Consider the following 72,089-nt stretch of genomic DNA (forward strand, 5'->3'; position numbering starts at 1 on the left):
CTGAATTGGCTAATCAGCCAGAGGCATGTGGTTATATATTTGTATCTTCTTTATTCCTTGATTTCTAATAATTCTTAATAAACTTTATAAAATATAATATTTTTATTAGTAGAGATACTAATTTAATTTTTTACAGATGTGAAGGACCTACAAAAATATTTATAGCAATACTTTTTGTAGTGGCAATGTACTGGAAATTGAAGGGATGCACTAAAAAGTTGTTGTATAAGATTGTAATGGAATGTTATTTTGCCTAAAGAAAATATAAAGATGATTACACACATGCACACACACACACACAAACTGGAAAGACATATAAAGTGAAGCAAAGTGAAGTGAGGAGAACCAGAAGAACATTATACAACAGAACAACAATAGTGTATATCAAATTAATAATGTACCATGATCAACCATGTGAATGACAATTGTTATCAACAATGAAAAGATTGAAGACAACTCGAAAGAAGTCATGATGAAGAAAGGGGGAAAAATGAACTTCAGAGTCAGCAAATTGAAACATGCCATTCTTATTTTCTCCATTAATTTTACTCTAGTTCATATAATATGTCTCCTTTCACTATTTGATGAATAAGGAAATAAATATTTCTGATAACATACATACAACTCTGTCATATCACTTGCCTTCATAAGGGGCAGGGAGAGTTAAAAGGGAATGTGAGAACATGGATTGTAAAATGTTAGAAAACAATAATTAAAATATTATCAACATGTAATCTGGGAAAAAATTAAAAATAAAGTGAAAATATGACCAGTCCAGTCTGTTTATTGAGCTTTAGTGTCTCTTTATTAAATATAGAATCAAATATAATGTCATGTTTGTCATTTAAATTGGTAAAGGTTTTAGTTGAAGAAAGCTGATAAGATTTGAAGCAAGACAAAAGTTTCAACAGGCATTCATGTTTAAAGAATACCCTTGAGTCCTAGGAGATATTCTTTTTTTAAACTATTTATTTGATTAATTAATTTAGAATATTTTCCATAGTTATATTATTCTTGTTCTTCCCCTTCCATTTTCCCTCCTCAATGCTGTGACCAATGAGCAATTCCAATGGGTTTTAAATGTATCATTGATCAAGACATATTTCCATATTTTAATATTTTCAATAGAGTGATCATTTAGGGTCTACATCCCCAATTATATCCCATCAAACCATGTGATGAAACAGATGTTTTTTTTTCTGTGTTTCTACTGTCACAATTCTTTTTCTAGATGCTGATAATGTTCTTTCTCATAAGTCCCACAGAATTGTCTTGTATCATTTCATTGCTGCTGGTTGTGTTCCTTTTACTCTGTATCATTTCTTGGAGGTTGTTCCAGTTCACATGGAATTCCTCCAATTCGTTATTCCTTTTAGCACAATAATATTCCATAACCAACAGACACCACACTTTGTCCAGCCATTCCCTAATCAAAGGGCATCCCCTCATTTTCCATTTTTTTTGCCACCTCAAAGAGTTCACCTATGAATATTTTTGTACACTTATTTTTCCCTGTTATCCCTTTGGGGGTACAAACCCAGCAGTGGTATGGCTAGATCAAAGGGCAGGCAGTCTTTTAAAGACCTTTGGGTATAATTCCAAATTGTCTTCCAGAATAGTTGGATCCATTCTCAACTTTACAAGCAATGCATTAGAGCCCCAATTTTGCCGCATCCTCTCCAACATTTTTTACTTTACTTTCCCATCATATTAACCAATCTGCTACATATGAGGTGGTACTTCAGAGTTGTTTTGATTTGCATTTCTCTAATTATAAGAGATTTAGAGTACTTTTTCATGTGCTTACTGATAGTTTTGATTTCCTTATCTGAAAATTGCCTATTCATGTCCCTTGCTCTTTATCAGTTGGGGAAATGGCTTGATTGTTTTTGTAGAATTGATTTAGCTCCTTATAAATTTGAGTGATTAAACCTTTGTCAGAGGTTTTTGTTATAAATATTTTTCCTGGACTTCCGGTTAAGATGGCGGCTTAGAGAAAGCTAAAGCTCAGATCTCCGGAAAACCCTTCCCGACCGATCTCAAACGATAAGCTCCTAAGGCGCCGAAACTCAAAACGATCAACAGCACAGACCCTGGGAACCCTCCTCCTGGACCTGGACCCGGTTCAAAAGGTACGGCTCCCCTTAAAAGCCAGAACCCGAGATCCCTCGGACCTCAGGGGTAGGAGCGCAGAGTCCAAGGCTCCCGGAAGCCGCAGCCCGGCTGGGCTCAGAGAGCAGAACCCTCAGGGCCTTCTACAGTCCCGGTGAAAGTTACTGCCTGGGGCTTCCGCTGCAGAGAGCTGGTCGAAACAACAGCAACCCTCAGGGCGGGCAAGACAGCCTCACAGGCTGGATCCTGCTATCCAAGTCTCAGTGAAAGTCCTCGCCCTCGGAGCTTGGGCTAGCTGCAGCCCATCCCCCCGCAGGCCGATGAAACAGCCTCACGGCCAGCGATTCTGAAGGCAACTTCCGGAAAGCGAGCCGGGGGAGAGTGTGGCCTCGTGGTCCGACCCTTCCATTCCAGTTCCAGTGAGGCATATTCAGTTTAACCCAGGGAAAGCTCATAGAACTATCTGCCCAGGACTGCCTCTGAACAACAGACAGAGGCAAGAAAAACTAATCCTCCACATTCAGAAATGGCAAACTCCACAGAACCACAGAAGCCCCAAAATACCAAGAAAAATAAGAAGAAAGGGGCAACTTTGGACACATTCTATGGAGCCAAAATACAAAATACAGAGCAGACAGAAGATAATATAAAAGAAAATGCTCCAAAACCTTCCAAAGGAAATGGAAACTCTCCACAAACCTATGAAGAATTTGAATCAGAAATGACCAAAAAGATGGAAGCCTTCTGGGAGGAAAAGTTGGAAATAATGCAAAAGAAATTCACGCATCTACAAAACCAGTTTGACCAAACTGTAAAAGAAAACCAGGCTTTAAAGGCCAGAATCAGGCAGCTGGAAGACAACGATCGTGTAAAAGAGCAAGAATCAATAAAGCAAAGCCAAAATACCAAGAAATTAGAAGAGAACATAAAATATCTCACCGACAAGGTGATAGATCTGGAAAATAGGGGGAGAAGGGATAATTTAAGAATAATTGGACTCCCAGAAAAGCCAGAAATAAACACCAAACTGGACATGGTGATACAAGATATAATCAAAGAAAATTGCCCAGAGATTCTAGAACAAGGGGGCAATACAGCCACTGACAGAGCTCACAGAACACCTTCTACACTAAACCCCCAAAAGACAACTCCCAGGAATGTAATTACCAAATTCCAAAGCTCTCAAACAAAAGAAAAAATCCTACAGGAAGCCAGAAAAAGACAATTTAGATATAAAGGAATGCCAATCAGGGTCACACAAGACCTTGCAAGTTCTACTCTGAATGATCGTAAGGCATGGAACATGATCTTCAGAAAGGCAAGAGAGCTGGGTCTCCAACCAAGAATCAGCTACCCAGCAAAACTGACTATATACTTCCAAGGGAAAGTATGGGCATTCAACAAAATAGAAGACTTCCAACTTTTTGCAAAGAAAAGACCAGAGCTCTGTGGAAAGTTTGATACCGAAAATCAAAGAGCAAGGAATACCTGAAAAGGTAAATATTAAGGAAAGGGGAAAATGTTATCTTCTTCTTTAACTCAAACTCTCTTCTATAAGGACTACATTTATATCAACCTATGTATACTAACATGTGGGGAAAATGTAATGTATAAATAGGGGCTAAAGAAAGACCAAATAGAATAATCATTCTCACACAAAGATTCACATGGGAAGGGGAGGGGAAGAAAACTCCTATAAGAAGGAGAGGAAGAGAGGGGGGGGGTTACTTAAACCTCAATCTCAGGGAAATCAGCTCTGAGAGGGAAAAACATCCAGATCCATTGGGATCTTGAATTCTATCTTACCCAACAAGGGTAAGGAGAAGGGGAAACCAAGGGGGGGAGGGGGAGAGGGAGAACAAAAAGGGAGGGAAAGAGAGGGGGGAGGGGGAGGGAACAAAAAGGGAGGGACTAAAAAGGGAAACATCAAGGGAGGGGACAAGGGGGACTGTTTCAAAGTAAATCACTGGACTAAAAGGTAGAGCCGAAGAAGAAAAGGTTAGAATTAGGGAAGGCAATCAAAATGCCAGGGAGTCCACAAATGACAATCATAACTTTGAACGTGAATGGGATGAACTCACCCATAAAACGTAGACGAATAGCAGAATGGATTAGAATCCAAAACCCTACCATATGTTGTCTTCAAGAAACACACATGAGGCGGGTTGACACCCACAAGGTCAGAATTAAAGGATGGAGTAAGACCTTCTGGGCTTCAACTGATAGAAAGAAGGCAGGAGTGGTAATCATGATATCTGATAAAGCCAATGCAAAAATAGACCTGATCAAAAGGGATAGGGAAGGTAATTATATTTTGTTAAAAGGGACTATAGACAATGAGGAAATATCATTAATCAATATGTATGCACCAAATAATATAGCACTCAAATTTCTAATGGAGAAACTAGGAGAATTGAAGGAAGAAATAGACAATAAAACCATACTAGTGGGAGACTTAAACCAACCATTATCAAATTTAGATAAATCAAATCAAAAAATAAATAAGAAAGAGGTAAAAGAAGTGAATGAAATCTTAGAAAAATTAGAATTAATAGACATATGGAGAAAAATAAATAGGGATAAAAAGGAATACACCTTCTTCTCAGCACCACATGGCACATTCACAAAAATTGACCATACATTAGGTCACAGAAACATAGCACACAAATGCAGAAAAGCAGAAATAATGAATGCAGCCTTCTCAGATCACAAGGCAATAAAAATAATGATCAGTAATGGTACATGGAAAACCAAATCTAAAACCAATTGGAAATTAAACAATATGATACTCCAAAACCGTTTAGTTAAAGAAGAAATCATAGAAACAATTAATAATTTCATCAAGGAAAATGACAATGGCGAAACATCCTTCCAAACCTTTTGGGATGCAGCCAAAGAGGTAATCAGAGGTAAATTCATATCCCTGAATGCTTATATTAACAAACAAGGGAGAGCAGAGATCAATCAATTGGAAATGCAAATGAAAAAACTGGAAAGCGATCAAATTAAAAACCCCCAGCAGAAAACCAAATTAGAAATCCTAAAAATTAAGGGAGAAATTAATAAAATCGAAAGTGATAGAACTATTGATTTAATAAATGAGACAAGAAGCTGGTACTTTGAAAAAAACAAACAAAATAGACAATCTAGTTAAAAAAAGGAAGGAAGAAAAGCAAATTCACAGCATTAAAGATGAAAAGGGGGACAGCACCTCCAATGAGGAGGAAATTAAGGCAATCATTAGAAATTACTTTGCCCAATTATATGGCAATAAATACACCAATTTAGGAGAAATGGATGAATATATACAAAAATACAAATTGCCTAGACTAACAGAAGAGGAAATAGAATTCCTAAATAATCCCATATCAGAAATTGAAATCCAACAAGCCATCAAAGAACTTCCTAAGAAAAAGTCCCCAGGGCCTGATGGATTCACCTGTGAATTCTATCAAACATTCAGAGAACAGTTAATCCCAATACTATACAAACTATTTGACATAATAAGCAAAGAGGGAGTTCTACCAAACTCCTTTTACGACACAAACATGGTACTGATTCCAAAACCAGGCAGGTCAAAAACAGAGAAAGAAAACTATAGGCCAATCTCCCTAATGAATATAGATGCAAAAATCTTAAATAGGATACTAGCAAAAAGACTCCAGCAAGTGATCAGAAGGATCATTCACCATGATCAAGTAGGATTCATACCAGGGATGCAGGGCTGGTTCAACATTAGGAAAACCATCCACATAATTGACCACATCAACAAGCAAACTAGCAAGAATCACATGATTATTTCAATAGATGCAGAAAAAGCCTTTGATAAAATATAACACCCATTTCTATTAAAAACACTAGAAAGCATAGGAATAGAAGGGTCATTCCTAAAAATAATAAACAGTATATATCTAAAACCAACAGCTAATATCATCTGCAATGGGGATAAACTAGATGCATTCCAAATAAGATCAGGAGTGAAACAAGGATGCCCATTATCACCTCTACTATTTGACATTGTACTAGAAACACTAGCAGTAGCAATTAGAGAAGATAAAGGAATTGAAGGCATCAAAATAGGCAAGGAGGAGACCAAGTTATCACTCTTTGCGGATGACATGATGGTCTACTTAAAGAATCCTAGAGATTCAACCAAAAAGCTAATTGAAATAATCAACAACTTTAGCAAAGTTGCAGGATACAAAATAAACCCACATAAATCATCAGCTTTTCTATATATCTCCAACACAGCTCAGCAGCAAGAACTAGAAAGAGAAATCCCATTCAAAATCACCTTAGACAAAATAAAATACCTAGGAATCTACCTCCCAAGACAAACACAGGAACTATATGAACACAACTACAAAACACTCGCCACACAACTAAAACTAGACTTGAACAAATGGAAAAACATTAACTGCTCATGGATAGGACGAGCCAATATAATAAAAATGACCATCCTACCCAAACTTATTTATCTATTTAGTGCCATACCCATTGAACTCCCAAAATACTTCTTCACTGATTTAGAAAAAAACATAACAAGGTTCATTTTGAAGAAAAAATGATCAAGGATATCCAGGGAAATAATGAAAAAGAAAAACACATATGATGGGGGCCTTGCAGTCCCTGACATTAAACTATATTACAAAGCAGCAGTCATCAAAACAATTTGGTACTGGCTAAGAAACAGAAAGGAAGATCAGTGGAATAGACTGGGGGAAAGCGACCTCAGCAAGACAGTATACAATAAACCCAAAGATCCCAGCTTTTGGGACAAAAATCCACTATTCGATAAAAACTGCTGGGAAAATTGGAAGACAGTGTGGGAGAGACTAGGAATAGATCAACACCTCACACCCTACACCAAGATAAATTCAAAATGGGTGAGTGACTTAAACATAAAGAAGGAAACCATAAGTAAATTGGGTAAACACAGAATAGTATACATGTCAGACCTTTGGGAGGGGAAAGGCTTTAAAACCAAGCAAGATATAGAAAGAATCACAAAATGTAAAATAAATAATTTTGACTACATCAAACTAAAAAGCTTTTGTACAAACAAAACCAATATAACTAAAATCAGAAGGGAAACAACAAATTGGGAAAAAATCTTCATAGAAACCTCTGACAAAGGTTTAATTACTCATATTTATAAAGAACTAAATCAATTGTACAAAAAATCAAGCCATTCTCCAATTGATAAATGGGCAAGGGAAATGGATAGGCAGTTCTCAGATAAAGAAATCAAAACTATTAACAAGCACATGAAGAAGTGTTCTACATCTCTTATAATCAGAGAGATGCAAATCAAAACAACTCTGAGGTATCACCTCACACCTAGCAGATTGGCTAACATAACAGCAAAGGAAAGTAATGAATGCTGGAGGGGATGTGGCAAAATAGGGACATTAATTCATTGCTGGTGGAGCTGTGAACTGATCCAACCATTCTGGAGGGCAATTTGGAACTATGCCCAAAGGGTGCTAAAAGAATATCTACCCTTTGACCCAGCCATAGCACTGCTGGGTCTGTACCCCAAAGAGATAATGGACACAAAGACTTGTACAAAAATATTCATAGCTGCGCTCTTTGTTGTGGCCCAAAACTGGAAAATGAGGGGATGCCCATCAATTGGGGAATGGCTGAACAAACTGTGGTATATGTTGGTGATGGAGTACTATTGTGCTAAAAGGAATAATAAAGTGGAGAAGTTCCATGGAGACTGGAACAACCTCCAGGAAGTGATGCAGAGCGAGAGGAGCAGAACCAGGAGAACATTGTACACAGAGACAAACACACTGTGGTATCATCGAACGTAATGGACTTCTCCATTGGTGGTGGTGTAATGTCCCTGAACAACTTGCAGGGACCCAGGAGAAAAAAACACCATTCATAAGCAAAGGATAAACTATGGGAGTGGAAACACCGAGAAAAAAGCAACTGCCTGAATACAGAGGTTGAGGGGACATGACAGAGGATAGACTCTAAATGAACACTCTAATGCAAATACTATCAACAAAGCAATGGGTTCAAATCAAGAAAACATCTAATGCCCAGTGGACTTACGCGTCGGCTATGGGGGGTGGGGGGGGGAGGAAAAGAAAATGATCTATGTCTTTAACGAATAATGCTTGGAAATGATCAAATAAAATATATTAAAAAAATAAATAAATATTTTTCCTAATTTGTTGATTCCATTCTAATTTTTTCTAATTTTCTAATCTAATCTAATAAAAAAATTCTAATTTTTGTTGCATTGGTTTTGTTTGTAAAAAATATTTTTAATTTAATGTAATTAAATTATTTATTTTAAATTTTGTTATATTCTCTATCTCTTTATTGGTCTTAATTTTTTTTCCTTTCCCTTAGATCTGATACTTTTACTATTCTATGTTCACTTAAGTTAATTATAGTTCCCTTCTTTATATTTAAGTCATTTACCCATTCTTAATTTATCTTGGTGTAGGGTGTGAGATGTTGATTTAAGCCTACTCTCTCCCATACTGTTTTCCAGTTTTCCCAGCAGTTTTTGTCAAATAATGTTTTTTTTTGTCCCAACATCTGTGATCTTTGGGTCTATCATATACTATCTTACTGAGGACATTTGCCCGAAGTCTATTCCACTTATCCTCCCTTCTGTCTCTTCTTTATAAGTGGAGGAGATAGCAAAATGCAGAATGAAATTGGGAATTAACTGTTACTCCATTTTAAAAAGAATGGTATGATATAAATAAAGGTCAAATATAATCTGAGATAGAAACTTTAGATAGCAGTTTGACTTTGTATTTTATTCAATAGGAAATAGGGGTTAACTGAATGTTTCAAACAGGCAAGTGACATACCCAAACATTTTGATATAGTTTCATTATAGGTAGGGCATTATGCTTCTATTGATATTAGAGTGACTCAAAGGTTTCTTTTTGACAAGCACTTAACCTAGGAATGAATTGACCTTGTTTTCCCTTCTTTAGTCAATTTTCAATCAAGTGCTGGGTTTTGTGGATAAATATTTCATTGCAGTCTCTGCATGTCTCTGAGTTTGTTTTTGTGTGTCTCTGTATGTCTGTTTATCTTTCTGTCTCTTCATATATGAAAATATGTGAAAATATATATGTATGTTTTCCATTTCTCCAGTTGGTGAGTTCTTCTCTGACACTTCATTTTTGGAAATTATATGGATCAGTCATATTTCATCCTTTGAAATTCACATTAATAACTGAGTTGTCTCCTCACTCTTCACCTGTGTTAGATTTAAAATAGTTTTAAGTGTTAAATAGTTGTAGATAAGAGAGTGGGAGCCATAAACGGTGATAATCAAAATGTTTTGGGAGCAAGGGAAATATATAACAATTATGACCGCTGAAATATGTTTTCTACTGTGTCTTGGTTTTATATAAATATAAGATGGTCGCCAGGGAATATATTCCCAATTCATGAATATGCCCAAGCCAACTGGGTTTTATAGAGAAATTTAATTTATAATACACTGATTAATCAATAGAAAAAGAGAGAAAGTAAGAAAGGAATAAGAATGAATAAATCAGTCAGTTGGTTTTATCACTCACCCAAGATCTCTCTAGGTAAGGCTTCTTATGCCTTCAAGAGAGCCTCCTTTCAAGAAATGTTTCCAGAGAATTCTCCTCCTTCAGAGCCAGCCTTCTCTTCTGGTCCTCCAACAGAGCAACCTCCTCAGTCCTCCTTCAGAGCCACCTCGCTCAGAGCAAAACCTCCTCTCCCTCTCCTCAGACTCCTCTATCTTTAAGGAAACCATCTAAGTTCCATCCCCTCAGTTCTCACATCTACCAATCACTGTTGATATCTCCCCTGTGCCAATGGTGGTTCTAGTTTAACCCAGGACTGCCCAGAGGTCTGTGGCTTTGCACATGTCTGTTGAAGGTCATATTCTCAAATAATTATATCTTGATCCTTTGCTGCAGCCCTTCCTAAATCCTGTTACTCTAAGTAGGGTGGAAAGTGTATTTTCCAAAACCTGGTTCTGTCATTCCAAGTATCTCTATTGTATCAATTCTAAAATCAATCATGACTCAAAGAACTTCCTGTTCTATGCTTAAGCATAGGTCAAAGCCCTTTCCATTGTTCAGCAAAAGGTTTCTGTCCTAAAGTAGTCTTATGTAGGGAGGAGAAGGATCCTCCCATGCCAAGGGGTTTCACATTCCAATAGAGTTTTTACTATCAGTAGGAAATTTTTTCCAGTATGAGATTTCCCAATGGGGAAATTTCCAACATTCATAAGTCTAAGAAATTTTAAGGTTTACACCTGCTAGGAATTTCTTCCATTGCTGAAAATTTCCCCAAATTCTATTTTAGGGAAGCATTTAAGTATCTTCCCTCCCTTTCAGAATATTACAACTATTCCTCACTTTCCTTCACACTGTGCCCTCATAAGCTCCACTTAACAATATTGAGTTTTTCATATAATCTTCATTTTGGGAGATGAACAAAGAAAATATTTGTCAAAACCAAGGCCTATAGTAAGTTGTAATGGGTTGATTGTCTGTTTTTTGTTTTTGTTTTTTTTGGGGGGATTATATCTTATTCAAGAAGGCTTACAAAAACACAGCTCCTTAAAGGATGACTTCATTGATTCTTAGAGTGACAGTATTGCTTCATGGTGTTGGAAAGTCAAGTTTTTCAAGAATCAATAATCTTGGACAAAGTTTATGATAAAATTATTTTATCTTTCGTTCAATTAAAATACTATGTTATTCATTTTTATAACATTGCTTTATTTTTCTTCACTGATATTCCTTCCTCTATCTCACTAAACCCTTTCCAAGCATCCAGTATCTCCACTTTCTAACATTATTTTTTATTGATATTTAGATTTTTTCAGTCATGTCTGACTCTTTGTGATCCCATTTGCATTTTTCTTGATAAAGATTCTGTAGTGGTTTGTCATTTCCTTCACTCATTTTATAGATGAAGAAACTCAGGTAAACAGGTTTAAGTGACTTGCCCAGTAACACCTAACTTGTTAAATATGTGGAGACCAGATTTGAACTCAAGTTTTTTCTGATTCAATACCCAGCATTCTGTCCATTGTTTTATTTAGCACCTCCCAACTGATATATTGTTTAAAACAATAGCAAATATTCTTTCTCTCTAAACATTGCATCTCTAAACATTGTTTAAAAACAGATCTAAGTGGAGTGTTATCCATCTTTAACACTCTACCAATTTCTTGTAGAATTGGAATCACACCTAGTTCAACACTCTACTTCTCTTCCCATTTTGATTCTAGATTTTCTTTTTCCTTGATAATTTCATGGAACATGAAGTCTAAGTTACTTTTATACAAACTTTCTGGGAGTCCAATTATTTTTATATTGTCTTTGTTCCATTTTTCAGCTCAATTGTTTTTTTGATAAGATGGTTCATATTCTCTTCTATTATTTCATTCTTTTGATTTTGCTTTATTATTTTTTATTGTTCTAAGAGCTCATTAACTTTCCTTTATCCAATTCTAATTTTTAATACATTATTTCTTTCCATAAGATTCTGGATCTCTTTTTCATATTAGGTGATCTTCCTTTCATAATTTTCTTAACTTTCTTGCATTACTTTTTTTTTCTTGTTTTTCCTCAATCTCTCTCATTTGGTTTCATTGTCCTTTGAGTTTGAACTGAGGTCTTCTTTGTTTCCAATCAATAGGTGTGCTCTTTCTCCTTTTGCTGCTTTCATTTTTTTTTCTGTTTGTCTCTATCTCTGACACTGCCTCTCTCTATATGGCTCTCTGTCTTTTCTTGCATCATATTACTCAACAACTCACCAACAAAAATAATATCATTTTAATGACATTTTATATTATACTTTGAAATCCAGTACTGATAGACCAAACCCTTCCTTTCCATATATTTACCCTTGGGATTCTTGATGATTATTTCCTTTATGTGAATTTCATTATAATAAATATTTAGGTTTATAAAAGTTTTACTGATATGACACAAACTATGTAATTTAATTTTGGAAGGATTATAGTTTTTTACTATATTGGCTCAAATTACCCACATACAATTTTTCATGAATTATTTTATTATTATTATTAAAGGTTTTGCATAGTCAAAATAATATAGTACCATGGGGGAATTTTGGCATACACATATCTCTATGTGAGTGTGTATATATATACAAATACAAATGTTCACATACATGCATAAACATGTATGATGAATAGTTTAGAGTTTATTTAGGTATTTTAATGGAATTTCTCTTTTTCACATTTTGGTAGTTAAATATATATTTTTTTTATTTTTGAGAATACTGTTTATATGGATTTATTTTATATCCTCAAATTTTGTAGTTGATATTATTCATATTAATTTCATAAACTCTTTAGTTATACCTTAAATCTCTAGCCCATATTCTGAAAAATATATTAATTTAATTTATTTTATTTTAATTTTTGGTGAAATAATTAATATTAATTTTATTTTTCTTAGCATATGCTTATTCTTTTGATTTCCCTTTCTTGCCTTATTATAGCTAGCAATTCAACCCTTTTTAATAATGGTGGCAGTAATCGATATTTTTACTTACTTTTGATCTGGAAAGGCTTCTATATTTTCTCCATTATATATATAATTCTTGCTTTTGTATTTATATAACCATTCTTTTTCTGTTAATTAAAGTTCCATTCATTACTATACATCTTGGAATTTTTCATATAAAATAATTTAAAATATCAAAACTTTATAATATCTTTTAGCAAAAATGTATTTGATAATTTTTAATTATTAAGCAGATTCATCATATTTATAGTCTTTCTTGTCCTGAAACAATCCTGAACTTAAGGTCTAAATTAAATCTGGTAATTACATTTAATCTATTGTATATCATTATATTTACTTACAAATACTTTATGCAATTTTATGTAAAAGTTCAATATGGATATGGGCATATATTTTCTTTCTATTTAGATGTCAATATAATATTCATATCATGGGAAGATATTGTAAAGTATTTATTTTCCCATTATTACAAACAGTTAATGTAATATTAGAATTAATCATTCTATGCATATTTGGCAAAATTCATCTTCTAATAAATATGGCTCTGAAGCATTTTTTTCTCCTTTGCTTGGGAGATAAAATAAGGCTTCATTCTTATAATAAGGATTTATTTTAACAATTTATTCTTTTGTTAAGATGGATATTTTATAAATTTAAGTATTAATTTAAATTTACTAAGTTATAGGTTTTTGAAATAATATACATGGGTGAAATAAATGGGAATCTGATTTAAATGAAATAATTTTTTTCTAAGTGTATCTAGTCTGAACTACTATATCTTATTTGGTGGTTGGGGAAGGACATACAGATATTATTAGGAAGCAAAGGAATGAAACACCTGTCTGTAACTAAATTAGCCCTGAGTTTCTGATTCTCTATATGACTTAAGATCAATACATTAAATTTCTAAAGAAATTAACATATTTGCACAATATTATAAAAGGATTAAGAAATGAAAATAAAACTGGACCCCATTACAGCTTTTCAGACATCTAAAGTCTCTCTAGGTTCTGCACAGTTAGCCTGGTCCTACCAAACCAAAATGCAATTGATGTGAGATGAGGGCCTTTCCAAGTGTTAATTACAATAACCACCTCATTGTTATTGTTTTTAATTTTCAAAACTTGTATGCCTGGTGGGCCCTTGTGTTGCCTGAATAATTATCAAAACAGGGTTTTTAAGTATCCTTATATGGAGCTATGTGAATTTCAACTGAGGAACCAATTATGCAAATATTATTATTATTTGTTTTCCTATTGTTTGCAATTTTAGAATAATTAAAAATTACTATTTGATAAGTCACATTGGAATTTAATAAAGTTCCTAAGTGACATGTAAACATATGTTAAAATATGGTCAACTTAATTGTTAAAAATTTTCAAATTGATTAAAGTTCTAAAATGAACTGACAATGAATAATACATTATACAACCTGGGATATTATGTGGGATGTGAGAGTCATCCTTCTATGAAAACTCCCAAAGAATATAGATATCCTATATGAATTTATAGTTAAATTAAGTCATGGGTTTTTTTATTTATGGTAATAAAAATGGAATTATAGAACCTTCTCAGTTAGGTAACAACAAATTTTTAAAAATGTGGCCTATATTCTGACCAATAACTTTTGTTCCCTGAAAAAAGACCTCACAAGATTCTTCAAAGGTAGAAGCTATTCTTAGTGCTAAGAATAACTTTTCTCCTTCATGAGAGAGTAAGTTATTTTTAAAAGTTCTGCCTCGTAGTTGTTTTTTTTTTTTACTACTTATATCTACTCTATAGCACAATGGCTAAGAATAATGTCTTAATAAAGCTTTTTAGATTTTCTGAAACCAAATTGTTATTTTTAGAAAATGAGTCTATCAGCACAAGCCTTCAAGGAAAATAGTCCCAAGTTTTCCTATTTTCAATTTTCTACTTGTATCATTTTCACTTATTCTCTTTAACAATAAAATCATTGATTAAAAATTGGTCTCACTTATGAAATTACAAATGTACAAAATTAAGTGTACTTTAGTGATATTATGTATTTGCACAAATAAATTAATTGAAAATTTTGCTAGAGGGAAGTTCTTTGTTTAGCATAGTATATGGCACTTATCAGAAGTTTAATAAATGCTTATTAATTTAGATTAAGTGGAAAAATAATTGAAGAATCAATTTCTTTAACCTGACATTGAGGATCTTCAATCTACTGATACAATATGAAATCTGTAATTAATATTAAAAATCATTTTGTATGAGTGGTAAGAGAAGAAAATGACAGGTAAAATTAATACAATGAGTCTAAACTATCCAGAAATGAAGATTGCCTTAATTTATGTGGCCACAATTAGAAGCTAACTTTCTTACTTAGAAAAAAATCAAAGCAAACCAAAATACAACAAAGAAAAGAAAAGATGAACAAATTTAGAAATCACAAAGTTAGATTGAATTTTAGCATATCATCCCATCTAACTCATATCTATAGTTTTAAATACTCCAAAATGTGAATTTAAGTTTTTATTCATATCCAAAATCATTCACCAATTATACTTGATCATTTTTCTCTTTTGTTCCATGCTATTGGTTATAGCATCCCCACTTTTGTCCTTAATTCACTAGGAACATGACCTTAGGCATTAGACATTAAACTCATTTAAACTCTGTCTCTCTCTATTTCCACAACTATAAAATGGAACTAATAATAGAACCTACTTATCAAGGTTTTTGTAAAGACCAAAAGAGATAATATTTGTGAAGTGCATAGCCTATTTCATAGACATATAAGAAATATTATTTCCCTTCCCTTCATCATATATTGTCAATTTGATGATGGATTCTGGAAATCAAGAAAAATAAAAATTGACTTTTGATACTATATGAATCTTTTCTTCTCCATTTAAGGATAATGAGAAAGTGAAGAATTCTGAGAATCACAATTTAGTCCATTATTAAACATTGGGTCAGTTGGTGTAATTTAAGATTTTTCTATAGTTGCCAATGTGGCAACATCTTACTGAAGGAACTTAATCACATAATTCTTTTCATTATCACAAGAGACAATATTTTTATTCAGCATTTTGCACTTTTTAGAATTTAAACAAATATTTCATATTTCCATAGCAAAATAATCTTTCTCAAGTATATAGCCAATAAATAGCAGCACTGTGATTGTAATGAGATATATATTTCAGATCTCCTACCATTTTTGTAATATAATATCCTCTCTTTGTCATTATCACATTTAAGATCTTCTGCATAGAGGCTCCAGGGTACCTTTACATTGTTCTGTTGTGGCTACATGTGACCAAGTTAGCCTATGTGTCTTTGTACACATAAGGCTCAATTTTCTACCTTGCAGACTTTTCAACACTATAGAGACACCATTAAAGATTTAAAGAAGTTAGAGTTCATTAAAAATGCAAAACAATTTATAAAATGTCATGCAGATCACTATTTCTCCTAAGCAATTTTGGTACAAATTATTTGCCTATCTATACTTCCATTCATATAGACAGAACTATGACAGTCTAATTCCTCTGTTCTTTGAATGATCTCTCATCTCACTTCTACCTGTAGAGATCTTTAGCTTTCTTTAAAGCTGAGATCAAGTAGTAGTTCCTTCTAGATATTTATTTTTTATCTTATTTATATATTATATATATTTATTTATATATTATATATATTATATATATAATATATACTATTATATATAGATCCCCACATCACTTTGAATTTATTTTTTTCTTCTGAATTTAGTAACCTATAGACATGTATTCTTCCAGGAATGGCTTCATGGTGAAGTTGATAGAGAGCTGGGTCGGAAGTCAGAAAAAATAAGTTCGTATCAGCCTTTTACATTAATAAGCTGTATATTCTTAGGTAAGTTATTTAACATCCTCTTACCTTTGTTTCCTTCAACAGTAAAAATGGTGATAACAGTAACATCATCATATTATTAATAATAATGATCCTAATATTTGGACCAAATAAGATAATATCTATAAATGCCTATTGCAAAATATTTAGTTCATAGTAAATTATTACCTTCCTTTTTGGGAAAATTTAATCTTTGAGGGAGAAAAGCTAGTTTTACTTATAACTTTGTGTTGCCTAGTGTAAGATTTAAAAGAGTGGGAGCCATAAACTGTAATAGTTAAAATGGTTGACTGCCATAAACCTTAGTGAGTTAAAATAGTGGAAGACTTAAATTGTAGTAATTAAAAGAGTGGATGAGTAAATTGTCACCGCAGAAAATATGTTTTCACTACAGTGTTTTATTTTAAATCAAATATAAGGTGGTCGCCAGGGAAATATTCCCAATTATGAATATACCCAAGTCAACTGGGTTTTATAGAAATTTTTAATTCATAATACAATGAGGAATTAAAGACACAGAGAGAGAAATTGAGACAGACAGAGAGAGAGAGAGAGAGAGAGAGAGAGAGAGAGAGAGAGAGAGAGAGAGAGAGAGAGAAAATGGAAATAAATGAGAAAAAAATAGGCTGGCCCAGGCAGCCCTGGCCAACCTAGGCCTAAGCCCTAAAAGAAAAGATCAGTCAGTCCTTAATCACTCACCATAAGATCTGATCAAGTGAGGATTCAGGGGGACAGAGCCTCCCCAGAGGGATCTCCAACCAGAGTCAGCCTCTCTTGAGAGACCTCCTTAGAGATTGTCCTTCTCTCAACAACCTCCTTAGAGACTGTTTTTGAGAGATCCAGAGATCCTGTTTTTCAGCTTTTCCTTTCCTTATAAAGGGAAATTTTTCTTTTGTCACCTCCCCTAAATTCTTACATCTACCAATCACAGTAGACATTTTTCAAAGGACAGACCATTCTTAGTCCACACCTAAGAAGGTGTGGATTTTTGAGTAATTCACACCAGGAAAGCTCTGAGTAAGTTTCCCAGTCCTTGTTCCTTGTAAATTCACAAGTTGCTTGACCTTTATGGGTACTTAGCAACCTTTTGTATTAGTTCTAAAAATAAGCATGGCTTAAGTATGGGTTTAAGTACTTTTCATTGTTCAGCAAGTTTTTTTCCCCTAAAGCAGGCTTAAGTATGGGTGGAGTAGAGGTCTTCACATTTTTCATCTAAGTAGAGTTCTCACTGTCCAAATGGAGAATGGTCCCAATATGGAATTGTCTCAATGGAGAATTCCCCAATGGTGAATTTTTTTTAACATTCACAAGTCTGAGAAATTTCAAGATTCACACTAGCACAGTAACAGAAGCATGGTGAATATTCAATAAATATTTAATTCATTTATTTATTTCAAGGGGTTGTACATACCAGTTGTACTTGAAAGCTTGGTGACCTCTTTTAATGGACAAATTTTTTCTGGTTCACTCTCAGACTTGGTGTCCTTGTCATGTTCATTTCCCTTACCATTGACCTTAGATTTCTTTGCCTTTTTCTCTTTTTCCTTGGGTGCACTATCTGCCTGGCCATTGTTCTTGTCTTTAACCTTATCTAGCTCTTTTTCCTTGATCAATTCCTCAAACACATTCTCAATAATGTTTTCCAGGTTATTATCTACCACCAATATCTGTTCTACCTTCTTGGGGATCAAAAATCTAAAGATATTTTTTCAAATAGGTTAGAGTTTGTAAAGTTGTCATCAAGATAATGTAAACTTGAGCCAAGATCTGCCAGAGTATGGTTTCAGTTTGAAATGGCAACTGCAATATAAACATGGTGGTGTTGCCAATATAATCCAGAGAATCAAAAATCATATGGGTCATTCTGCTATAGAGTATATTGTAGACCCAGAATCCAGTAATGGCTGCCAGTACCACAGATCCACAGATAATTTGCTTAAACATTTTTTTCTAAGAGATTGTGTAGTTCAGTTGTTTAAGGGTGCCAATTTGTAATAGATAGTTAGTTGAGGGTATCTATTTGATGGTATATGAAATAACTAATGGATCATGGTTTGCCTACCCTTCCTCTGTATACCTCCCATTTTCTCCTTCTTCAATCTCTCTTCCTCCCCTCTTCAGAAGCCTTTCAGCTTTCCTTACCCCTTCTTCTTTCTCCTATAAGTAACTCAGGGTGAACTATGATGTTTTAGAGAAAATACTTTTTTCTCTTATTTAACTCAAGAAAGAGTTTATTGAGGAAAATAGAAAGGATTGAGGATAAGGCAAGAGGGATGGGGTTTTCCTTATTATCTACAGGGAGCCTTGGTTAGGAGGATATTGGGATAAATGGCAAATTCTCACACAAGTGTGAAACAAAGTCAGAGAGATATGAGGACAACTGTATGCCTTATTTTTTCTTTTGTCCATCAGCCAGACCAGTCCCAGAGATACAAATACATTCTTCTCCACCTCTTTCAGAATCCAAAAAAAACAAAATCCACCTCCTTCAGCCTCTCAGCTCAGTTCAGCCATTGCCTTGACTTCAACTGTCTTTCCCAGTAACATTCCCAAATGGAATGTTCATTTTGACTGACAGATGATGTCTTTTGCATGCATGTATATTCTCTCTTTTACACTATTTAGTACTAATTACAGCTACTAATTACAGTACTAATTACCTTCTGGTGTTTTTCCTGAAGAATATAATTATTATAGCTATGCCTAAGTTCCCACCATGGTCTAAGGAAGGAGTATTATCAACTCATAAAATAGTAAATTGTAACTTTTCCTTCATTTATAAAGAGGGTCAATGATATGGGGTGATGTCTTGATCTGGGTGTGAATTGGACTTAAGTGAGGCAGAAATCAACAAAATCATCAACCTCACTCTCTTCTAGACATATCAAAGCCCAGGTGCAAGACAAAATCAGGCTTACTGGTGATAGTTCATGATTCAGTGCATGACTTTGTCATCTTCAATGTCTGTCTAAAATCTAAGTGCTTTATAGCATTCACTACATCTGCCTTCTTTGTCATTGAAAGAAATTGTTCTCATCTTCCCATTACACCAGGGGAAGTCTTTGGATATTTTGGGTAGAAACTCACAGACACTTTTGTGCTCCCTCAGTTACCCTCAACTCAGTTTATTCCATCTATTTAGCCTGAATGGTTTCCTGGAGTGTGGTCACTGCATATGCTATATATCTGCTTGAAACCACAGGTGAACGTTGAGTAACAACTCAACTGGGGGGTTCAGGATGCCAAAGCCTGATTTGTAGCTCTGAAAAGAGATCAAAAAACCCTCTCATATAGATTCTAGTCCTCCTTGAACATTCATTATTAACTGAGTTTGGCAGTTGATTTAATTCATGAAAAAGGCTTTGCCAGTTTCCTTATGAGAAATAAGAAGATTTAAATATAACTCTAGGATCCTGGGTCTTGGGAAAACGAGTTAAGGAATTGCATTGCAACAGACTAATGAACAACTTAGAAGAAAGGATGGCAAGATCTGAAAATGTGTTGGTACATGGAATAGGTAATATTTTCCAACTTGTAAATATAGAATATGTGGTTTGGCCATTGTATCAGAGAAAGTCTGAAGGTAGTGTATCCCAATGAGAAATGATATGTGTGTTCTGAGTTTTCCCCTTAAATGAAGTATAAGAGTTTATGGCCCTATTCTATACTTTATATACACATATATAATTTTTCCTTTCTCCCTTTTCTATTCCCATTCTAAGACTTTTTCTCAGGTTTAATATTCTAGTTCTTTCAAGGAATTTAATGAAGACATATTTTTCCATGTTCCTCATCTTCCTAGTCACAGTTCTCTACAGATTTCTCAATGTCCTTCCTAAAATTTTTGTTCTAGATTTTCTATTATCCTACATAAGTCACTTTTCAAATAAGTTCTCAAACAAATTACTATCACTACAAATGGATTTACAAGTTTTAATGATGGAATTATTCCTAATTGCTTTCATAAAATTACATGACAGAATTTTAAAACTGAAAGACTAAATATCATACAGTTTTCCTTAAGAAGTTTTCCAATATTTGTTCATGTGTTGAGTATCATACCTATGTCCATCATTATCCATTTTTCTAATAATACTTTGACCTATTAAAATTTTAGTAGCAGGTCATTTGGAAAAACATTCTTACATATGTTTTATTCAGAATAATATACTTCCTTGGCTCAATTAAATATCATTTTAAAGCAAGGAAACCTACTTAGGGAGAAACAGTTTTTCTTTCAACTTTAAAGACAATGAATACAAAGTCACATGTGGGACTTTTTCATTCTAGATGTGATGTGGAAAACTATAACATTCTTGCTTGCCTTTCTTTTAAAAAAGGTCTCTACGACATTCCCAAACCAAGAAATAAGCTCTATTGTGGTGATATTAACATTCAAATGAATATAGGAACATAAAGTGGTTTAGCTGGTGCTATTTGCCCATCACGACTATAGCCCCACCAGGGCTCATCCCTTTTAAGTATTCTAGTTCTATAGAACAGCATCTAATTGTTTCTTGAATGATCCTTGTGTTTTGCCTCAGCAATTGTGCCTGATAGGCCATTCCATATGTTTATTATGTTCTGAGTGGGGGGAAAAAGTCTTGGTAACATCTGTTAAGGGTTAGCTTCTCTTTAATTTCCATTTATTTCCTTGGCAATTCTTACTGAGTTGGAAAGAGTGATTTGCACTGACATCAAACATTCATAAAATAGTATTTTTTAAAAAAACATTCTTTCAAATATTTATAGACTTTCTTTTTTCAGTCTATCCACTGTAAAATTAAATTATATCCCTGATAATAAATTATTATATTTTATGATATTTATTAAGGATTACTAGAAATCAAGGAATAAAGAAGATACAAAATAAAAACCATGTGCCCATGGCTGATTAGCCAATTCAGAATCCCCGTGCTTAACTTACCACTAACTTCCTACATCATTGCAATGATAGAGAAGAGATTGTGGGAGGCGTTACTGCCGGTTAAATACCAATTGTGATCTCACCAACGTGGAGACTCAGGAGAGACTATAGGGAATTCTGGGAAATACCAAGGACTTCTAGGGATTAAAGTCTAGGGTTCAAAAATCTGCATTTATACACCATATATGAGAACATATCTGGTATTATCAGTAATCTCAAACATCTGTAATTATATTTTAAAGGTTGTTTTTCCAGATTACATCTCAGTATATTTTTCAATAATCAGATTCTGACATTTTGCAATACATTCCCTCTGCCTCTCCCAACCCTTCTTCTCTAAGATGGCAGTTAATGTGATAGAGGTTGTACATGTGTTATTCTATAATAGATAACTATCTTTTCATCATGTAAAAGAAGACATATCACTACACAAGAGAAAAATTCTTGGAATGAAGAAAGTGAAGAATAGCATGCTTCAATTTGCATTGGGAAGTTGCCTTCATCAGCTCCTTCTACAGCAGTAGACAGAATTTTTTTTAAATCAAGAGTCATTTGGAGTTGTCTTGTATGCTTGAATTGATGGTAATAGATCAGTTATTAACAATTTATCATAATGCTTGATTGATCTTACTGTGTATAACTTTCTCTAGATTCCATTCACTTCACTTTGCATCACATTGTAAAGTAACAACAACCAAGCATGATGATCAACTAGAATTTTCTCTCCACTACTGGTACAGAGCACCATCATGCTTTCACTATCCATAGACTGATCTAGTAAAGTAAATCAAGGCTCATCAATGGTGACTGGTGACTAGCAATAATTTATTTAGCCAAGAAAATTACTGAGACAAAGAAAAAAAAACATTTCTTTAAATCTTTCATAGAATTCTACTTCTCATTCAGTATGGGAGTAATGAAGAAGAACAGGAGGCAAAGAGTCTTAAGTATCTTAAATTGCTTTTGTATGATTTAGTAACACAGAGGGAGTCAGAGACAGAGACAGAGATATAGATATGTTTTGGTTGTTGTCCTTCATACTTGAAGAGGATCAAAATGATGTAACTATATTGTGGATAATATATGGTGTGGCTGATTGTGGTTGATCAGACCAATATGAGCTTAGAAGACTCTACCACATGTTAGGTACAAATAGAGAAACATAAAGAGGTAAACACAAGGGAGAAATGAGAAGGATATCAATTGTGTTTATGGAAGCCCCAAGTTTGCCCCTGTCTCTTGGGAACTTAGCGTAAAGGAAGTTCCAGAATGACTTTGTCTTAAGACAATGAATCTTAAAATATCCTATGAGTTCAGCTTTGATAGAATGAATAGATATAATAAAATCTTATGTATCCTTTTGTCTTAGAAGTTTCTCCCATTTAATTAGAAACCTCCTCCAGGTAGTCTAGCCCTGGACTCCTTCTTCCCTTGTGTCAATTGTGAAGTTAATCAATAGAAAATTACTGTATTTTATTCACAAGAAAGTATTTAAGACCCCTAACTATTCAGCTCATTGGAAAATCTCCTTTCAAGGTGCTTTTTCCTGGTGACATTGTTCCCAAACTCCCAGAGCTTTGGTTCTGTGTAGTATCTAGTCCCTTACCCTTTGTAATGACCAATCAGAGAAGTGTCTTCCTTGTACTGATTAAAGACTTGTTCTTTTTAATTACTTTGGTGGTTCTGTTTTTTTTTAAGGTTGACAAGGGATACAAAAAGGTAAATGTCTTGACCTTTCTATATGGGAAATATATATATATATATATATATATATATATATATTCTAAAAGCATTGTATTTATTATGTCAGTCAGTATGATTCAACATAGAAAAAGGATTTGGAAGTGAGTCAAGGATGTGAGTATGATGTAAAAAATGGATAAGTGAGAAAGGAGTGATGCCTCAGGAGGAAGGAGAAGAGAGAGAAAGAATAAAAAATTTTATCTCACATATAAGAAGCATACCAGGAAGACCTCTGAAGGCAAGGGGGCAGGATAGTAGGAGAGTGGAGACTATGCCTAAACTTCACTCCTATCTTAATCGGTGCAAAGAGCAAAAATATCTAAATTTTCAATTAGTAAAAGAAATTATTATTACACAATAGAGAAGTAGCAGGGGAAGAGAATAAAGAAAGGAGTAGGTTTAGAAAAGAAAACAGATATAAAAAAGCACTAGCCAAAAGCAAATCCATTTTACTGAAGCATGTGGATAAAAAGAGAGTGAACAAAATAATTAGAGGAAATGATATGAAGAGAAAATTGGAAAATGAGGGGATGTATTTGAGTTTTTCCTCTTCCATTGGGGAATTGCTGAAAAAATTGTGGTATCTGATGGTGATGGAATATTATTGTGTTGAAAGGAATAATGAACTGGAGGAAAACCATGTGAACTGGAAAGATCTCCAGGAATTGATGCAGAATGAAAAGAGAAGAAACAGGTGAACATTGTATATAGAGACTGATTCATTATGGCACACTCCAATGCAATAGACTTTTCTACTAGCAGCAATGCAATGACTCAGGACAATCCAGAGGAACTTATGAGAAAGAACATTATCCATATCCAGAGAAAGAACTGTGAAAACAGAAATGCAGAAGAAAACATATGATAGATGATGTAGTTTGAGAGGGATATGATTAGGGTTTTGATGTTAAAAGATCACTCTACTGCAAATATGAATAATATAGAAATTGGTTTTGAACAATGATACATGTATAACCCAGTAGAATTGCTTGTCAGCTCAGGGAAGGGTTAGGGAAGTGGGGGGATGATGAACCAAGTAACTATGGAAAATATTCTAAATTAAAAAAAATTGTTTTATTTTCCTCTTTCTTTTCACATTTTAATAGAATTTGGAACCCTTTTTTAATTTTATTTTTTTTATTTTTAATATATTTTATTTGATCATTTCCAAGCATTATTCGTTAAAGACATAGATCATTTTCTTTTCCTCCCCCCCCACCCCCCATAGCCGACGCGTAAGTCCACTGGGCATTAGATGTTTTCTTGATTTGAACCCATTGCTTTGTTGATAGTATTTGCATTAGAGTGTTCATTTAGAGTCTCTCCTCTGTCATGTCCCCTCAACCTCTGTATTCAGGCAGTTGCTTTTTCTTGGTGTTTCCACTCCCATAGTTTATCCTTTGCTTATGAATGGTGTTTTTTTCTCCTGGATCCCTGCAAGTTGTTCAGGGACATTACACCGCCACTAATGGAGAAGTCCATTACGTTCGATTATACCACAGTGTATTAGTCTCTGTGTACAATGTTCTCCTGGTTCTGCTCCTCTCGCTCTGCATCACTTCCTGGAGGTTGTTCCAGTCTCCATGGAACTTCTCCACTTTATTATTCCTTTTAGCACAATAGTACTCCATCACCAACATATACCACAGTTTGTTCAGCCATTCCCCAATTGATGGGCATCCCCTCATTTTCCAGTTTTGGGCCACCACAAAGAGCGCAGCTATGAATATTTTTGTACAAGTCTTTGTGTCCATTATCTCTTTGGGGTACAGACCCAGCAGTGCTATGGCTGGGTCAAAGGGTAGATATTCTTTTAGCACCCTTTGGGCATAGTTAGAATTTGGAACCCTTTTGGGGGATTTTGTATTCATTCTTCCTTATTTATGCTTGTGCCTTCCATTTTAAATCTAATTTTATTATTATTGAACTTATTCACTTTTTCTCCCATTATTCACTTCATGACTTACTAATTTGATAGGGAGGAGTTTTCTTAGTGTTTTCTAATATGGACATTTTTCATTTTCCTGCCCATACTACTCTCCAGGGAGGAACAGGAATTTCTCTTGGAGGAAAAGGACTATCTCCAATTGAATATAATTTTTTTCAACAACCCTGAATCCAACATTCATGCTAGGCCTTGGCAGAAGTTCCACCCTTTTACTCTTTTCCTTTCTTTCTCTAAGGGGGTTAAATCAGTGTCTATTGCTTTTTTTATGTTTATGGGAGAGCAGGGAGTTATTTCTATATAGTATTCCTTACAACCTGTGGGATATCAAACTTAGGGCCTTCCCCAGGCAACAGTCAGCTGGCTAATAAATCCAATTTCTTCTTACATGCCTGAGTAGAATTAATGTATATGTTAGTGAATGTGCAAGAGGGACAGGGCAAAACAGGGACTAAGATGAGTTGACAGCCTGTGGACTAAGTAGGGGATTCTTTCTTTTGGTCCAAGGCACAAGCACATGGCTTTTGTTTGTGTTTTCCAGTCACAAAATTTGAGTTTGTTGAGGAGTTCTGAGTGAACTCCTTAATGATTACCATTCTGCAATACTAATTCACAAGGCTTTTCAGTTGATGGCATTTACACACCCTGGTTCTGTGAATTCTACTACAATTTTTCTTGATCTGATATATAATTCCTCTATTTTTTAGTGTTTGTGGCTAGAAAAATTATCTAATCCCCAAACTTGTTCATTGTATGTTTTAGAAATACTTTCCAAATGCAGACTGATTGGTAATTTATGGAATATCATCGACAGGATTTAAATATATGACTCCATCTATCTACACATGCATCTAACTAGTACATTTCCATTCTTGGGGCTATTCAAGCTTTTAAAGAGTAGAAATTCTTTGAGTTTAGTTAGGGGCTCTATTATTTTTCTATCTTTATTATTCCAATTCCTAGTAATGTTTCTGTAGCAAAATGGACATTTAATAAATAATTGCTGATTGATTGCTTGTATTCTATAGCACTGAGTTAATAATCATTCATCTAAGATATTGACGAAAGAAGTACTGTACTGGCAGAAATTTGGAATAAATGACATATTTCCTATAAATCTATGCTTGGATTATTTCAAGTTTAACTCTCAGTTCTCCCTTTACTCTTATGAAATCTAGGAGCCAATGGACTTCATAATTGGGTCATATAGACTTGAATCAAGATGTTTGGAGGATATTGCCAGAAAAGGTGGTCATGCTTAATCATGAAGCCATGAAGATTCTGACCTTTAGTAGCTTTATGGTTAGGTAGGAGGATTTTACACACACCTCAGGGTGAACATAGCTTATTCCTGTCATAGCTGTCAAGAAATCTGATCACAAGCTGCTCCTTTCTTGTAAGTAATTTTCTCCTCTCTCCAGGCTAGTGTCTAGATTAAAAAAAGAAGAAACCATGTTACTATGATTATATTCTGTCACAAGGAAGGGTGTTATCTAGCTTCACAAAGGATGAATAGAGACCACAGAACCACCAAATAAATGAGGAGAATCTAAGGATATTTACTATTCTTTCCTGGTACATAAATTCTATTTTATTAAGTAAGTACATTCTGCATTGTATTGCTGTGTTATATGTAGTATTTTACAAAGGCCATTTGGTAGCTTCATGAGGTCAGACAGACAATAAGTCTGATGTATTAAGAGCTGGCAGAATTTGGATTCATATATTTTTAGTTGCAGTTGCTCTAGGTGTCCATCAAGACAGAATAGAAATTTTTATGGTTTTAATATTTTTGTCATATTTTGACTTAAAGTGAAGAGAAAAACATCAGAACTTAATAAAGTGACTGTTATAATTAATGCATGAAATGCATTATTAAAACATGTTACCTGTTACTCAGTTTGTAGATATGTAGTAATGACACAGCAGAACATTCATGTTCATGATTCTGAAGAAAATTCTGTATGTAGAAATGCCAAGGAAGCTTTGATTCCTTATTAAACTAGTCGATTCAAATAATCAGTGGCTTTCCTATGATGTTCCACCTCTCAATTCATGAAATTGCTTTTTTATACATCAATATGTTTCCACCAATAATCATATATATAATTGTGAATGAACTAGTTTAAGATTGTTATTATTAGAATTATTTGAATAACATGTTGTTTATCTTGTTTTTTCATACTGTGAATATATTTACTAATAGAAGTACCAAGATAAGGAATGTAGATTGTTAAGCTAATTATGAAGTAATATTTTCATATGTGACTACTAGTATTAAAATTAAAAAATCTAAAATACTAATTTTTTGGTACTATGTTGGTAAGATATTGGAATTAATTTTCAAAGCAGGACAAAATAATCCTCTTTTTATTAGGTTAACTAAAAAGAGATGGGTATTATAAATCAAGATGGTGGCCTAGAATGAGCAGAAGTTCAGACCTCTGAATACCCTTCCTTACCAATCACAAACTGAAAGCTCCTAGGGGACTGAAAATCAAAATCAAACTTAACAAAAAGACAGAGCCAAGGAACCCTCCTGCTGGACTTAATTCAAAAGTTACACCCCCTGAAAAGCCCGGAATCTGAGAAAACTCAGGTTTAAGACATAAGGAAGATCACAGGACCCATCCCCATTCTACCTAGAGTGCTGAGCCTCCAGTGGCAGCGGGAACTTCTGGATGGGCAAAGGTGCTGGTCTGGAGGGTGTACCTTGTGGGCAGGGCTGTGCCAAGTTCAGAGTGTCCAACACAGACACCTGGGAAGGAGCTAGAGAGGGTGCATAAACCTGGCAGCCTGGCCAGAGCTATGGAGTTCCTCCATATTTGCTCCAGACTTCCAGGAGTTTTTGAACTCAGAGCACACCCAGCACAATTAATCTGAATTTAATCCCATCAAAAGACTCCAGAACTCAGGGAAGCCCAGGTTCCACACACATCCTCATTGACTGCCGAACTTTAATCCAATCAAAAGCCTCCAGAGGACAGGGAAGCTCAAAACCCCATTAACCCTCCTCCAGAGACTACACCAAGATGTTTTCTGTTAAAGCTCCAAGAGGGGAGACTGACGGAAGCCCCCAAAACCAAGAAAAAAATGAGAGGAGCAAGAGCACAGACAAATACTGGGAGTAAAGAAGGGGTGAATATGAACAAACAAACAAAAAGAAGAAACTACAATAGACAGTTTCTATTCAGCAAAAGGAACAAAGGGAAACAGATCAGCAAATGATAAATCAGAAATCCCAGCAAATTGGATACAGGATGTGGAAGAAACTAAAAAACAATTAAGAGAGTCTGGAGACAATTGATAAAAGAAATTAAAAAGGGGGAAGCTGGGTAGCTCAGTGGATTGAGAGCCAGGCCTAGAGATGGGAGGTCCTAGGTTCAAATCTGGCCTCAGACACTTCCAACTGTGTGACCCTGGGCAAGTCACTTGACCCCCATTGCCTAGCCCTTACCACTCTTCTGCCTTGGAGCCAATACACAATATTGACTCCAAGATGGAAGGTAAGGGTTTTAAAAAAAAAGAAATTAAAAATTAAGATAAGTCATTTGGAAACAGAGGAACTTGAACTAAAATGAGAAAATAATGTCTTGAAAGCCAAAATCAACCAGCTGGAAAATGAGGCAAAGGAGATGAAAGATGAGGCAAAAAATATGAAAGATGAGACAAAGGAGGTGAAAGACGAGGAAAAGAGGATGATAGATGACCTTCAAAGAAAATCAGACCAGAAGGAAAAGAATGACCAAAAAGCCAGGGATGAAATCCAGTCTTTAAGACTTTAAGACTTTAAGAACTAGAATACAACAACTGGAATTAAGTGACCTCACAAGGCAGCAGGACACTATAAAACAAAATGAAAAGAATGAAAAAATTGAGGAAAATATGAAGCATCTCATTCACCAAACAGATGATTTAAAAGATCTTTCAAGAAGAGACAATTTAAGAATCATTGGTCTACCAGGAAACCATGGCAAAGGAAAAAGCCTGGACACAACACTACAGGAAATTATTCAGGAAATCTGCCCTGATATCATAAAACAAAATTATTCTACAACAACAAAACAACAAAGAATCAACTACCCAGCAAAACTGACTGTATTCTTATGGTCATTCAATACAATAAAATAATTCCAAGCATTCATAAAGAAGAGACCAGACCTGAACAGAAAATTTGATGTCCAAGCACAGAATTCAAGAGAATCATCAAAAGGTAATTAAAAAAGAGGGGGAAAAGAAAAACAAAACAAAACAACAAAAATTTAAGAGACTCAATAAGTTAAAATGATATGTATCCCTATTAGAAAAGAGGTTATTGGTAACTCTTAAAAACTGTTGCTATCACCTGGGCAGCTAGAAGAATTACGCTTAGAGGGAACAGTGACAAACTGTATAGGATGAAAGGACAAGACATAAATAGGTATATAGATATATGAATGTATAAATACATATACATGTGTATGTATATATATATATATATGTATCTATATATATGATTAGAGCTAAAAAAGAAAAGAGGTTATGACTAAAAGAAATGGGAAAAGAAAAAAATGGGGGTAAATTTATATGTCACAAAGAAGCTCATGGCGGAAGGGGGAGAACATCAATACACTGGAAGGGTAAAGAGGTTGGAGATAAGAAATACTCAACACTTATGTACTTTGAAAGTGACCCAAACAGGGAAGAACAATCCAATCCATTGGGGAAGAGAATATATTTGTACCCTATAGGGGAGTAGAAGGGTAAAAAATGGACTGGTGGGGAGGGAAGCAGTACAAGGGAGGGATGGGAGGGAATTTTAAAAAGACTACAGGGGAAAATAAGGGAGGGAATAAGAAGGGAGGGGGGTACAAAGGGAAGTAAAATAAGGTGGGGGACTGACTATAAACAAACATTAGTATAGAAGGAAATAGTGAAAGAAGAAAAGGCAGAAGTAGGAGTAGAAATCAAAATGCTGGGAAATACACAGCTAGTAATCATATCTCTGAATGTGAATGGAATGAACTCACCCATAAAACGCAAGCAAATAGCAGAGAGGATTAGAATCCAAAATCCTGCCATATGCTGTCTGCAAGAAACACATGAGGAAGGTAGATACACATAGGGTGAAAGTAAGACGATGGAGCCAAATCTACTGGGCACCAACTGATAAAAAGAAGGCAGGAGTTGCAATCATATCTGACAAAGCCAAAGTAAAAATAAATCTAGTTATAAGAGAAAGGGATAGTAATTACATCCTGATAAAAGGCAGTATAGACAATGAGGAAATATCTGTACTGAACATGTATGCCCCAAATGGCATAGCATCCAAATTTCTAAAGGAGAAACTAGAGGAGCTCAAGGATGAAATAGACAGAAAAACTATTATAGCAGGAGACCTGAATCTTCCTCAATCCAAACTAGATAAATCAAAGCAAAAAATAAATAAGAAAGAGATAAGAGAAGTGAATGAAATCTTAGAAAAATTAGAGTTAGTAGACATGTGGAGAAAAAAAAAATATGACAAAAAGAATATACCTTCTTTTCAGGAGCACATGGTACATTCACAAAAATTGACCATGTATTAGGGCATAAAAATATTGCTTACAAGTGCAAAAGGGCATAAATAATAAATGCAACATTCTCAGATCATAATGCAATGAATAATAATAATTGAAAGGGTACATGGAGAGGTAAATAAAAAATTAATTGGAAATTAAATAATGCGATTCTCCAAAACCTGTTAGATAAAGAACAAATCGTAGAAACAATTAATGACTTCATTGAAGAAAATGACAATGAAGAGACATCATTTCAAAACCTATGGGATCCAGTCAAAGCAGTACTCAGGGGGAAATTTATATCCTTGACTTTATATATTAACAAATTAAGAAGGGCAGAGGTCAATGAATTGGGCATGCAAATAAAAAAAATAGAAAGAGAACAAATAAAAAATTCTCAGATGAAGACTAAATTAGAGATGCTAAAAACCAAAGAAAAAATTAACAAAATTGAAAGTCAAAGAACTATTGATTTAATAAAGAAGACTAGAAGCTGGTAGTGTGAAAAAAAATAAAATAGACAAAGTATTAGTCAGTCTAATTAAAAAAAAAGGAAAGAAAAAAACCAAATTGACAGTATCGAAGATAAAAAGGGAATCCTTACTGCTAATGAAGAAGAAATTAAGGCAATCATTAGAAACTACTATGCCCAATCATATGGAAACAAATATGGCAATTTAGGTTAAATGGATGAATACTTACAAAAATATAAATTGCCTAATCTAAAGGAGGAAGAAATAAATGACCTAAACCACCCTATATCAGAAAAAAAATTGAAGACACCATCAAAGAACTCCATAAGAAAAAATCCCCAGGTCCAGATGGATTCACAAATGAATTCTATCAAACATTCAAAGAACAACTAATCCCAATATTATACAAACTATTTGACAGAATAAGTCAAGAAGGAGTTCTACCAAATTCATTTTATGACATAAACATAGTACTGATCCCTAAGCCAGGCAGGTCAAAAACAGAGGAAGAAACCTATAGACCAAGCTCCCTAAAGAATATAGATGGAAAAAACTTAAATAGGATACTAGCAAAAAGACTCCAGCAAGTGATTGAGAGGGTTATTCACTATGACCAGGTAGGATTCATACCAGGAATGTAAGGATGGTTCAACATTAGGAAAACTATCCACATAATTCACCAAATTAGCAAGTGAACTGACAAAAATCACAATTACCTCAATAGATGCAGAAAAAGCCTTTGATAAAATACAACACCCATTCCACATGAAAACACTAGAAAGTATATGAACAGAAGGGCCTTTCCTAAAATGAATAAACATTATATATCTGAAACCATCAGCAAACATCTTCTGAAATGGGGATAAACTAGAAGCCTTCCCAATAAGATCAGGAGTGAAACAGGGATGCCAATTATCACCCCTATTATTTAACATTGTACTAGAAACACTAGCAGTATAAATTAGAGAAGGTAAAGAAATTGAAGGTATTAAAATTGGCAATGAGGAGATTAAGCTATCATTCTTTGCAGATGACATGATGGTCTACCGAATCAACGAAAAAGCTAGTTGAAATAATCAACAACTTTAGCAAAGTTGCAGGATACAAAATAAACCCACATAAGTCATCAGCATTTCTATATATTTCCAACACAGCTCAACAGCAAGAATTAGAAAGAGAAATTCTATTTAAAATCAACCTAGATGAAATAAAATACTTTGGAATCTATCTGCCAAGACAAGCACAGGAATTATATGAACACAGCTACAAAACACTCTCCACACAATTAAAACGATATCTAAACAATTGGAAAAACATTGATTGCTCATGGGTAGGATGAACTAACATAATAAAAATGATAACACTACCCAAATTAATTTACTTATTTATTGCCATACCCATTGAACTACCAAAAAAACTTCTTAACAGAAATAGAAAAAACATGACAAAGTTCATTTGGAACAACAAAAGATCAAGGATATCCAAGGAAATCATGAAAAAAAATTCAATGGAAGGAGGACTTGCAGTTCCAGATTTCAAACTATTCTATAAGGCAGTGGTTATCAAAACAATTTGGTACTGGCTAAGAGACAGAAATAAGGATCAATGGAATAGACTTGTAGTAAATGACTTCAGTAGGACACTCTATGATAAACCCAAAGATTTGGGAGATAAAACCCACTTTTTGATAAAAAAAAACTTCTTGAAAAATTGGAAGACAGGATGGGAGAGATTAGGATTGGATCAACATCTCACACCCTACGCCAAGATAAACTAAGAATGGGTGAATGACCTGAATATAACAAAGTAAATTATAAGCAAATTAGGTGAACACAGAATAATATACTTCTCAGATCATTGGGACAGGAAAGACTTTAAAACTAAGCAAGAGCTAAAAAAATCAGAAAATGTAAAATCAGTAATTTAGATTACATCAAATTAAAAACATTTGTACTGACAAAATTAATGCATTCAAAATTAGAAGGGAAGCAACAAATTGGGAAACAATCTTGATTACAAAAATGTCTGATAAAAGTCTAATTATTTAAATTTATAAAGAGCTAAACCAGTTGTACAAAAAATCAAGCCATTCTCCAATTGAAAAATGGGCAAGTGACATTGTAAACCTTAAAATTTCTTAGACTTATACATGTTGGAAATTTCACCATTTGGAAATTTCATACTTGGAAAATTTCTTAATGATAGTCCATTGAAATGTGAACCCCATTGGCATGGGAGGTTCCTTCTCCTCCCTACTTAAGATTACTTTAGGACAGAAACCTTTTGCTGAACAATGGAAAGGGCTTTGACCTATGCTTAAGCATAGAACAGGAAGTTCTTTGAGTCATGATTGATTTTAGAATTGATACAATAGAGATACTTGGAATGACAGAACCATGTCTTGGAAAATACAATTTCCACCCCATTCAGTCCTAACAGGATTTAGGAAGGGCTGCAGCATAGATCAAAATTTAATTATTTGAGAATATGACCTTCAACAGACATGTGCAAAGCCACAGACCTCTGGGCAGTCCTGGGTTAAGGTAGAGCCACCATTGGCACAGGGAAGTCATGGACAGTGATTGGTAGATGTGAGAACTGAGGGGAGGGAACTTGGATGGTTTCCTTAAAGATAGCAGGGTCTGAGGACTAGAGGTGGGTTGGTTGGAGAGGTCTTTGTTCTGAGAGGTTGTGCTCTGAGAAGCTTGCTCTGAAGGAAGCTGGAGGTGGAGGCCCCTGAGACTGTTTCTCCATTTTGGTCACGTGAGTGATAGGGACTGATCTCTTTTCTTTGCCTCAGCTATATAAGGGCTTGGGCCTTTTGGCCCAGCCTAAACAGAAGGGGTATTTAAGCCCTATTCCCTTCTCTCCCCTTTCTCTCTCCCTCTCTCTCTCTATCACTAATACCTTTCTTCCTCCTGTTTGTAATTAAACTCCATAAAAGGTTGACTGCTGACTTGAGTTTTCATTAAGGAATTACATAGCTGAATTCCTTGGCAACCTTAAATTAATATATATCAGTCTTTTAAAGTAATTTCCTTGTCACATTTGTGGCTGACCACACGGGAGTCTAAAGAATTTTCTCAATAAACTTCTGAAATTCCTTGCCTTTTTACTCTACCATCTCACCACTTAGTCCCTTTTTAACAACAAACTTGGCTTAAAGACACAGCTGCTAGAACACATGAGTATAAAAAACTTTTTCTCTCTTCTCTTTTCTCCTTAAGTTAAATTGGAATCAGCAGTTTTTCTTTTTCTTCCCTTTAATCTTAAGGGACAGCTGGGTAGCTCAGTGGATTGAGAGCCAGGCCTAGAGACAGAAGGTCCTGGGTTCAAATCTGACCTCGGATACTTCCCAGCTGTGTGACTCTGATAGACAGAAAACAGCTGTTTTAAATCTCAGTAACAGGACCCTAAATTCCTGGCTGGAAGAGCTGTTTCTAAATATCCTTTCCCTTAAGGAACAACTTCCTGGATTAGGAAAAAAAAACCTGTGGAAAGTTTGTTGTTTTGCCCTGCTCCCCACGTGTTTTGTGAAATTACTATATATATATATATATATATATATATATATATATATATATATATATATATATATATATATATATAAATGAGTACTACATTCTTTGACAATTATATTGCAGCTGAAGAATTAGGGGCATTGAGGAATGCAGGATACCTCCAAATTTTTATTTTAATAGATACTGACATTTTTGTACTCCTCAATACTATATTTAGAAATGGTAAAATAAAAAAAAAATTGAGGATAAAATAGAAAATATTGAGGATAAAATAGAAAAAATTGAGGATAAAATGCAAGCCCAATTAGAAGATCTAAAATGTTTGTTACAGGATCAATTGGCAAACATCCACTCTACCAGAAACAGACCTGTTTCTGAACCTTTGAATGAGGAAATTTCCTTCTCTGAAATAGAGATGGAAAACACCTTGCCTATAGCCCAGTTAACAGACTGCTTCTCTTGTGCAGTGCAAATCTTGACTGAATTTAATCCCCAAAACCCTCCCCTGCAATCCCAGTTTCTCATGTTCCCTCTCCTACAGAAAACCAAATTCCAACACAAAGGAGATCTTGTCCTCCTAGAGAAACCTGTCCTTGTCAAACTGACCCACAGGTACAAAATTCAACTAGAGGCCTGTTTCCTCTAAGAGAAGTACCTGAAATAGGACGGAATGTGGATGTGGTGACTTTAAGACATAGGATACTTTTACTCCCCAAGAAATAAATGAATTTACATGAAATATCCCCACATATGAACAAGATCCTTTTCTAGTAACAAAAAAGATGGGAGACATATTTTTTTCAGTATAATCCATCTTACAAGGACGTTGAGAACTTACTACAGACTTTTTTAAGTGAAAGTGAAAAAAATAAAATAATTGCCCATGTCAACAAAACCCAGGGGCGTAATGCAGCACATTGGCCATCTCAGGATCCTGAATGGGACTATAACAATCCTGAGGATTATCTACAACTATACCGTTGTAGAGAGGCCATCCTCATGGCAATGAAGGAATGTGCAGACAGTACAGATAAGTGAATGGAACTGGAAAAAATTAAGCAAAAGGAAGAAGAAACACCTTCCAGATTTATGGATAGAATAATCGAGTTTGGGGACAGATACTTAGATTGGGACCTAACTAAAGAGAGTAGTTTAAGACAAGTTAGAAGGATCTTTGTAAATAACTCTTGCAAAGCAATTAAGAATTATTTTAGAACGCATTGCCCAAGATGGTCAGATATGGACCTTGAAGAATTGCGAAAAACAGCTATATATGTTTTAAAGGGAAACAAAGAAAAGGAGGAAGAAAATAATGATGACATGGAGGAAATGAAGAAAAAAATAAGATATTTAATAGATAGGATGACTAAATTAGAAAGTGGGCATGATAATGAACCAATTACAATTGCCCCTCTCCAGAAATCCAATTATCAATCTATTACTTGCTACTTCTGTGAGAAGAAGGGCCACAAAATGATGGAATGTAGAACCTTTCTTAAGATGTTTGGAAGGAATACACAGTTTAATAATAGCTTTAGAAATAGTAACTATAGAAATGATGATAATGATTATAGAAACCAGAATTCTAGAAATTATAATAATGACTATGGAAATAACTATAATGAATGTAATAATAAGAACTTTAGAAACCAGAATTATAGAAATAGGAATTGGGAAAATAATGACAATTCTCCAAATGAAGAAAATGATAATATTCAACAACAATATATGAGAAATGGCGCTCATCCAAAAAATACTCGAGGCGATAATGACCCTCAGAGAGGTGCCCTTCAGGAGGGTGCCCAGGGAACTTCCTAATATAATGAAGATGATTCTTCTTAGATTATATTGATTTTGTTGATGTTAATTAACCTTTTTCAGTTTTTTTTCTCCTTTCCAAATAGTAGGAAAGAATGAACAAAGAACTTAAGACTATGATTGGCAAATTATGCACTGAGACCCCTTTAAAATGGCCTGAAATTCTCCCTCTGGCCCTATTTTATCTTAGAAGCAGGCCTAGAGGAGACTTACATGTTTCACCATTTGAGATGCTTTTTGGACATCCACCTATACAGGCTAAGCCTTTCTCCCCGGCTTATACATCACTATTAGGGGGAGATATTACTATTGCTTCCTATATACAGGAGTTACAGCACAAACTACATGAACTTCATGAATCTGGAGCTGCAGTACAAGCCAGACCATTAGACTTTTCTCTGCATGACCTGAACCCAGGAGATAAAGTTTATATCAAGAATTTCAAGCGAACTGGAGCAACTGAACCTTCATGGGAAGGACCATTCCAAATATTATTAACTACTCCAATATCTATAAAGATTGGAGAAAGAGACTCTTGGATTCACTGCTCACATGTGAAGAAAGCATCTTCTGCTGAGACTGATTGACTGTATCCTATCATATGAATTGTGACTCTATCTTATCATATGAATTGGAGATAATAATCCATAGACAAATGGATGCTGTTTTTTCAAGAATACATTGAATTACTGCTTTTTTTCCCTTATTTTTCTTATTTCTTTTCTTTTATTTTTTGATCAGAATATTTGATTTTTTCTCATTTTTTTGTACTGAAGGTACACATAATTAATATTAATTTTTTTTCCTGCAGTAATACAAGTTAATATATATATATATACTCTTGCTATAATATCAATATATGCCTAAAAGCTTTAAACTATGGGAACATGCCATTTAATATTGATAAATATTGATAAAATATTATAGGACTGTGATTAATGTTTGTGTCTGATTCCAGGAAAAGGGATAAAAACAAGGAGCACAGACTAAACCTGGATAGTGCCAATACAGCACACAAGAAATATTAAAGGGAGACTCGAGGTTGTGACACTTAACTTATGTTTAAGTTGTAGGACTTCCTTGTATCTACACTCTTTACGAAGTACTCAAACAAGTACAAAGCTTGACTATCATGCTGGCTCCCTATATCCCTGAATGGAAAAAAAAATCAGACGAGGGAATGACATTTCCCCATCAAAATAGAATTCTAATTCTTTTCTTCTTATATTATGGCAACTTCCTGTAGTCTTGGCTACACATGGCTAAGTGAAATATTACTGAATCCTGTCCTACATACTTGTGGGATAGAAATTACTTTAAACTGGACCTATACAAGGCCTATTTTGAATTTTTTCTTATCTTTTTGATTATTTTTCTATTCTTTTGATGATTGACACATACACCCCCATAACTGAACATTACATTCTGAGCTAAACATGATATATTTTTAATACTTACTTCAGGGGGGATTGTATTTTAATTTAAAATCTAAGAATTTTTTTAATTTTGAATTTTTTTTGTTTGAGATTGTATTTTTATAAAAATCCAAGAATTTTGTTTAAGATTTTACTGTTATAAAAAATTCAAAGATTTTGATTCTGTTAGAGAAAAGATCTTCAAGAAAGAAGCTTGAAACTGTTATATGCAGAGAATGAACTATTGCAGAAAGATGCCGAAAACTTACACTTCATCAAGAAGATCAAGAATGAACTTTGGATGTGATTGATTGGACTGAACTTTTGATTGAACATTTATTGTAATTGTACACATTTATGCCAAAAGGGACTGCCCCTAATTTGGCTTTCTGTCAATGTGCCTAGCAAAACATTGGTTTTGCTTTCTTTTCTTTTCTATTTCCTCTCTCACTATTCTAATTTCTCTTAGAAAATTGAATATTGTGTATATCTATAGTTAGAAGTGCATTTAGAACTACAAAATGATTATGTTAAATGATCAATGGGGAGACTAGTCTCCCAATGATCATCAGGGGGGATTGTAAACCTTAAAATTTCTTAGACTTATAAATGTTGGAAATTTCACCATTGGGAAATTTCATACTTGGAAAATTTCTTAATGATAGTCTATTGGAATGTGAACCCCATTGGCATGGGAGGTTCCTTCTCCTCCCTACTTAAGATTACTTTAGGACAGAAACCTTTTGCTGAACAATGGAAAGGGCTTTGACCTATGCTTAAGCATAGAACAGGAAGTTCTTTGAGTCATGATTGATTTTAGAATTGATACAATGGAGATACTTGGAATGACAGAACCATGTCTTGGAAAATACAATTTCCACCCCATTCAGTCCTAACAGGATTTAGGAAGGGCTGCAGCATAGATCAAAATTTAATTATTTGAGAATATGACCTTCAACAGACATGTGCAAAGCCATAGACCTCTGGGCAGTCCTGGGTTAAGGTAGAGCCACCATTGGCACAGAGAAGACATGGACAGTGATTGGTAGATGTGAGAACTGAGGGGAGGGAACTTGGATGGTTTCCTTAAAGATAGCAGGGTCTGAGGACTAGAGGTGGGTTGGTTGGAGAGGTCTTTGCTCTGAGAGGTTGTGCTCTGAGAAGCTTGCTCTGAAGGAAGCTGGAGGTGGAGGCCCCTGAGACTGTTTCTCCATTTTGGTCACGTGAGTGATAGGGACTGGTCTCTTTTCTTTGCCTCAGCTATCTAAGGGCTTGGGCCTTTTGGCCCAGCCTAAACAGAAGGGGTATTTAAGCCCTATTCCCTTCTCTCCCCTTTCTCTCTCCCTCTCTCTCTCTATCACTAATACCTTTCTTCCTCCTGTTTGTAATTAAACTCCATAAAAGGTTGACTGCTGACTTGAGTTTTCATTAAGGAATTACATAGCTGAATTCCTTGGCGACCTTAAATTAATATATATCAGTCTTTTAAAGTGATTTCCTTGTCACAACATGAATAGGCAATTTTCAGTTAAAGAAATGAAAACTATTAATAAGCACATGGAAATGTGCTCTAAATCTCTTATAATCAGAGAAATGCAAATTAAAATAACTCTGAGGTATCATCTCACACCTAGCAGATTGGCTATTATGACAGAAAAGGAAAGTAATGCATATTGGAGGGGATGTGGATGTGGCAAAGTTGGGACATTAATGCATTGCTGGTGGAGTTGTGAATTGATCCAACCATTCTGGAGGGCAATTTGGAATTATGCCCAAATGGTGCTGAAAGACTGTTTGCCCTTTGATCTAGCCATTGCACAACAGGGCTTGTACCCCAAAGAGATAATAAGGAAAATGACATGTATAAAAATAATTATAGCTGCACTCTTTGTGGTACAAAAAATTGGAACATGAGGGGATGCCCTTCAATTGGGGAATGGCTAAGCAAATTGTGGTATATTTTGGTAATGGAATACTATTGTGCTCAAAGGAATAATAAAGTGGAGTGATTCCATGGAGACTGGAACAACCTCCAGGAACTGATGAATAGTGAGAGGAGTAGAACCAGGAAAACATTATACACAGAGACTGACTCCCTGTGGTACAATCGAATGTAATGGACTTCTCCATTAGTGGCAATGCAATGACCCTGAACAACTCGGAGGAACCTATGAGAAAAACCACTATCCACATCCATAGGAAACACTGTGGGAATAAAAACAGCAAAGAAAAACAACTGCTTGAATACATGGTTTGGAGGCATATTGTTGGGGATGTAGACTCTAAATTAACATCCTAGTGTAAACAGCAACATGGAAATGGGTTCTGATCAAGGACTCATGTTATACCCAATGAAGTTGCCTGTTGGCTGCTGGAAGGGTGGGTAGAGGGGAAGGAGGGAAATAATGTGATTATTGTAACCAAGGAATAGTGTTCTAAATTCACTAAATAAATGTATTCAAATGGAAAAAAAAGAAACAAAAGAACTAATCAAGAAGAAACAAAGATGATTTGGGCATAAGAGTCATATACTTGTCATTAAATGGTGATGTTCCAACATTTTGTTTGCTGGAAGTGGATCTGGTCTGTATCATGTTTGCACAACCCAGATATTTATTAAGCCTTTGAAAATATTAAAAAAAAGAAAATTGGTATTATGTGTAATTGAAAAAATAAAATATCTTTTAAAAACAAAAAAATAATTAAAAAGAGATAACTATCACTTAATTCAAGATAATGTAAAAATGAGAGAGAAGATTTCCACTGCTTGAAAATTTTATAAGAAATTCTAATGTACATGACAATGTTAACTTTATACACAATGAGTTTTTCTTTTTAGCTTCACAGATAGGAATTATTAAGAAGCATTATATAACAACTAAGAAGGTACATAGTGCAAAACACTATGCCAGGTGTTGAATATACCAAAAAAAAAACCCACATGCCTTTTATCTTATTCCTTAAAATATCATAATAATCTCATATAAATACACAGAAAAATATTTAAAAAGCTATAATCACTAAGTTGCATTTCATGACCTTTTTCTTCCTTTTAACTTAATCTAAATTCTTCTTTAATTACATGCAAAAACAGTTTCCAACATTTTTTTTATTTTTGTCTATTTAAATTTTAATTTGGATATTTTATTTTCCCAATTACATGTAATAACAATTTTCAGCATGTTTCCCAAAATTATTAGATCCAAATTATCTCCCTTTCTCTCTTCTTTCCCCTATCCCAGAAATGGTAAGCAATTTGATCTGAATTATACATGTATTTTCATGTAAAACTTACTTCCATATTGGTCATTGTTGTAAAAGAATACTCATAAAAAACCAAAACCTCAGAATAAAAACACAAGTGAACTAAAGAATTAAACAGTATGTTTTGTACAAATTGTAATTTCCCTCCCCTTTTTTTCCAACTCTTTGGTATACAGACCTATTACTCCTGTTCCTAAAGGGATATGCATTGTTTTACAGCCCTTTAGGCATAGTTGCAAATTGCCCTCCAGAAGGAATGGATTAGTTAAAAACTCCAACAATGCATTAGTGTCCAAATTTTGCCAACCCTCTCCAACATTTATTTTTTTTTCCTACTGTCATATTGGCCAATTTGATACTTGTGAAAGGAGTACCTCAGAGTTGACTGAATGTGCATTTCCCTAATCAAGAGGGAATTAGAACATTTTTTTCCAAATAATTATTTATAGCTTTTAGTTCTTCATAAGAAAACGTCTTATTCATATCCTTTGATCATTTGTCAACTGGGAAATTACTTATATTATAAATTTGACTTAGTTCTCTAAATATTGAGAAATATGACCTTTATCAGAGAAACTGGTGGTAAAAATTTCCCCCAGCTTGTTTCCCTTATTATCTTACTCATATTGATTTTATTAGTAGAAAATTCATTTGAATTTAATATAATAACAGACCTGTACTTTAATACAAATAAAATACAGTGTTTGAACTCTAAGAGAACTTAGAGATCATTTAACCCAGCCTTCTATTTTTATAGGTAAGGAATCTGAAGCATAATTATGAAGTAATATCTTTGAAGTAATAACATATAAGTGATAAGCAAAAGTGAAGAAATTAGGTCAAGTCATACAGCAGAAAAGAACCACATTATTTCTAATCCAATGGGCCCCTGTATTAGTATGCATTCAAGTTAATTATAAAAGGTATGACCTTGGTTTCATCTTTTCAAATTTTAACTAAATTTCATTCACATTAAAAACAAAGGGCTTTGTCTAGATGGTTTCTAAGCTTTTATAAGCTTTTTTTTATCATTTATAATATCATCTGATTTATATTAAAGTTTATATATATGAAGATATATCCATGAAGCTTTCTGGTACATTGGATAGAGTACCAAGTTGGGAATTAAGAAAACTTTTCTTAAGTTCAGATCTAGTCTCAGACATATTAGCTTTCTGATCTTGGGCAGTAATTTAATATTTATAAAGTAATTTAAGTTCATAAAGATAACAAATTTTGACATTGCTTTCCCAACATTCCTTGAACTTAGTTTACAAAAGACCAGTATGTTTACCTGAGAATAATATACCTAAAAATGAAACATTTTTCCATTTTCATTCCCTGTTCTTCCTTCATTTCTTTTTATGTTTCTGATTGAGGGACAGGATGGTCTTCTTTATGTTACATATCTAGGATGAAATATTAATAAGCTAACAAGCTTGAAACTTAGATAATCTGAGGTAAGTTCTACACGCATTAGGGACCCAACTTTATCTATCTATCTATCTATCTATCTATCTATCTATCTATCTATCTATCTATCTATCTGTTTGTGTAATTTTAAAAAGCCTGAGTCCATTCAAGCAGATGACAAAGTAGTTTTCAACATACTCACAGACTACTTCTTAATCCATTCTACATTTGGGGAGCATTTTTTGGAGTTATATAATGACTACAATTCAATTTTGAAAATTGGGTTCACATTGCTTACTTCTACTATTCCTGGAGCTTCCTTAAGCTACTTGATTGCTAAAAGATTAATCTCAGAGTTTCACAGATCACGACTGGGGAATACAACTATTTTTGGCACCTAGAGATATGATTCATCTGGTCCTAGAGAGCTGATAATTTAATTTAGTTAAACATTAAGCAAACTAGCTAGATACTTTAGTATTTAATTAATATCCTACTTTGGAATGCAAATTATGTGCAGAAGATAGATAGATGTAGTTATATAAATAGATATATCTACAATTATCTAGATTTGTATCTATGTAAAACCTCATATATGCTTCTCTTTCATAGAGAAAGTAGAAATAAAATGGGAATAGACTAGGTTTACTTTATATCTTTAACAACTTCAATATTTTCCCTGAAATCATCTGTCAATCTTTGGATTATTTTTATATGGTCCCACATATTCCTTTCTAGTTTTTTCAGTATTTCTTATTATTGCCTTTAATATTCTTGTTTTTCTTAAATCTTTGTACTTTTAATTTCAAATTCAGGGTTAACTAGAAAACGCACTGTCCCACCACATTTAAGGTACCTCCCCTTTTGCTTAATAATCATTCTTAACTACAATCACTTTCTTTATTATTCACAATTTGTGATTATTTTCAAAATGATTTTGAGAGTCCCCTAACTCTGAATCCATTTTCCTTCTTTGAGTTTCTGAACAGGATAGTATTTAAATATTTTCTTTGAAGTTTTGTCAGTAAATTTCCCAATATTTAAGATACATGTAGTCACAAAATCTTAGATTGTGAAAGGAGCTCAAATCCACTGTATTTGATATGTCATCTCCTTTAAAACATACGTGAAAAGTATTTATTCAAACTTTTCTTTAAGAGCCCTACAGAGGAAAAGTCCTTATTTCCTAAAACATACCATTTAACATTCAAATTGCCAAAAAATTTATCTTTACATTGGCTTTTCTGAAAATCTCAGTGTGATTTAGAAGAAAGATCATTTGAATTAGAATCAGGAAGATCTAGATTTGAATCTCACCTCTGATATTTACTATGTAACCCTACATAAATTCTTTAATTTCCCCAGATCAAAATTTCCTCCTGAAGTACAACTGAAATGATGATGTTTGAAAAGCAGTTTTAGTCAAAGGAGATAGAAACTATATTATGTTAAAAGGACCATTGATAATGAAGTATTATCAAAATTAAATCTATATGCAACAAATGTTATTGCTTCCAAATTTTAAAGGAAAAAAAATTTAATGAGTTATATAATGAAATAGATAACCAAATAATCATAGTATGGTGACTTTAATTTTCCCCTCTCAGAACTAGATAAATGAACAAAAATTAAAATAAAAGAAAGAAGTCAGGGAAATATGCTGAAACTTAGATAAGCTAAATACAATAGATTTTTGAATAGAATTGAATAGAAAAAGAAAGACATCCCTTTTTCTCAGTAGAACATGGTACCTTTATAAAAATTATTCCATAAATTAAGACATGAAAACATTATAATTAAATGTATAAAAACATAAATGTTAAATACAATATTTTCAGAACATAATGTAATAAAATATAATGGAAATAGTAAGAGTAATTTAACTGGGCAAATCACTTAACATTAAAGATGAAAAGAGTGAATATACTATCAATAAAAAAAGCATCAGGACCAGATGGATTTACAAGGGAATTCTACCAAACATTTAAAGATCTACTAATTTCAACATTAGATAAATTATTTGAAATAACAAATATATTTTTACCAAACTCATTTTATGAAACAAATATCTAAATATTTTTAGAAACATCCTCTCAGATAGAGTTATTATATCTAAGATATATGGAGATATTTGTCAGATTTGTAGGAATAAGATCCATCCCTCAAATGATAAAGGGGCAAAACATGAAAAATTTTTGGATGAAGAAATAACAGTCATAAATAGGTATATTAAAATGTTCTAAATCTTTACTGATTAGAGAAATGTAATTGAAAACACATATTCTAGATTAGATAAAAAGACAAAACGTCAAATTTTAATAGGATGCGGAAATATGGGGACATTTATATATTTTTGGTGTAGCTATTGATTGAACCCTTCTGAACTATAATTTTGAATTATACCTAGCTATTAAACTATTTTTTTTATCCTTAGACCCAGTAATTGATTGATTTGTTTCCCAAGGAGAACAGGGGAAAAAGAAAAAAAATCTATATTTTCCAAAATATTTATAGGACCAATATTTAGGTTTGCAAAGAACTAGAAGTTAGGGGAATGCCCATCAATTTGGGAATGGTTAAACAAATTGAAGTATATAATGGCGATGTAATACTACCATGCCAAAGGAAACAGTGATCAAGCTAATGAGAGAAAAAGAGCTACACAGGATAATGAATAGTGAAATGAGTAGAATAAAGAGCATTTCTTACACAACTACAGATAATATTTGAGGATTAAATGGTGACTATTGCCTCTAAAAATGAACTGAAAAATGGAAATAGGAAAGATACAATTTACATGAACATATTTGCCTCCTAGATGATTCCTTCTATGATATAAGAAGAAGGAGTGAGCAAATTGGAAATAAATTTAATTAATAATAGATGATTTTCTTCTAGGGACAGAGTTCAAGTGATGGAGTACAATTAAGAAAGCTTGAATCACTGTAATCTTCTCCAAACAGCAACACTTCAAAGTGAATAGAGGAATGATACAACCAACAGGAGCAAAGCAAATTTCCTGAAAAAAAACAACTTGAAAGGTAGTCAGTGAGGGTCAGATTTACTGGGGAGAGGGGGTGGAGTATAGTCAATTGCAAGCCACACTAAGGAATACCAGCAATCCTGTAGCACCCCGCCACCCCCATATCTACTATTTCAGACTCTGAACATGAATCACAGCCAACAACAAGACCCTGAGATGTTGCTTATTCCAAAGGCAGTGCAACCCTATGCACAACCCTTTTTTGATCAGGTTATCTTTTGAAGTGTTGGACTTGATTATTTAAGAGTGTGTTAGCCAAGAATTTAGTTAATTCCAAATAGATTCATTTACAATTCATTTATAAATTGTAGAAAGAGTGAAGTAAGAAATCAGAGAGAGGATAAGGTAATATATCTAGCTTGAGCATTACGTAATTTACTCTTGGTCCCTCCAGGCAGGGAGAATTAGTTTCAGTTGGCATTAGCAAAGCTGAGGATCAGGGAAGTCTCTTCAGAAAATGCAGAAGTAAAGATTCAGCTTTTCACTCACCAAACATTAGGTCAGTCAGCAAATCCTTCTGCTCCTCTTCACCAGCCTCAACTCAAAAGCAAGAAGAATTGAACTTCAGAAGAAGTGGAAGTCCAAGTTGAACTCTGCTCCAAGAATTACAAACTCTAGCACTCTTTCTTTTAAAGGCATTTTCTCTTGCTTCACTTCCTCTAATTCCACGTCTACCAACCACAGCTGACAATCTGCTCTTGTACTGCCCAAAAGGCAGTCTATTCTGATTCATTACCAACTATCGCACATGTGAGTCATAGACCTCACACTTCATGATTAAGTGGGATATTTTTACTTTTGTTGATTAGATCACTATTGGAGCAGTTAGAAGAAGTATACATAAAGAGAAATTTAAAGAGAAAGCTGATTAGGATGATATGATATGATATATTTTGATATGATATGATATGATATGATAAACAAAAACAAGATTAAAATATAAAAAGAATTGCACTTAGAGAAAAGGGAAAGAAGAGGTAGAATGGGGCAAATTATCTCAACTAAAGAGGTAAAAAAATAATTAAGTGGAAGGGAGGATAAAGGTTGTGACAGACAATGCTTAAACTTTACTTACAACTGATATTAATAAAACAAAGTAAAAACTAATTGATGAATTGGACATGAAACAAAAATACTAGAAAAGGAACAAATTAAAAATTCCCATTTATTCCGGTCAAGATGGCGGCTTAGAGAAAGCTAAAGTTCAGATCTCTGGAAAACCCTTCCCGACCAATCTCAAACTATAAGTTTCTAAGGTGCCGAAATTCAAAACGATCAACAGCATAGAGCCTGGGAATAATCCTCCTGGACCTGGACCTGGATCAAAAGGTACGGCCCCCCTCAAAAGCCAGAACCCGAGATCACTCGGACCTAAGGGGTAGGAGCGCAGAGTCCAAGGCTCCGGGGAGCCGCAGCCCCGCACCGCTCAGAGAGCAGGGTCGTCTGAAACAACAGCAACCCTCAGGGCCTTCTATCAGAGTCCCAGTGAAAGTCACTGCCCTCGGAACTCCCCCAGCAGAGATCAGGGTCATCTGAAACAACAGCAACCCTCAGGGAGGGCAAGACAGCCTCAGGGGCTGGATCCTTCTATCAGAGTCCCAGTGAAAGTCACTGCCCTCGGGGCTCCAGGAAGCCGTGGCCCATCCCCCTGCAGAGAGTAGGGTCCTCTGAAACAACAGAAACCCTCAGGGCCAACAAAACAGCCTCACGGCCAGCTATTCTGAAGACAAATTCCAGAAAGCAACCCGACCCCTGCAGGGAAGCAGATAGAGCCGGGGGAGAGTGTGGCCCCCTGGTCGGACCCTTCCATTCCAGTTCCAGTGAAAGTCATTGCCCATACTCAATTTAACCCAGGGAAAGCCCATAGAACCGACAATCTGCCCAGGACTAAAGCCTCTGAACACCAGATAGAGATAAGAAAAGCTAATCCTCCCCATTCAGAGATTGCAAACTCCACAGAAGCACAGAAGCCCCCAAATCCCAAGAAAAATAAGAAGAAAGGGGCAACTTTGGACACATTCTATGGAACCAAAATACAAAATACAGAGGAGATAGAAGATGATATACAAGAAAATGCTCCAAAACCTTCCAAAGGAAATGGAAACTCTCCACAAACCTATGAAGAATTTGAATCAGAAATGACCAAAAAGATGGAAGCCTTCTGGGAGGAAAAGTGGGAAATAATGCAAAAGAAATTCACGCATCTACAAAACCAGTGTGACCAAACTGAAAAGGAAAACCAGGCTTTAAAGGCCAGAATCAGGCAGCTGGAAGACAACGATCGTGTAAAAGAGCAAGAATTAATAAAGCAAAGCCAAAATACCAAGAAATTAGAAGAGAACATAAAATATCTAACCAACAAGGTGACAGATCTGGAAAATGGAGGGAGAAGAGATAATTTAAGAATAATTGGACTTCCAGAAAAGCCAGAAATAAACACCAAACTCGACATCGTGATATAAGATATAATCAAAGAAAATTGCCCAGAGATTCTAGAACAAGGGGGCAATACAGCCACTGACAGAGCTCACAGAACATCTTCTACACTAAACCCCCAAAAGACAACTCCCAGGAATGTAATTGCCAAATTCCAAAGCTATCAAACAAATAAAAAATCCTACAGGCAGCCAGAAAAAGACAATTTAGATATAAAGGGATGCCAATCAGGGTCACACAAGACCTTGCAAGTTCTACTCTGAATGATCGTAAGGCATGGAACATGATCTTCAGAAAGGCAAGAAAGCTGGGTCTTCAACCAAGAATCAGCTACCCAGCAAAACTGACTATATACTTCCAAGGGAAAGTATGGGCATTCAACAAAATAGAAGACTTCCAACTTTTTGCAAAGAAAAGACCAGAGCTCGTTGGAAAGTTTGATACCAAAAAACAAAGAGCAGGGAATACCTGAAAGGGTAAATATTAAGGAAAGGGGGGAAAATGTTATCTTCTTCATTTACTCAAACTCTCTTCTATAAGGACAACATTTATATCAATCTATGTATACTAACATGTGGGGGAAATGTAATGTATAAATAGGGGGTAATGAAAGACCAAATAGAATAACCTTTCTCACACAAAGATTCACATGGGAAGGGGAGGGGAAGAAAACTCCTATAAGAAGGAGAGGAAGAGAGGGTTTTTTACTTAAAACTTAATCTCAGGGAAATCATATCTGAGAGGGAAAAACATCCATATCCATTGGGATCTTGAATTCTAGCTTACCCAACAAGGGTAGGGAGAAGGTAAAACCAAGGGGGGGAGGGGGAGAGGGAAAAAAAAGGGAAGGAAAGAGAGGGGGTAGGGGGAGGGAACAAAAAGGGAGGGACTAAAAAGGGAAACATCAAGGGAGGGGACAAGGGGGACTGATTCAAAGTAAATCACTGGACTAAAAGGTAGAGCCGAAGAAGAAAAGGTTAGAATTAGGGAAGGCTATCAAAATGCCAGGGACTCTACCAGTGACAGTCATAACTGTGAACATGAATGGGATGAACTCACCCATAAAACGTAGGCGAATAGCAGAATGGATTAGAATCCAAAACCCTACCATATGTTGTCTTCAAGAAACACACATGAGGCGGGTTGACACCCACAAGGTCAGAATTAAAGGATGTAGTAAGACCTTCTGTGACTCAACTGACAGAAAGAAGGCAGGAGTGGTAATCATGATATCTGATAAAGCCAAAGCACAAATAGACCTGATCAAAAGGGATAGGGAAGGTAATTATATTTTGTTAAAAGGGACTTTAGACAATGAGGAAATATCATTAATCAACATGTATGCACCAAATAATATAGCACCCAAATTTCTAATGGAGAAACTAGGAGAATTGAAGGAAGAAATAGACAGTAAAACCATATTACTGGGAGACTTAAACCAACCATTATCAAATATAGATAAATCAAATCAAAAAATAAATAAGAAAGAGGTAAAAGAAGTGAATGAAATCTTAGAAAAATTAGAATTAATAGACATATGGAGAAAAATAAATGGGGATAAAAAGGAATACACCTTCTCCTCAGCACCACATGGCACATTCACAAAAATTGACCATACATTAGGTCACAGAAACAAAGTACACAAATGCAGAAAAGCAGAAATAATAAATGCAGCCTTCTCAGATCACAAGGCAATAAGAATAATTATTAGTCATGGTACATGGAAAACCAAATCTAAAACCAATTGGAAATTAAACAATATATTACTCCAAAACCATTTAGTTAAAGAAGAAATCATAGAAACAATTAATAATTTCATTGAGGAAAATGACAATGGCGAGACATCCTTCCAAACCTTTTGGGATGCAGCCAAAGAGGTAATCAGAGGTAAATTCATATCCCTGAATGCTTATATTAACAAACTAGGGAGAGCAGAGATCGAGCAATTGGAAATGCAAATGAAAAAACTCAAAAGCGATCAAATTAAAAACCCCCAGTAGAAAACCAAACTAGAAATCCTAAAAATTAAGGGAGAAATTAATAAAATCGAAAGTGATAGAACTATTGATTTAATAAATAAGACAAGAAGCTGGCACTTTGAAAAAACAAACAAAATAGACAAAGTATTGGTCAATCTAATTAAAGAAAGGAAGGAAGAAAAGCAAATTAACAGCATATAAAGATGAAAAGGGGGACAGTACCTCCGATGAAGAGGAAATTAAGGCAATCATTAGAAATTACTTTGCCCAATTATATGGCAATAAATACACCAATTTAGGAGATATGGATGAATATATACAAAAATACAAACTGCCTAGACTAACAGAAGAGGAAATATAATTCTTAAATAATCCCATATCATAAAATGAAATCCAACAAGCCATCAAAGAACTTCCTAAGAAAAAATCCCCAGGGCCTGATGGATTCACCAGTGAATTCTATCAAACATTCAGAGAAAAGTTAATCCCAATACTATACAAACTATTTGACATAATAAGAAAAGAGGGAGTTCTACCAAACTCCTTTTTTGACACAAACATGGTACTGATTCCAAAACCAGGCAGGTCAAAAATAGAGAAAGAAAACTAGAGACCCATCTCCCTAATGAATATAGATGCAAAAATCTTAAATAGGATACTAGCAAAAAGACTCCAGCAAGTGATCAGAAGGGTCATCCACCATGATCAAGTAGGACTTATACGAGGAATGCAGGGCTGGTTCAACATAAGGAAAACCATCCACATAATTGACCACATCAACAAGCAAACCAGCAAGAACCACATGATTATCTCAATAGATGCAGAAAAAGCATTTGATAAAATACAACACCCATTCCTATTAAAAACACTAGAAAGCATAGCAATAGAAGGGTCATTCCTAAAAATAATAAACAGTATATATCTTAAACCATCAGCTAATATCATCTGCAATGGGGATAAACTAGATGCATTCCCAATAAGATCAGGAGTGAAACAAGGATGCCCATTATCACCTCTACTATTTGACATTGTACTAGAAACACTAGCAGTAGCAATTAGAGAAGAAAAAGAAATTGAAGGCATCAAAGTAGGCAAGGAAGAGACCAAGTTATCACTCTTTGCAGATGACTTGATAGTCTACTTAAAGAATCCTAGAGATTCAACAAAAAAGCTAATTGAAATAATCAACAACTTTAGAAAAGTTGCAGGATACAAAATAAACCCACATAAATCATCAGCTTTTCTATATATCTCCAACACAGCTCAGCAGCAAGAACTAGAAAGAGAAATCCCATTCAAAATCACCTTAGACAAAATAAAATACCTAGGAATCCACCTCCCGAGACAAACACAGGAACTCTATGAACACAACTACAAAATACTCTCCACACAACAAAAACTAGGCTTGAGCAATTGGAAAAACATTAACTGCTCATGGATAGGACGAGCCAATATAATAAAAATGACCATCCTACCCAAACTTATTTTTCTATTTAGTGCCATACCCATTGAACTCCCAAAATACTTCTTCACTGATTTAGAAAAAAACATAACAAGGTTCATTTTGAAGAAAAAATGATCAAGGATATCCAGGGAAATAATGAAAAAAAAAACACATATGATGGGGGCCTTGCAGTCCCTGACATTAAACTATATTACAAAGCAGCAGTCATCAAAACAATTTGGTACTGGCTAAGAGACAGAAAGGAAGATCAGAGGAATAGACTGGGGGAAAGAGACCTCAGCAAGACAGTATACAATAAACCCAAAGATCCCAGCTTTTGGGACAAAAATCCTCTATTCGATAAAAACTGCTGGGAAAATTGGAAGACAGTGTGGGAAAGACTAGGAATGGATCAACACCTCACACCCTACACCAAGATAAATTCAAAATGGGTAAGTGACTTAAACATAAAGAAGGAAACCATAAGTAAATTGGGTAAACTCAGAATAGTATACATGTCAGACCTTTGGGAGGGGAAAGGCTTTAAAACCAAGCAAGACATAGAAAGAATCGCAAAATGCAAAATAAATAATTTTGACTACATCAAACTAAAAAGTTTTTGTACAAACAAAACCAATGTAACTAAAATCAGAAGGGAAACAATAAATTGGGAAAAAATCTTCATAGAAACCTCTGACAAAGGTTTAATTACTCATATTTATAAAGAGCTAAATCAATTGTACAAAAAATCAAGCCATTCTCCAATTGATAAATGGGCAAGGGACATGGATAGGCATTTCTCAGATAAAGAAATCAAAACTATTAATAAGCACATGAAGAAGTGTTCTAAATCTCTTATAATCAGAGAGATGCAAATCAAAACAACTCTGAGGTATCACCTCACACCTAGCAGATTGGCTAACATAACAGCAAAGGAAAGTAATGAATGCTGGAGGGGATGTGGCAAAGTAGGGACATTAATTCATTGCTGGTGGAGTTGTGAACTGATCCAACCATTCTGGAGGGCAATTTGGAACTATGCCCAAAGGGCGACAAAAGAATATCTACCCTTTGACCCAGCCATAGCACTGCTGGGTCTGTACCCCAAAGAGATAATGGACAAACAGACTTGTACAAAAATATTCATAGCTGCGCTCTTTGTGGTGGCCCAAAACTGGAAAATGAGGGGATGCCCATCAATTGGGGAATGGCTGAGCAAATTGTGGTATATGTTCTTGATGGAATACTATTGTGCTAAAAGGAATAATAAAGTGGAGGAGTTCTATGGAGACTGGAACAACCTCCAGGAAGTGATGCAGAGCAAGAGGAGCAGAACCAGGAGAACATTGTACACAGAGACTAATACACTGTGGTATAATCGAATATAATGGACTTCTCCATTAGTGGCGGTGTAATGTCCCTGAACAATTTGCAGGGATCTAGGAGAAAAAAAACACTATTCATAAGCAATGGATAAACTATGGGAGTGGAAACACCGAGGAAAAGCAACTGCCTGAATACAGTTGTTGAGGGGACATGAGAGAGGAGAGACTGTAAATGAACACTCTAATGCAAATATTATCAACATGGCAATGGTTTCAAATCAAGAAAACATGTAATGCCCAGTGGATCTGCGCGTCGGCTATGGGGGGTGGGGGGATTAGGGGGGAGGAAAAGAAAATGATCTATGTCTTTAATGAATAGTGCTTGGAAATGTTCAAATAAAATATAACTTTAAAAAATTCCCATTTAAAGACTATATTGGAAATCCTAAAAATTAAAAAATAAATTAATAAAATTAAAAATTAAAAAAATAACATTAATTACTAAATAAGACTATGAGTTGGTTTTATGGGGACAAACAAAAGATTGGTTAATTTGATTTTAAAATGAAAAGAAGGAAATCAAATAAGCAGTATTAAAAAGTAAAAGGGTGATTGAACATATAAGGGATAAAAGAGGTTGTTTTTTGAAGGTTTGGATTTGATTATTTAAGAATGTGTTTACCAGAAATTTAATTAATTTCAAATAGAATTATTTACAATTTATTTATAAATTATAGAAAGAGTGAAGTAAGAAATCATAGAGAGGACAGACAGGGGAGTTTAGTCCTCATGTAGATAGGTCTTGTCCCTTGTAGCCCAGGGCCTGGGGAAGTCTCTTCAGGAAAATCCAGCAGTTAAGAATCAACTTTTCACACACCTTGTGTCAGTGTAAGGAACAGGGTCTCAAGTCGAGTCAGTAGATCCTTCTGTCCCTCTTCACCAGCCTCAACTAGAAGGCATGAAGAATTGAAGTACTTCAGGAAGTTGTCACTCCCTTTTAAAGACGTTTTCTCTTATATCACTTCCTGTGACTTCCCCTAATTTTATGTCTACCAATCACAGTTGATGCTTTGCTCTAGGATTGCCCAGAAGGCAGTCAGTTGATTCTGATTTGTTATCCATTATCTCATACATGGGTCACAGACATCACACTCATTGATTAAATTGGGATATTTACACTTTGGGTGATTAGATCTAAAAATGGGCAGATGTCCATAATCAACTTTAAGTAGGGTGTTCTAAAAAGAGTCAAGGGTTTCAATTTAAACTTCACAATCAGGGTAGAGTTAATTAATTTCATTGTTATAATCAAGGAAGATTAAAATTCAATCTCACAAACACCAATGCACAATAGGCAGAGAAGGAATTTCATCAAATTCTTTTTATGGTACAAATATACTACTCCTAACTAAGCTAGGAGACACAAAAACAGAGAAAGAAAAAAATATAAGGTAGTTTCATTAATGAATATAGATATAAATATTTTATTTTATTTTTTCCCATTTGAATAAGTTTATTTAGTAAATTTAGAACATTATTCCTTGATTACAATAATCACATTATTTTTCCTCCCTACCCTCCACACACTCTTCCCACAGCCACCAATTTCATTGGGTATTACTTGTGTCCTTGATCAGGACCTATTTCCAGGTTGTTTGCACTAGGATATTCATTTAGAGTCTCCATCCCCAACGATATCCTTTTACCCATGCATTCAAGCAGTTGTTTTTCTTCGATGTTTTTACTCCCGCAGTGTTTCCTCTGGATGAGGATAGTGGTTCAGGGTCATTGCATTGACACTAATGGAGAAGTGCATTATGTTCCATTGTACCACAGTGTATCAGTCTCGGTGTACAATGTTTTCCTGGTTATGCTCCTCTTAGTCTGCATCAATTCCTGGAGGTTGTTCCAGTACCCATGGAATTCCTCCACTTTATTATTCCTTTGGGCACAATAGTATTTCATCACCAACATATACCAAAATTTGTTCAGCCATTCCCCAATTGAAGGGCATTCCCTAATTTTCCAATTATTTTTTGCCACCACAAAGAGCTCAGCTATGAATATTCTTGTACATGTCTTTTTGCTCATTATTTCTTTGGGGTACAAAACCAGCAGTGCTATGGCTGGATCAAAGGGCAGACAGTATTTTATTGCCCTCTGGGCATTGTTCCAAATTGCCAACAAGAATGGTTGGATCAATTCACAACTTTACCAGCAATATATTAATGTCCCAACTTTGCCACATCCCCTCTAGCATTCATTAATTTCAATTGTTGTCATGTTAGCCAATCTGCTAGGTGTAAGATGATACCTCAGCATTGTTTTGATTTGCATTTTTTGATTATAAGAGATTTAGAACACTTTTTCATGTGTTTATTAATAGTTGTGATTTCTTTAAATGAACATTGCCTATTCCTGTCCCTTGCCCATTTTTCAACTGGAGAATGGCTTGATTTTTTGTACAACTGGTTGAGCTCTTTATAAATTTGAGTAATTAGTCCTTTGTCAGAGGGTTTGTAATGAAGATTTTCCCCCAATTTATTGCATCCCTTCTAATTTTGGCTGCATTAGTTTTCTTTGTTCAAAAACGTTTTAATTTGATGTAATCAAAATGACCAATTTTACATTTTGTGATTTTTCCTAGCTCTTGCTTGCTTTCATAGTCTTTCCTTTCACCAAGATCTGACAAGTATATTATTCTGTGTTCACCTCATTTGTTTATAGTTTCCTTCTTTATATTCTGGTCATTCACCCATTCTGCGTGTATCTTGGTGTAAGTTGTGAGATATTGATCCAAACCTAATCTCACCCATACTGTCTTACAATTTTCCCAGAAGTTTTTATTAAAAAGTGGTTTTTGGTTCTCAAAACTGGGATCTTTGGGTTTATCATAGGCTATCTGCCTGAGGTCATTTGCTCTAAGCCAATTTCACTGGACCTCTTTTCTGTGTCTTAGCCAGTACTAAATTGTTTTGATAAGCACTGCTTTATAGTATAGTTTGATATCTGGGACTGCAAGTCCTCCTTCCTTTGCTTTTTTTTTCATGATTTCCCTGGATATCTTTATCTTTTGCTCTTCCAAATGAACTTTTTTATATTTTTTTTCTAATTCAGTAAAAAGTTTTTTGGTAGTTCAATGGGAATGGCACTAAATAAGTAAATTAATTTGGGAAGGATTTTCATTTTTATTATTTTAGCTAGTCCCATCCAAGAGCATTCAATGTTTTTCCAGTTGTTTAGATGTAGTTTTAATTGTGTGGAGAGTGTTTTGTAGTTGTGTTCCTATAGTTCCTGTGTTTGTCTTGACAGATAGATTCCTAAGTATTTTATTTTGTCTAGAGTGATTTTAAATGGAATTTCCCTTTCTAATTATTGTTATTGAAATGGGTTGGAGATATATAGAAATGCTGATGACTTATGTGGGTTTATTTTGTATCCAGTAACTTTGCTAAAATTGCTGATTGTTTTGACTAGCTTTTTGGTTGATTCTCTAGGATTCTTTAAGTAAATCATCATATCATCAGCAAAGAGTCATACCTTGGACTCCTCATTGCCAATGTTTATACCTTAAATTTCGTTTTCTTCTCTAATTGCTACTGCTAGTGTTTCTAGTACAATGTTAAATAATAGAGGTGGTATGGGCATCCATGTTTCACTCCTGATTTTATTGGGAAGGTTTTCAGTTTATCCCCATTGCAGATGATATTTGCTGGTGGGTTCAGATATATAATGTTTATTGTTTTTAGGAAAGGCCCTTCTATTACTATACTTTCTGGTGTTTTCATGTGGAATGGGTGTTGTATTTTATGAAAGGCTTTTTTTGGCATCTATTGAGATAATGTAATTTTTGTTGGTTTGCTTGTTACTATGGTCATTTATGTGGGTGGTTTTCCTAATATTGAACCATCTTTGCATTCTTGGTATGAATCCTACCTGGTAATAGTGAATAACCCTCCTGATCATTTGTGGGAGTCCTTTTGCTAGTATCCTATTTAAGATTGTCGCATCTATATTCGTTAAGGAGATTGGTCTATGGTTTTCTTTCTCTGTTTTTGACCTGCCTGGCTTTGGGATCAGTACTATGTTTATGTCATAAAATGAATTTGGTAGAACTCCTTCTTGACTTATTCTGTCAAATAGTTTGTATAATATTTGGGTTAGTTGTTCTTTGAATATTTGATAGAATTCATTTGTGAATCCATCTGGACCTGGGGATTTTTTCTTAGGTAGTTCTTTGATGGCTTGTTCAATTTCTTTTTCTGATAAAGGGTTGTTTATGTAATTTATTTCTTCCTGTTAGTCTAGGCAATTTCTATTTTTGAAAGTAGTCATTCATATCACCTAGATTGCCATATTTGTTGCCATATAATTGGGCAAAATAATTTTTAAAGATTGCCTCTAATTTCCTCTTCATTAGAGGTATGTTTTCCCTTTTCATCTTGGATACTGTCAATTTGGTATTATTTTCCCTTTTTTTAATTAGATTTACTAGTATTTTGTCTATTTTATTTGTTTTTTCAAAGTACCAGCTTTCCTTATTTATTAAATCAATATTTCTTTGACTTTCAGTTTTATTAATTTCTCCTTTGATTTTTTTGGATCTCTAATTTAGTCTTCATCTGAGGATTTTTAATTTGTTCATTTTCTATTTTTTTAATTATCATGCCCAATTCATTGACCTCTGTCATTCTTAATTTGTTAATATATAAAGTCAAGGATATAAATTTTCCCCTGAGTATTGCTTTGGCTACATCCAATAGGTTTTAAAAGAATTTCTCATCATTGTCATTTTGTTCAATGAAATTATTGTTTCTACAATTTGTTCTTTAACTAACTGGTTTGGAGAATCGTATTGTTTAATTTCCAATTAATTTTTGATTTACCTCTCCATGTACCCTTGGTAATTATTATTTTCATTGCATTGTGATCTGAGAAGGTTGAATTTATTATTTCTGCTCTTTTGCACTTGTTTGCAACATTTTTATGTCCTAATACATGGTCAATTTTTGTTAATGTACCATGTGCTACTGAAAAGAAGGTATATTCCTTTCTGTCCCTATTTATTTTTCTCTACACATTTACTAATTCTAGTTTTTCCAAAATTTCATTCACTTCTATTACCTCTTTCTTATTTCTTTTTTATTTTAATTTATCTAGTTCAGGTTGAGGAAGGTTCAGGTCTCCAGATAGTATGGTTTTTCTATGTATTTCATCCTTGATCTCCTCTAGTTTCTCCTTTAGAAATTTAGATGCCATGGCATTTGGTGCATACATATTGAGTATGGATATTTCCTCATTGTCTATACTGCCTTTTATCAGGATGTAATTACCATCCCTATCTCTTTTAATTACATTTATTTTTACTTTAGCTTCTTTAGATATCATGATTGCAACTCCTATCTTCTTTTTATCAGTTGATACCCAAGAGATTTGGCTCCATCCTTTACTTTCACCCTATGAATATCTACCTACTTCATGTGTGTTTCTTGTAAACAACATATGGTAGTGTTTTGTATTTTAATCCAGTCTGCTATTCACTTGCTTTTTAAGGTTGAGTTCATTCCATTCACATTCAGAGTTATGATTACTAGCTGTGTATTTCCCAACATTTTGATTTCTACTCCTGGTCCTGCCTTTTTTTTCTTTCACTATTTCTTTCTAGGCCAATGTTTGTTTTTAATCAGTTCCTCTAATTCCCACTCTTATTTTACTTACATTTCTACCCCCTCCCTTCTTATTCCTTCCCTTATTTTCCCTGTATTCTTTCTAAAATTACCCCCATTCCTTTCCCTCCCTTGTACTGCTTCCCTCCCCACCAGTCTGTTTATTACCCTTCTACTCCCCAATAGGATGCAAATCTGTTCTCTACCCCAATGGATTGGATTGTTCTTCCCACTTTGGGTCAATTTCAAAGCATTTAATAGTTGAGTATTTTCTATCTCCACCCTCTTTACCCTTCCAGTGTATTGATGTTCTCCCCCTCCTGCCTTGAGCTTCTTTTGTGACATATAAATCTACCCCCATTTGTTTCTTTTCCCATTTCTTTTAGTATTAACCTTTTCTTTAGCTCTGATTGTATGTGCATGTATATACACACATGTATATGTATTTATGCATGCATATATCAATATACTTATTTATGTCTTGTCCTTTTATACTATATAGTTTGTCACTATTCCCTCAATGTGGAATTCTTCTAGGTCCCCAGGTGATAACAACAGTTTTTAAGAGACACCAATGACCTCTTTTCTGATAGGGATACATATAATTTTAACTTATTGAGTCTCTTTATAAAATTTTGTTGTGGTTTGTTTTTTTTTTCCTCTTTTTTAATTACCTATTAATGATTCTCTTGAGTTCTGTGCTTGGACATCAAATTTTCCATTCAGGTCTCATCTTTTCTTTTCAAATTCTTGGAATTCTTCTATTTTCTTGAATGACCATACTTTCCCCTTTAAGAATATAGTCAGTTTTGCTGGGTAGTTGATTCTTGGTTGTAGATCTAGTTCCTTTGCTTTCCAGAATATCATATACCATGCTCTTCCATCCTTCAGTGTAGATGCAGCCAGATCCTGCCTTATCCTCACTGTGGTTCCATGGTATCTGAATGACTTCTTCTTGGCAGCTTTTAATATATTTTCTTTGATCTGATAGTTCTTGAATTTGGCCATAGCATTCCTGGGTGTTGTCAGTTGGAGATTAAGTACAGGAGGTGATCTGTGGATTCTTTCAATCTCCACTTTTCCCTCTTTTTCTAGAATATCGGGGCAGTTTTCTTGAATAATTTCCTGTAGTATTGTGTCCAGGCTTTTTCTTATGTCACAGTCTTTGGGTAGACCAATGATTCTTAAATTGTCTCTCCTCAAATGATTTTCTAAATCCTCTGTTTTGTGAATGAGATGCTTCATATTTTCCTCAATTTTTTCATTCTTTGGTTTTCATTTTATAGTGTCCTTCTGCTTTGTGAGTTCACTTAGTTCTAGTTGTTGTATTCTGATTCTTAAAGACTGGATTTCATCCCTGACTTTTTGGTCATCCTTCTCTTTCTGGTCTGTTTCTATTGAGGTCATCTTTCATTTTCTTTACCTTGTCTTTCATCTCCTTTGACTCATTTTCTAACTGGTTGATTTTGGCTTTCAAGATACTATTTTCTTGTTTTAGTTCAAATGCCTCTGTTTCGAGATGACTCATCTTAGTTTTAAGTTCTTTTCCCAATTGTCTTCAGCTTCTCTTAATTGTGTTTTGAATTACATTTTGAGTTCTTCCACAATCTGAATCCAATTTGCTGGGATTTCTGATTTATCATTTGCTGGTCCCTCCCCCTATGTTCCATTCACAGTATAGAAGCTGCCTATTGTAATTTCTGTCTTGTTTTTGTCATTTGCTCATATTCACCTTTTCTTTGCTCCCCATATTTCTCTGTGCTCTTGCTCCTCTCATTTTTTTTTTGTTTTGAAGGCTTCTGTCAATCTCTCTTCTTGAAGCTTTAACAGAAAATCTCTCCGTGAAGTCTCTGGGGCAGGGTTATTGGGGATTTCAGCTTCCCTGTCCTGTGGAGGCTTTTGATTGGATTAAAGTCCAGCAGTCAATGAGGGAGGAGTGTGGAGCCTGGGATTCCCTGAGTTCTGAAGACTTTTGATGGGATTAAGTTCAGATGATTTGGGCTTGGTGTGCTCTGAGGCCAAATCCTCCTGGAAGGCTGGAGAAAATATGGAGGATATCTACAGCTCTGGCCAGGCTGCCAGTTCTATGCTCCCTCTCCATTTCCTTCCCCGCCATCTGTGTTTGACACTCTGAGCTTGGCGCATCCCTGCCCACAAGGCACACCTTCCAGACCAGCAACTTTGCCCACCCAGAGGTTCCCACTGCCACTGGAGTCTCAGTGTTCTAGGTGGACAGGAGGAGGGGTCCTGGGATCTTCCTTCTGTGTTCCCCTTAAACCCAAATGTTCACAGATTTTGGCTTTTGGGGGGCATACATTTTGAATTGAGTCCATCAGGAGGGTTCCTTTGTTCTGTCTTATTGTTAGGTTTGATTTTCTGTCCTCTAGGAGCATTCAGTTTGTTACCGGTAAGGAAGGATACTCAGAGGTCTGAAATTACGCTCCTTTTAGGCCGCCATCTTGACTCTGCCTTCCAGATGCAAACATTTTAAATAAAATATTAACAAGGAGATTACAGAAATATATAACAAAGATCATTCATGGTGCCTGGGTGTGGGTGGGGTAGGTAGGATTTATACAAGAAATAGAGGGCTTGTTTAATATTAGGAAAACTATCTTCCCAAATCAATAATTAACAAAAAAACAAACAGAAAAAAACATGATTATCTCAATAGATGCAGAAAAATCCATAAACAAATTCCAATCCCATCCCTATGAAAAAAAAGTAAAAAATATGAATAAATGACCCATTACTTTAAATGATAAGTATCATCTACCTAAAATCAACATGTGTCATCTTCAATAGGCATGAGTTAAAAACCTTTCCAACAAGAACTAGTGTAAAACAAAGATGTCTATTATCACAATTATTTAATATTGTACTAGAAATGGGGTGTATGGGGTGTTCAGAGAGGGGTAGTATCTCTGGTATGGAGGGTTTGTCGTGCCCTCCTAGGGCAGCTCTCCAGCCTCTGACCCCCACCTGACACCCAGCTCTCACTCGTGGCTCCTAATATCTGCTAGCATGCGGCAGTAGCCACACCCGGGGCAATGGTTTCAACAGGCCAGCTAAACCTTGTGAGGGTAGCCATCAGGTCATAGACCCCTGGTGAACCAGGACTTTGCTCACCCAGCATGTGAAGACTGCTTCGGCTGAACAGACGGAAGAAATCAACAAGAAGTTTCAATGGCTATGAAGGTGACCCAGCAAAGCACTGTGGAGTACTTAGGGCATGTTGGAGCCCAAAAGACAACATGGCCATCCAATGCAGCTGAGGAAGTCTCCAGGTGTAACGACCTTTCGTGCCAATGGACCCAGGCTTCCAATGCTGAGAGAGTGGGACTGTCTCTGTGCATCAACTCTTCCACTTAAATCTCTTTCACGCACAAGTTTCTTTGTGCAAACTCATCTATCCATAGATGAAAACGCATAAAGACAATCGTCATTCTCAGTTACCGAGAGACTACTACTACTAGAAATGGTAGCTTTAGCAATAAGAGAAAAAAAAAATTAAGGAATTAAAGTAAGAAATGAGGAAACTAAATTCTTATTCTTTGTATATGATGGTTTCCTTAAAGAACCCTAGGGAATCAACTAAATAAAAACTACTTGAAATAATTAGTAACTTTAGAAAAGTTACAAGACAAAATAAACCCACATAAATCACGAGAATTGTTATATTTATATTTATATTATCAAAAAATTAGCAAGAAAAGACACAAAGAGAAATTTCATTTAAAATAACTCTAGTCAGTATAAAATACCTGGTAATCTACTTGCCAAGATAAATATAGGTATTATATAAACACCAATACAAAACATTTTTCACACAAATAAAGTTAGATATAAACAATTGGAAAAATATTAATTGTTCATGAGTAGGCTGATCTAAAATAACAAAAATGTCAATTATACCTAAATCATTTCATTTTTCAGTGTCATATCAATCAAAATAACAAATATTTTAATACAACTAGGAAAAATTATAACAATTTATCTGGAAAAATGAATGGTCAATAATAATGATTGAATTCATGAAAAAATGTAAAGGAAGGTGGCCTAGCAAAACTAGATTTCAAACTATACTATAAAGTAATAATTTTCAAACCAGTCTGGTACTTGCTAAGAAATAGAATGGTGTATCAATTGAATAGATTAGATACACAATACACAGTGGTAAATGACCTAGTTTTAATAAGCCCAAGGTCTCTAGTTTTTGGGAAAAGAACTCATAATTGAACAAAACTGCCAATAAAACTGAGGAAAAGTATGGCAGAAACTAGATATAGATCTGTATTTCATACCCTTTACCAAGATAAAGTCAAGAGGGGTATATTATTAGGTACAAAAAGTGATACCATAAGTAATTTAGGGGGACATAGAATACTATACCTGATGTATCGAAGATAAAAATTAATGAACACAGAGGTGAAAGAGATAATTATATGATATACAATGAATAATTTTGATTATATTAGATTAAATAAAACCTTTTGTACAAATAAAACAAATGTAACTGAGATTAGAAGGGAATCAAAAGCCTGGAAAATTTTTTTAACAAATTTCTCTGCTAAAAGTCTAATTTCTCAAATTTATATAGAATGAAGTCAAATTTATAAGAATTCAAGACATTCCCCAATTGATAAATAGTACAAGTAAATGAAAAAAAATTTCATATGGAGAAATCAAAGTTATGAATTATCATTTGAAAAAAATATTCTAAAACCCTGTTGATTAGAGAAATGCAAATTCAAACAATTCTAAATTATTACTTCTCTCATATTAAATTAACCAATATGAAAATAAAGAAAAATGATAAATGTTGGAGAGGATGTGGCAAAATTAGAAGACTAATAATGCCTTGTTATTGGAATTTTGTATTGATACCACCATTCTGGAGTGCAAGTAGGAATTATATCCAAAGTCTAATAAAACTGCTCATATTATTTGATCCTATAATACCACTATTGTGTCTGTATCCCAAAGAGATCATTAAAGAGGGCAAAGGAACTATTTGTTTAAAAAATACTTATACCATCTCTTTTTGAGGTGGCAAATAATTGGAAATTGAAGGGTTGTCCATCAATTGGGAAATGGCCAAACAAACTGTTTTGAATGTTTTTTTTTAATGGAATTTATTGTCTTAAGGAATTGTGAGCAGGGTGATTTCAGAAAACACTGGAAAAGACCTACATGAACTGATACAGAGTAAAATAAACAGAACCAGAACAACATTGTTCACATTAACAACAATATTGCAAAATGGTCAAGTGTGAAAGGCTTATCTACTCTCAGTAATAGCATGATTTGGAACAATTCTGAAGAACTTATGAAAAGGAATGATAAATACTTCTATAGAAATAACTATTGGAATCAGATACAGGTCAAAGCATTCTATCTTTCCTATTAGTTCATTAAAGGTTTTATTTCCAGGTTACAGTTTTCTCTTAAAAGAGTATGATGCATGATAATACATTTTAATCCAAATTAAATTATTTACTATCTCTGAGAAGGAAAAGGGAAAGGAAAGAAGGTGAAATTTTGTATCTTATAATACTGGAGAATATATTTTGAAAATTATTATCTGTAATTGTGACAATAATATCTTTGAATAAAAATAATAATGATGATAAAAGGAAAAAAGAGTATTCACAATTCTTTGGAAAGTTAATAGTAGAGTGAAGTAACTGAAGTTGGGAAGAATAATTAGGATGTTATTACAGTACTGCAGGTTAGCAGTCATGGAGTTAGTGATTTTACGAGTGTAAAGAAAGGGCTGTATTTTCATAATATTATGGATATAGAACTGAAAATATTTGGCCTTCTGCACATTATGTTGAAATAAGAACAGAAAATTCTTTCTAAGATGAGTTTGAGCACAAGAGCAAAATGATATACAAGGTGATATTTTGAAGAGATTACTATCAAGTTAAGGTATTTTAAGGATTAAGGAGAGCTGAAAATGATCTCAAATAATAACTATTATCATTTTAACATCTGTATCTTCTTTTCTGCTTTAGGAATTATCTGTTATTGTTGGGACTTCACATAAAATTACTAGTTTATTTTTGCTTCCTCTATCATCTGGAAGATAAAATATCTAACAAAGCAAAAAATGAATTTGTGAAATGATCATTTTTTAGGAGGGAGGAAATCCAGAAGGTGTCTGGAGAGTTGAGCACTCCCAACAGTATATTTCTTTGATGTTAGATAGTGAGAACATCATGTTTTAGGGAAACAATATCTCACCTCACTTTATTTGTGCTCCTGGCTTATGTATATGTCCTCAACAATACCATATTTTTTTCTTATTCTCACATAAATGTTTTTATATCTGGTTTAAGTCTTTCAAGTATGGATGTATCATTAAAATATATTATTCTCTAAATTCTAACTTATGAATTTCTGTCCTTTAAATAAAATTTATCCTTTCACATGTATATTTTGTCAATCATTAGTCCATGCAACCAAATGGCATTGATTCTTATGAAAATGCATTAAAAGGTCTATTAATTATACTGTGTATATTGGTCTATAAATATCTGAGTCCATTAAATAACATTCCTGGTCATCTTCACTGTTATTTTCACCTGTGAATTACTAGTTACTTCCTGCACTATAGGTTTTCATTTCATATTATGGCATGAAACCCCAAGGGAACCATGTCACTAGAAACCTCAACTACCTCTACATTGAGGAAGTAAGAATACAGATCTAGAAAATCATAGTACTTTCAGGAAAATCATTTCCCAAGGAAACTGATTTGATGATAAAGGATTGATTTCTTATTTCTCCTCCTCAATTATATGTATTTTCATACTCTACTATGTAGTCCTACATATGGAAGATACACACAAAATGTGGGGATGTGAATAGAAACTTTCATAATTCTTGGATTTTTTATTTATATTTTTGTATATTTTCTTGGGTATTTTTGAAAGTAAGTCCCACTATGTAATCTATAAAAATTGTATATACTGCCAGTTTGACCCTGATTACCTAGTCTCCTCCCTTTGTGATGAGCAAAAAAAAAATCATATTTTTTATATTAAATCTGAGTGTCTGATTGAGAAATCACTGTGTCTGGAGTTCATGATGGAAAAATGAAAAAAAAAAACCCTACAAACCCCTATTTTCCTGCATGGTAGCATTGTAAGTAGACCATTATATCATCCACAAAGAGTGACAGCTTGGTATCCTCATTGCCAATATTAATACCTTCAATGTCTTTTTCTTCTCTAATTGATACTGCTAGTGTTTCAAGTACAATGTTAAATAATAGAGGTGATAATTGGCATCCTTGTTTCTCTCCTGATCTTATTGGGAATGCATCTAGTTTATCCCCATAACAGATGATGTTAGTTGATGGTTTTAGATATATACTGTTTACTATTTTTAGGAATGACCCTTCTATTCGTATGCTTTCTAGTGTTTTTAATAGGAATGGGTGTTGTATTTTATCAAAGGTTTTTTTTCTGCATCTATTGAGATAATCATGTGATTTTTGTTGGTTTGCTTGTTGATATGGTCAATTATGTGGATGGTTTTCCTAATACTAAGCCATCCTTGCATTCCTGGTATAAATACTACTTGAACACGTTAAATGACTCTTCTGATCACTTGCTGAAGTCTTTTTGCTAGTATCCTGTTTAAGATTTTTGCATCTATGTTTATTAGGGAGATTGGTCTGTAGTTTTCTTTCTCCATTTTTGACCTGCCTGGCTTTGGAATCAGTATCATATGTGTCATAAAAGGAATGTAGTAGAATTGCCTCTTTGCTTATTATGTCAAATAGTTTGTGTAGTATTGGGATTAGATGTTTGATAGAATTCAATTGTGAATTCATCAGGCCCTGGGGATTTTTTCTTAGGGAGTTCTTTGATGGCCTTTTGGATTTTTTTTATATGGGATTATTTAAGAATTCTATTTCTTCTTCTGTTAGTCTAGGCAATTTTAATTTTTGTAAATATTCATTCATATCACCTAGATTGGAATATTTATTGTCATATAATTGGACAAAGTAGTTTTTAATGATTGCCGTAATTTCCTCCTCATTGGAGGTAACGTCCCCCTTTTCATATACGATATTGTTAATTTGCTTTTCTTCTATCCTTTTTTTTATTAGGTTGACCAGTACTTTATCTATTTTGTTTGTTTTTTCAACATACCAGCTTCTAGTCTTATTAGTTCTATAGTTCTATCACTTTTGATTTTATTAATTTCTCCCTTATTTTTTAGGATCTCAAATTTGGTTTTCTTCTGGGGGTTTTTAATTTGTTTGCTTTCAAGTTTTTTGATTTGCATGTCCAATTCATCAATCTCTGCCCTCCCTAATTGTTAATATATGCACTCAGGGATATTAATTTTCCTCTAAGTACTGATTTGGCTGTATCCCATAAGGTTTGAAGGATGTCTCACCATTGTCATTTTCTTCAATGAAATTATTAATTCTTTCTATGATTTGTTCTCTAACTAACCGATTTTGAATTTTCATATTATTTAATTTCCAATTGATTTTTAATTTGGTTTTACATGTACACTTAATGATCATTATTTTCATTGCCTTATGATCTGAACAGGTTGCATTTATTATTTCTGCTTTTTTGCATTTGTATGCCATGTTTTTATGATGTAGTGTATGATCAGTCTTTGTGAATATACCATGAGCTGTTGAAAAGAACGTGTATTCCTTTTTGTCTCTATTTTTCTCCATATAACTATTAACTCTAATTTTTCTAAGATTTCATTCACCTATTTTACCTCTTTCTTATTTATTTTTTGGTTTGATTTATCTAAATTTGATAGTGGTTGGTTCAGGTCTCCCACTAATATAGTTTTACTATCTATTTCCTCCTTCAATTCTCCTAATTTCTCCATTAGAAATTTGAGTGCTATACCATATGGTGCATACATGTTGCTTAGTGATACTTCCTCTTTGTCTATACTCCCTTTTATCAGGATGTATTTACCTTCCCGTTCACTTTTAATCAGGTCTATTTTTCCTTTGACTTTGTCAGATATCATGATTGCAACTCCTGCCTTCTTTCTATCAGTTGAGGCCCAATAGGTCTTACTCCAACCTTTAATTCTGACCTTGTGAGTATTTACCTGACTCATATGTGTTTCTTTAAGACAACATATGTAGATTTTTGGATTCTAATCTACTCTGCTATTCATTTACGTTTTATGGGTGAGTTCTTCCCATTCACGTTTAAAGTTGTGATTGTCACTTATGAATTCCCTGGCATTTCGATCTCCTCCCCTAATTCTGACCTTTCCTCTTTCTATAACCTTTTAAAACAGTGGTTTACTTTAAATCAGTCCCCCTGCTCCCCTCCTTTGATATGCTTCTCTTTTTATCCCCTCTCTATTTGTTCCTTTTTTGTTTTTTTTTAGGGTCTGTTAATTTCCCTCCCCCCTCGCCTTCCCTCCCTAACCCCCCTTATTTTCCCCTTTTCATTTACCCTGTTGGATAAGATAGAATTCAAGATCCCTGTGGATCTAGATGCTCTTCCCTTTCAGGATTGATTTCACTGAGAGTAAGTTTTAAGTAATACCAATTAGCACTCTCTTCCTCTCCTTCTTATAAGATAATTCTTCCCCTTCTCTTCCCATGTGTATCTTTGTGTGACAAAGATTATTCTATTTAATTTATTTCTATTTCTTCAAGTATATCTTGTTATCATCATCGATCCTCCACTTTTTCTTTCTTTCCTCCCCTTTCTCCATATCATCTTAATGTCCCAATCTTTCCCTATGAGTGATTCTTCTAATTACTCTAATAAAGCATACAATTTTTGAGTTACACATAACATTTACCCCCCCCACACACATATATATGTATATATATATATATATATATATATATATTTGATCTAAATGTAGTCCTTATAGAAGAGAGTATGAATAAAAAAAACATTTTTCTCCTTTTCCCTTTCTTTCATATTTACCTTTTCATGTTTCTCTTGCTCTTTATGTTTGGATATCATACTTTCCACTGAGTTCTGGGATTTCTTTACAAATACTTAGAAATATTCTATTTTGTTGAATTCCCCTGGAATTATATAGTTAGTTTTGATGGATAGGTGATTCTTGGTTGAAGACCCAGTTCTTTTGCCTTTCTGAATATCGTGTTCCTGGTCCTGAGGTCATTCAGTGTGGAAGCTTCCAGGTCTTGTGTCATCCTGATTGGTGCTCTTTTGTATGTGATATTTTTTTCTTTTTTAACTTCTTGTAGGATTTTCTCCTTAGCTTGGAAGCTCTTGAATTTGGCAATTACATTCCTGGGAGTTGTCTTTTGGGGATTTAGTATAGAAGGTGTTCTACGAACCCTTTCAATTTTTATTTTGACCCTTTCTTCTAGAACCTCAGGACAGTTTTCTTGGATGGTATCTTGTATTATGATGTCAAGATTTCTGTTTATTTCTTGATTTTTAGGAAGACCAATGATTCTCAGATTGTCTCTTCTTCCTTTCTTTTCCTGAGCTATCACCTTTTTAGTGAGATATTTTATGTTTTCTTCTAATGTCTTAGTCTTTTGACTTTGATTTACTAATTCTTGCTGTTTTGCAAGACCATTGTCTTCCAGTTGCCTAATTCTGTTCTTTAAAGACTGGTTTTCGTTTTCACTTAGGTCTATCCTGCTTTTTGAGGTTTCCAACTTGTTTCTCTAATTGGGAGTTCTTGTCGCTCAGATTGTTGTATTCTCTTTGCATTGTTTCCCATTATTTCTACCAGAAAGCCTCCATCTTTTTGAAAGCCTCCAATTTAAATTCTTCAAGAGCTTGTGGACTACTTCCACTTCTTTTAGAAGGTTTTGGAACATTTGGGTTTCCTCTTCTGCTACTTCCTCTGTAGTCTGTATTTTTCCTTCGTAAAAACTATCCAAAGTCAACTCCTTCTTCTTGCTTTTTTTGGTGTTGGAAATTTGTCCCTGGGCACTTTTTGACATTTCTATTGTTTTCCTTTCCTTTCCAGTCAGAAATCTGAGTGAGGAGGGCTGGCTCTCTGTGTATGGATCTAATGATCAAGGCTTTTTGCCTCAGGCCAGCTCTTGATTCTCTGCAGCTGGGCTATCTTCCTGGGGCAGCCTGAGGTCTGCTCTCCCTTGCCTGCCGGCTTTTCAGGTGTTACTGCTTTCAGGGGTAAGTCCTTGGTGGTCTTAGTCAGCTCCCAAGATCTAGGGCTGCCAGTTGCTCACTCTTGGTGTGCCCCTCATTCAATGATTGGTTCTTGTGAGCTGACTTTAACTTTGGCTCCATAGGTGTGGTGGGGGAGGGTAGGTCAGCTCAAGTTTGGGTGGGAGCTTTTTCATTCCTTTATAGTGTGGAAATGCCCAAATCCCACATAACTTCAGTGCTGTTTTTATGTGGATGGTTTTTTTTTTTGGTGTCTTTTAGGGTTGTCTCTATCATTGGTTCTGAGGAGAGGAAGCAAGCTGCATCTAACCTGGAAGTGTCCTCTGGAGGCTTTTGATGGGATTAAGTTCAGCTGGGTTGGACTATATGTGCTCTCAGGTCCAAAACTCCAGGAAGGTTGGAACCAAATGGAAGGCCTCAACCTCCCAGGCTCTCTCCAGTTCTTTCCAGCTGCTTCCCTGACACCTGTGTTTGGTGCTCTGAGCCTGGCACAGCCATGCATGCACAGTACACTCTCTATTCCAGTGCCTTTGCTCACCCATAGGTTCCTGTCCTTGCTGGAGGCCTAGCACTCTGGAGGGGGAGCAGTCCTGACCTCCCTGAGCTCTGAGGACTCCTGATGGGATTAAGTTAAGCTGGGTTGGGCTAGATGTGCCCTGAGGCAAGAAACTCCACTCAGGTTGGAGCCAAATGGAAGGACCTAGCCACCCAGGCTGCCAGCTCTTTGATTTCTCTAAAGCTGCTTCCCTGCTGTCTGTGTTGGATGCTCTCATCTGTGACATGGAAATCACTTTAAAAGACTGATATATATTAATTTAAGGTCGCCAAGGAATTCAGCTATGTAATTCCTAAATGAAAACTCAAGTCAGCAGTCAACCTTTTGGAGTTTTTAATTACCAACAGAAGGAAGAAAAGTATTAGAGAGAGAGAGAGAGAGAGAGAGAGAGAGAGAGAGAGAGAAAGAGAGGGGGGTAGAAGGGAATAGGACTTAAATACCCCCTCTCCTTAGCCTGGGCCAAAGGCCCAAGCCCTTAGATAACTGAGACAAAGAAAAGAGATCAGTCCCTATCACTCACATGACCAAAATGGAGAAACAGTCTCAGGGGCCTCCACCTCCAGACTCCTTCAGAGCAAAACCTCTCAGAGCAAAACCTCCTCAGAGCAAAACCTCTCAGAGCAAAAAACTCTCCCCCTCTGTCCTCGGACCCTGCTATATTTAAGGAAACCATCTATTTCCCTCCCCTCAGTTCTCACATCTACCAATCACTGTCGATGTCTCCCCTGTGCCAATGGTGGCTCTAGTTTAACCCAGGACCGCCCAGAGGTCTGTGGCTTTGCACATGTCTGTTGAAGGTCATATTCTCAAATAATTAAATCTTGATCTTTGCTGCAGCCCTTCCTAAATCCTATTATTCTAAGTAGGGTGTAGATTGTATTTTCCAAGATCTGGTTCTGTCATTCCAAGTATCTCTATTGTATCAATTCTAAAATCAATCATGACTCAAATAATTTCCTGTTTTATGCTTAAGCATAGGTCAAAACCCTTTCCATTGTTTAGCAAAAGGTTTCTGTCCTAAAGTAGTCTTAAGTAGGGAGGAGAAGGATCCTCCTATGCTAAGGGGTTTCACATTCCAATAGAGTTCTTACTATCAGTAGGAAATTTTTTCCAGTATGAAATTTCCCAATGGGGAAATTTCCAACATTCATAAGTCTAAGAAATTTTAAGGTTTACAGATCCTGGCACAGCCCTGCTCACAAGGTAGACCCTCTATACCAGCACCTTTTCCTGCCCAGAGGCTCCCTCTGCAGCTGGGGGCTCAGCACTCTGGGTGGAATGGAGGGGTCCTACGACCTTCCTTTTGCCTTCCCCTTAAACCTGAGTGTTCTGATATTCTGGCTTTTGGGGGGGTGTACCTTTTGGATTGAGTCCAGCAGGAGGGTTCCTTGGCTCTGTCTTGTTGTTTGGTTTGATTTTCAGTCTCCTAGGAGCAGTCAGTTTGTGATTGGTACGGAAGAGTTTTGAGAGGTCTGAACTTCTGCTATTTCTAACCTGCCATCTTGACTCATCCTCCTCATTTCTTTTTATCACCAGTACAATGAATGACACATTGGAATTGCTTAATAAATGTTCAGTGACTGATAATTTATGGGCATCTCTTAGTTCAGGCTCTCAAAATATTGTCTAAAAATTTTTCCAGGTAGGTAGTATCCATTAAAACTGTAATCTGATGGAATGGATTTGAGATACCCAGTATTACTTTTTCCACAAGATAAAGCAAAAAGAGAGGATATTAGTGGATGATGAGGTATAAAAAGATCATCACTGATCAGCAAGACTCATATTGAGTTTAAATGACCTAAATTTATCATAGTTCCAGGAAAAATTGCCATATATTTTCCTACAGTGGCTCATGAATAGAAGAATATATGGAAGATAATGAGATTTAGGATTAGGCCACTAGCACTGAAGGAAGGTCACAGGAGAGGTAAATTC

Source organism: Monodelphis domestica, chromosome 3 (assembly GCF_027887165.1).
Source record: "Monodelphis domestica isolate mMonDom1 chromosome 3, mMonDom1.pri, whole genome shotgun sequence".
Taxonomy (NCBI): Eukaryota; Metazoa; Chordata; class Mammalia; order Didelphimorphia; family Didelphidae; genus Monodelphis; species Monodelphis domestica.